The sequence below is a fragment of the Conger conger genome, chromosome 19 (genome assembly GCF_963514075.1).
Source record: "Conger conger chromosome 19, fConCon1.1, whole genome shotgun sequence".
Taxonomy (NCBI): Eukaryota; Metazoa; Chordata; class Actinopteri; order Anguilliformes; family Congridae; genus Conger; species Conger conger.
Genome location: NC_083778.1, coordinates 23150431 through 23202930, shown reverse-complemented (window position 1 = coordinate 23202930; position 52500 = coordinate 23150431). Strand labels below are relative to the sequence as shown.

Here is a 52500-nt window from a genome sequence, read left to right as displayed (position 1 = left end):
CACTCACACACACACACACACACACACCCCCCACAAACACACACACGCACGTACGCACATATACACACACGTACACACACACACACACACGTGCTTTTCTATCTTTACAGGGACACACACATGTATGGTAGGAGGGAGTCAGAGGAGCTGCCACTCTAATGTCAGGACCCATAATTCTGGCCGTGATCCTCGCTGTAAAACTTCAGTGGTGACACTGAAGGGGTGCGAGGAGTCTGTCCCTGAGCGTTTCCACGGGCATATCGTCATTGTGGATGTGGATGTGGATGTGGATGTGGATGTGATTGTGGATGTGGATGTGGATGTGGATGTGGATGTGGATGTGGATGTGGATGTGGATGTGATTGTGGATGTGGATGTGGATGTGGATGTGGATGTGGAACGCTGCATTCCCCGCATGGCTCGCTGCTGTTGATTTAGCGAATGTCAGGCTCCGGTGGTGTGTGACACCACACATTCAATTAAAGCTGTCCGCTGGAGGAAGGAAGCCAAAGCAGAGAGAGGCTCCGTGCATCGCTGTCAGCTCTCAGCCCGGCTCTGACATCGGGAGAATTTTACGTACAGATTTGTGCTGCTTTGATTCTGCTCATCTGGCTGCTTTGCGTGCATTCACAAAGAAATAGCCTCTTCCAAATTCATCGCTCTGACATAAAACAGGACATCCAGCCTTCTGCATATTTAGACCTGGCTTCAGACCAGACTGCAGGGTGTGAATGTGTCTGCGGTCAGGGACGTGCTGCGTGTCCCTGTCTCTCCAGGACTGCAGTCAGGGACGTGCTGCGTGTCCCTGTCTCTCCAGGACTGCAGTCAGGGACGTGCTGCGTGTCCCTGTCTCTCCAGGACTGCGGTCAGGGACGTGCTGCGTGTCCCTGTCTCTCCAGGACTGCGGTCAGGGACGTGCTGCGTGTCCCTGTCTCTCCAGGACTGCGGTCAGGGACGTGCTGCGTGTCCCTGTCTCTCCAGGACTGCGGTCAGGGACGTGCTGCGTGTCCCTGTCTCTCCAGGACTGCGGTCAGGGACGTGCTGCGTGTCCCTGTCTCTCCAGGACTGCGGTCAGGGACGTGCTGCGTGTCCCTGTCTCTCCAGGACTGCAGTCAGGGACGTGCTGCGTGTCCCTGTCTCTCCAGGACTGCAGTCAGGGACGTGCTGCGTGTCCCTGTCTCTCCAGGACTGCGGTCAGGGACGTGCTGCGTGTCCCTGTCTCTCCAGGACTGCGGTCAGGGACGTGCTGCGTGTCCCTGTCTCTCCAGGACTGCGGTCAGGGACGTGCTGCGTGTCCCTGTCTCTCCAGGACTGCGGTCAGGGACGTGCTGCGTGTCCCTGTCTCTCCAGGACTGCGGTCAGGGACGTGCTGCGTGTCCCTGTCTCTCCAGGACTGCGGTCAGGGACGTGCTGGTTTCTACAGTAAGTTGCTGTTTCCGTGCGTGGCCGGTGCGGTTTGGGGTAAGAAAGCGCATTTCCACCATTACCTCACCACTCATCCTGGCCCTCGCTGCCTCGGGCGAGCTGACAGATTGAGGCCATCCGGCGTACAGCACGCTGCTGTCTGCACCGCTCCAACAGACCGGAGCTACTGGAGCTCATCCTAATGCCACGGCATTCCCGGAGTCATTAGGGCCAGGAGCAGCATTCCGAGCTGATGGCTGCTGGCCTCGCTGTCCAATTACGGAATGTTGGAACAGCGGGAACCTACTCCTCTAGAACCCCACTGTTACACCCATGCTCATATACTGTGATACCCATGCACTTTCTGAAGTAATATTTGAAGGACCATCATGCATCCAGTTTCAGATGATAGACACAGAAAGGGCACTAGATGATTATATCTGCAAGGGCTCTGCACAGATCTGAAACAGGTGATTAACTTATTTACTCTTCTGCTTCCAAGACAGGACGGAGACAACAGTGCTAATTAAAGCGCAGAGATAACACTGTTCTCACAGTTAGCATATCACACGTGCCAGCGTCAATAACATCATTATGTGTCCAGTAACATTCTGGAATCCTCAACAAAAACATTTTAGATGTGCAGAATACTGTAATGCAGGTGGGGATGTTGTGTGTTTCTGTGCGTGTCTGTGCTGGGCTGGTGGCGGTGATGTTGTGTGTTTCTGTGCGTGTCTGTGGTGGTGATGTTGTGTCTGTGGCGGTGATGTTGTGTGTTTCTGTGCGTGTCTGTGGTGGTGATGTTGCGTGTCTGTGGTGGTGATGTGTGTCAGTGCGTGTCTGTGGTGGTGATGTTGTGTGTCTGTGGTGGTGATGTTGCGTGTCTGCGTGTCTGTGGTGGTGATGTTGCGTGTCTGTGGTGGTGATGTTGTGTGTCTGCGTGTCTGTGGTGGTGATGTTGCGTGTCTGTGGTGGTGATGTTGCGTGTCTGTGGTGGTGATGTTGTGTGTGTGTGGTGGTGATGTTGTGTGTCTGTGGTGGTGATGTTGCGTGTCTGTGGTGGTGATGTTGCGTGTCTGTGGTGGTGATGTTGCGTGTCTGTGGTGGTGATGTTGCGTGTCTGTGGTGGTGATGTTGTGTGTCTGGTGGTGATGTTGCGTGTCTGTGGTGGTGATGTTGTGTGTCTGTGGTGGTGATGTTGCGTGTCTGTGGTGGTGATGTTGTGTGTCTGTGCGTGTCTGTGGTGGTGATGCTGTGTGTCTTGTGGTGATGTTGTGTGTCTGTGGTGGTGATGTTGTGTGTCTGTGGTGGTGATGTTGTGTGTCTGTGGTGGTGATGTTGCGTGTCTGTGGTGGTGATGTTGTGTGTCTGTGGTGGTGATGTTGTGTGTCTGTGGTGGTGATGTTGTGTGTCTGTGGTGGTGATGTTGCGTGTCTGTGGTGGTGATGTTGCGTGTCTGTGGTGGTGATGTTGCGTGTCTGTGGTGGTGATGTTGCGTGTCTGTGGTGGTGATGTTGCGTGTCTGTGGTGGTGATGTTGCGTGTCTGTGGTGGTGATGTTGTGTGTCTGCGTGTCTGTGGTGATGTTGTGTGTCTGTGGTGGTGATGTTGCGTGTCTGTGGTGATGTTGTGTGTCTGTGGTGATGTTGTGTGTCTGTGGTGATGTTGTGTGTCTGTGGTGGTGATGTTGTGTGTCTGTGGTGGTGATGTTGTGTGTCTGTGGTGATGTTGTCTGTGGTGGTGATGTTGTGTGTCTGTGGTGGTGATGTTGTGTGTCTGTGGTGGTGATGTTGCGTGTCTGTGGTGGTGATGTTGTGTGTCTGTGGTGGTGATGTTGCGTGTCTGTGGTGATGTTGTGTGTCTGTGGTGGTGATGTTGTGTGTCTGTGGTGGTGATGTTGTGTGTCTGTGGTGGTGATGTTGTGTGTCTGTGGTGGTGATGTTGCGTGTCTGTGGTGGTGATGTTGCGTGTCTGTGGTGGTGATGTTGTGTGTCTGTGGTGGTGATGTTGTGTGTCTGTGGTGGTGATGTTGTGTGTCTGTGGTGGTGATGTTGTGTGTCTGTGGTGGTGATGTTGCGTGTCTGTGGTGGTGATGTTGCGTGTCTGTGGTGGTGATGTTGCGTGTCTGTGGTGGTGGGTTAGGGTTAGTGCTGTGCTGTGCTGGCGGGCTCGGACTCACGCAGAGAGTGCCACTCATCCTGCTGGATGGTCTTGGTGATGTTGTAGGACAGGCTCTTGGGAATGGCTGCGGAGGTGTAGTGGTACTTGATGAAGGAGCATCTACTGATGGAGCCTGTGCAGAAACCACAGGGTAACGAGTCAACGTCAGGGAACGTCCAGGGAATGTACAGGGAACACACAGAACATACAGGGAACACAGGGAACACACAGAACGTCCAGGGAATGTACAGGGAACACACAGAACATACAGGGAACACACAGAACATACAGGGAGCACACAGAACATACAGGGAACACACTGGGAACAAACAGAACATACAGGGAGCACACAGAACGTACAGGAAACACACAGAACATACAGGAAACACACAGAGAATGTAGAAAGACTAGGTGGGGGGGGGTATTAGTGATGCCATCCTCTACTTGCACTCTTGTGTTTTTTTTTTTTAAGATATTTTTTAGGCCTTTTTCAGCTTTATTGGACAGTATAGTATAGAGAGACAGGTAGAATGGGAGCGAGAGAGAGGGAAAGACATGCGACAAATGTCAGACGGTCGGATTCAAACCGTCGACGTCGCGGCTCGCAATGAGCATGCGGTCAGTGCTCTACAGGCTGCGCCACCGAGACACCCCACTCTTGTGTTTTTATCATATCATTTTATCATTATTTTTGTTCTTCTTTTTTGGTGATTTGGAAACAGTAGAAATATTCACATGCATTTTAGAGCATTACACCAGAGGGTAACCAGGGAAACCGGACTCCTGCTCCTCAGGCCCAGAGCACGCTGAGCCAGGGTTACTAAAGGTCAGAGCCTCTCTCTCACTGCGCTTGGCAACCGAGGCCCCGGGGCCCCGCCTCCCCTGATGATCTCACCCAGAGACCGGATCCGCTTTCCTCGCTGCAGAGTGAATCCCTCCCCAGGCCCCTAACCCCTAATCACTATCCCCTAACCACTAACCCCTATCCCCTAACCACTAACCCCTAACCCCTAATCACTATCCCCTAACCCTTAACCCCTAATCACTATCCCCTAACCCCTAACCCCTATCCCCTAACCCTTAACCCCTAATCACTATCCCCTAACCACTAACCCCTAATCACTATCCCTTAACCCTGACAGTGTTCTGCTGCCTTGTCGCTTCCCTGTAAACGCTGTCAGCCCCTCTGCAGAGAATGACGTGGCCCTGCATACAGTATATTTCCCTCTGCAGAGGATGGCACTGCATGCAGTATATTTACAGTGCAGCGCATCACCATAACTCAGAGTGCTGCATGTTAATTAATGATCTGCGATGAAGTTTAATAACTGCTATTAGTGCAGAGCGAATGCAGCTTGTCAGTGGCAGATTTGTGACGGGGAGGTTGGACATTGTCAGTAGGTGTATTTCTGCGTGTTATCCATCGCCTCATATCCACTGCTGTACTCCATCATATTTTCTGGACATAATATTTGCTCTCCTGGTGTAAACGGAGGGGGTGTATGTTGTGCAGTGTTAACTATAAATATTTCTAAATTCTGCTCATGAAATTTGTGCAGTTGGCTAGTTGTGCCATTTTATTTTATGATACTGTTACTGTGCCACTTTAAAGTAATTTACGGACGTAATTGATGTAATTGGGATGAGGAAATGGAGGATGGTTCATCGTTAAGCACATAGCAGCCTGCAAAGCACTCCGTTTTGGCATCAGAATCGCACATAAAATCTTTGGAGATTAAAATAATTAAAACGGGAGATCTTGACCCAACAAAAATAATATTTACAAACAAATCGGCATGATTGCCTTTACAAAGAGTCTGAAGCAAGACGCAGCGGGGCACTGCAGGGTCACAGTTTCTCACTGCAGATTTGGGAGAATCTTTATTTTTACAGGACAACCTCTTTGAGCCGACACATTTGTGCCAGCATTTGTAAAACATGCACTCTCACTGCAGGTGAGCCCTAGTACAGCACATAATGAAATAGTAGACATTATATTAAATTACTGGCATTTGGCAGACGCTCTTATCCTGAGCAACGTACAGTTGATTAGACTAAGCAGGAGACAATCCTCCCCTGGAGCAATGTAGGGTTCAGGGCCTTGCTCAAGGACCCAACGGCTGTGCGGATCTTATTGTGGCTACACTGGGATTAGAACCACTGACCTTGCGTGTCCCAGGCATGTACCTTAACCACTACACTACAGGCCACCTCTACATGAGTAGGACTGGAGGCGGCACTGAATCTCCAGAGCTTTGTGACCAGCAGCTCTGAATGAGGAGCCTCCTTTCCATCCTTACTGTGCTTAAACGCTCTCTCAGGGTACATTTTATTTTCATTTACAGAGCATCTTACACATATCTTGAAAATGGGTAACATTCTGAAAGAATGGGGAAATAAATCTGTGTTCTTCCATGCCCTGCTACACTCTCTGTCCCAAAGTGCAATCGGGTTCGATGCAATCATGAAATTAATCATTCTTGCTGCCTTTTATTTCCTTTCGACTGTTGCTATTTTTCAGAGTAAGATAATGACATTGTGTCTTGGCTTGTTAAAATCCCTGCGACAGTTTTAATAAAGAGGAGATTTAAGTCACACTTTGTTGTGGCCTGAGAAATTACTAATGGACACTAAATTATCTGGAGAAAACCATTAATATCCATCTTCTCCTGCAGAGCCCAATCGCGCTGTATTTCTAACTTAAGTTCTGCTGGGGTCTCATTATTTTCTCTGTCAAACCCAGTGAGAAATAACTATCAGCACAGCTACACAATCCATCTGGAGCCGGCCTGCTGAGGGGCTGGGAGGGACTGGGAGGGGCTGGGAGGGGCTGGGAGGGACTGGGAGGGACTTGGATTGGCTGGGAGGGACTGGGAGGGGCTGGGAGGGACTGGGAGGGGCAGGCGTCTGTGCACCAGCTCCTCAAGCCCAAACAGTGGAGGTGCCTGCTTTCATAGTTCCACTCTGAATTTCACAGATGTGATTCCCGTGGCACTCGTGAGCTCTGTACTGAACGCTTCCTGTGTACGAGCTGTGTGAGCCCATGTTCAACAGGCTGAACCTCCACAGGAGCCAGAGCCCCGATGGATGAAGGCTGGGGTGGAAGACCTGTCCGTCTGTGATGATGGGCGGGTCAGAGCCGTGATGTCATCCCTGACTAACTGTGAATGGTGAGCCTCAGGCGTCTTCACGGGCAGAGACGACCCTCTGATGGAGACAGACAGAGGTATTCAGAACGGGTCACCAAGCGGTAATGAGTCACTGTGTCAGCGTGACAACAGGACCTCGTTAAAACAGAACGAGCACCGAGACATTTTAAATAACTGTCACCACTGGCCATATATGGGCAGCCGGGCGACAGGACGGAGCGCTGAACCACGCTGGACCTCAGTGCCGAGATTCCTCCTCCATCTTGGATCAGATCATGCATTCTGCCTGGGCGGGCTGTCAGGCTCTTTCTCTTAATTAGCTGTGAAACTCATCCTCCCTGGGCTCTAATTCATCTCTCCTGTGCAATCAAGCACTCTGCAAGTGAGACGTGCTTCTAAGGTGTTTGACAAGTCAATAAAGCCATCAGATTATCAGGCATCTGGAAGTGTTCCATAGCAAAGAAATGCATATAAATATATACGTGTGTATGAAGTAGTGTCAGAGACTGAATACTCACATTCTACCAGCATCGCTGGCTCCTCTGATGTAAGAGAAGTCAGTCGCGGGTGATTTACAGGTGTATGCTGGTTTGGTTTTGTATTTAAATCATTCCTGTCATGACATGATATTGCATCTAAAATGGGTGCTGGAACACTCCAATCCCTGACACAGTCAGATATACATACCCGGGGCTGGAAAATGATCCGTCTGTCTGTCTGTCTGTCTGTCTGTCTGTATGTCTGTCTGTCCTGTACCCTGTGAGGAATGACTGATCATCAAAAACAGCCTCCTCTGTGCCCCTGGGCCAGCAAGCACTACAAAGCAGTTCCGGTGTAAATCCATCTGGAGTCATCTGGAGAACTTTGACATTGCAAATTCATACAAACACTATTAATAATAAACACCCACACAGCGTCCCAGGGCACAGACCAGAGGGCAGAAGGGCATTAGGGTAAGCTAGCTGGGGCACTAACACAGACCAGGGGGCAGAAGAGGCATTGGGGTGAGCTAGCCGGGGCACTAACACAGCCCAGAGGGCAGAAGGGCATTAGGGTAAGCTAGCCAGGGCGCTAACACAGCCCAGAGGGCAGAAGGGCATTAGGGTAAGCTAGCTGGGGCACTAACACAGACCAGGGGGCAGAAGAGGCATTGGGGTGAGCTAGCCGGGGCACTAACACAGCCCAGAGGGCAGAAGGGCATTAGGGTAAGCTAGCCAGGGCGCTAACACAGCCCAGAGGGCAGAAGGGCATTAGGGTAAGCTAGCCGGGGCGCTAACACAGCCCAGAGGGCAGAAGGGCATTAGGGTAAGCTAGCTGGGGCGCTAACACAGCCCAGAGGGCAGAAGGGCATTAGGGTAAGCTAGCCGGGGCGCTAACACAGCCCAGAGGGCAGAAGGGCATTAGGGTAAGCTAGCCGGGGCGCTAACACAGCCCAGAGGGCAGAAGGGCATTAGGGTAAGCTAGCCGGGGCACTAACACAGCCCAGAGGGCAGAAGAGGCATTAGGGTAAGCTAGCCAGGGCGCTAACACAGCCCAGAGGGCAGAAGGGCATTAGGGTAAGCTAGCCGGGGCGCTAACACAGCCCAGAGGGCAGAAGGGCATTAGGGTAAGCTAGCTGGGGCGCTAACACAGCCCAGAGGGCAGAAGGGCATTAGGGTAAGCTAGCCGGGGCGCTAACACAGCCCAGAGGGCAGAAGGGCATTAGGGTAAGCTAGCCGGGGCGCTAACACAGCCCAGAGGGCAGAAGGGCATTAGGGTAAGCTAGCCGGGGCGCTAACACAGCCCAGAGGGCAGAAGGGCATTAGGGTAAGCTAGCCGGGGCGCTAACACAGCCCAGAGGGCAGAAGGGCATTAGGGTAAGCTAGCCGGGGCGCTAACACAGCCCAGAGGGCAGAAGGGCATTAGGGTAAGCTAGCTGGGGCACTAATGCAGCCCAGAGGGGCGTGTGCTTCCGATGGTCTCAGGCTGCAGAACTGAGTGTTTAATTAAGTAAACAGCTGCAGAACTGGCCATGGTTTCGCCCGGAGACGATTTGGCAGAATCCCATCCAGAATGTTATGCCATCCTCGTAAAATCAGATTTTTTACGCCTCTGCATCTTCTATTCTTAACCTCCATTTGGCACAGATGGTGCATGTGGCATCCAAATAATATCTGCCCAAAAAGCCAAAAAAAACCCAGACACACAGGAGAGGAAATCAAATGGCCGACTTCAAACTTTTGTGTTTTCATGGTTGCTTCATAACATCAGACCTCTATTGATCCTTGCTCTTTGTATCTTTCATGTAATGTAATGTGATAATGTAAAGTTAAAATCATGCTCTCTGGGGCTTTCTCTGCTGCACAATGATTTAATATTTGTTCTGTGTAACTGAATTGTACATTTTGCAAAAGATTAAATGCATAACATAAATCTTTGGGGGAGTGAGGAAGATAAAATGATATTCTGGCTATTTTATAATCTTTCGTTTATTCACTCTTCATAGGTGCAGGTGATAGTACACACAGCTGGCCAGTAAAGATGACGATTACAGTAAGTGGGACATTCATAACATTTAATAACCCTGAAGCAATGGCTTCATCTTAAACCTGCTCGCTCTGCTGCGGTGACTTCAGGGAATGCGTGTGGGTGAGGAAGGTTGGGCAGATTCAGGGTCCTGTGCGTTTCGCTGGTGTGATGATGTAGGGGATATGGCCAGAACACTGGGGTTAACACCCTCCTCTTTCACAAAGTGCCCTTCAATCTTTACCCATCAGAGAGAGTCGAGGCCTTGGTTTAACTCTCACCCAGAAGACAGGGATATGGAGCATTGATCGTCTGGGTGTCACTGTGGATATTGGCAGAATGTTTGTTTTCCTCCAAAAAGGTAATAATAAAATGAAATGTATAAATGCATAATGTTTATATGTGCAGTGTATTTTGGGTTAGGGTTGGAAAGGTTAGGCAGCTTGGGTTATGGTTGGGGTTGGGAAGGTTGGGCAGATTGGGTTAGGGTGAGGAAGGTTGGGCGGTTTGGGTTAGGGTGAGGAAGGTTGGGCAGATTGGGTTAGGGTGAGGATGGTTGGGCAGATTGGGTTAGGGTGAGGAAGGTTGGGCGGTTTGGGTTAGGGTGAGGAAGGTTGGGCAGATTGGGTTAGGGTGAGGAAGGTTGGGCGGTTTGGGTTAGGGTGAGGAAGGTTGGGCAGATTGGGTTAGGGTGAGGAAGGTTGGGCAGATTGGGTTAGGGTAAGGAAGGTTGGGCGGTTTGGGTTAGGGTGAGGAAGGTTGGGCAGATTGGGTTAGGGTGAGGAAGGTTGGGCAGATTGGGTTAGGGTGAGGAAGGTTGGGCGGTTTGGGTTAGCTGAGGAAGGTTGGGCAGATTGGCTGAGGGTGAGGATGGTTGGGCAGATTGGGTTAGGGTGAGGAAGGTTGGGCAGATTGGGTTAGGGTGAGGAAGGTTGGGCAGATTGGGTTAGGTGAGGAAGGTTGGGCAGATTGGGTTAGGTGAGGAAGGTTGGGCAGATTGGGTGAGGGTGAGGAAGGTTGGGCAGATTGGGTTAGGTGAGGAAGGTTGGGCGGTTTGGGTTAGGGTGAGGAAGGTTGGGCAGATTGGGTGAGGGTGAGGAAGGTTGGGCAGATTGGGTGAGGGTGAGGAAGGTTGGGCAGATTGGGTTAGGGTGAGGAAGGTTGGGCAGATTGGGTTAGGTGAGGAAGGTTGGGCAGATTGGGTGAGGGTGAGGAAGGTTGGGCAGATTGGGTTAGGTGAGGAAGGTTGGGCGGTTTGGGTTAGGGTGAGGAAGGTTGGGCAGATTGGGTTAGGGTGAGGAAGGTTGGGCAGATTGGGTTAGGTGAGGAAGGTTGGGCAGATTGGGTGAGGGTGAGGAAGGTTGGGCAGATTGGGTTAGGGTGAGGAAGGTTGGGCAGATTGGGTTAGGTGAGGAAGGTTGGGCAGATTGGGTGAGGGTGAGGAAGGTTGGGCAGATTGGGTTAGGTGAGGAAGGTTGGGCGGTTTGGGTTAGGTGAGGAAGGTTGGGCGGTTTGGGTTAGGGTGAGGAAGGTTGGGCAGATTGGGTTAGGTGAGGAAGGTTGGGCAGATTGGGTTAGGTGAGGAAGGTTGGGCAGATTGGGTTAGGTGAGGAAGGTTGGGCAGATTGGGTTAGGTGAGGAAGGTTGGGCAGATTGGGTTAGGTGAGGAAGGTTGGGCAGATTGGGTTAGGTGAGGAAGGTTGGGCAGATTGGGTTAGGTGAGGAAGGTTGGGCAGATTGGGTGAGGGTGAGGACGGTTGGGCAGATGGATGTGGAGATGGGCTGCGTTGTGGAGCTCCGATGCTTCAGCAGATAAAATGTGCTGCTCGGGCTTTGATTCCTGCACATATATGTGTGTGTCTTCAGTGTGTGTGTGTGTGTGTATGTGTGTGTGTGAAGCTGTGTGTGTGTGTGTATCTGTGTGTGTGTTCAGTGTGAAGCTGGGTGTGTGTGAGTGTGTGTGTGTGTGTTCAGTGTCAAGCTGGGTGTGTGTGAGTGTTCAGTGTGTGTGTGAGTGTGGAAATTGGAATGTAAATTGTGGTTGGGCTGTCAGAGCAACGTGTGTGATTGATATCTGTGCCATTATTATTTATTGTTGCTCTGTATTTGCCTGCTGGAGTGGGTGTGGACTCATTATTCAGCATCGACACTCTGTCTGCAGTCCTCACTGGTCATTTTCCTCTTTCCTCTGTGTGTGTGTGTGTGTGTGTGTGTGAGAGTGAGAGAGACAGTGTGTGTGTGTGTGTGTGTGTGTGAGTGTGTGTGTGTGCGAGTGTGTGAGTGAGTGAGTGAGTGAGTGTGTGTAATGTAGACTGTACAGGCTGAAGGAGGTCTGTAAGCATGAATTCAAGATAATCTCACATCATATGAGCAATACCAGCAGATTTACAAATAACCAGGTCAACAATGTGATACTGACTTCTAACCCCCTATGTACTTCTAAAACAACATATCCAATCCGCACCGATGCCTATAATTTATTATTGGGCCCGTAGGACCACTGTACTGTGGCACAACGACTGATCAAGCCACTTAAAAAGACACACCATTCTTCCCTGAAGACTCTCGTCAGACAAACAGACTGGTATGAACACACACGTAAGGCAGGCTGATGCTGTTGGGCCTGTACTGACCGTAGGTGCTCATTTATTCTTATTGAAACTTTGTGTGGTGGAAAGGTGCTTTCATTAGAGGTGTGTGCCTCATTAAATGCACCTGTCCTTTTCATACACAGACTAAGAGAGAGAGAGTGTGTGTGCTAGTTTGCATTAGTAATTAGCAGTTTATATAGGCGTGCTCAGAGCGACGCTATATAACAGTGGAATTGTTTGCAATTCGGCAGAAAAGTGCATTTTTTCCAGTTTATATAGGGTTAGGTTGTGAGAGTGTGTATGTGTGTGAGAGTGTGTGTGTGTGAGAGTGTGTGTGAGAGTGTGTGAGAGTGTGTGAGAGTGTGTCTATATGTGAGAGTGTGAGAGTGTGTCTGTATGTGTGTGTTAGTGAGTGTGTGTGTGTCTGTGTGTGTGTGTATGTGTGTGAGTCTGTGTGTGTGTGGGTATGTGTCTGTGTGTGTGTGTGTGCGTGTGTGTGTGTGGGTATGTGTCTGTGTGTGTCTGTGTGTGTGTGTGAGAGTGTGTGAGAGTGTGAGAGAGAGTGTGTCTGTATATGTGAGAGTGTGTGAGAGTGTGTCTGTATGTGTGTGTGTGTGGGTATGTGTCTGTGTCTGTGTGTGTGTGTGTGTGTGTGTGTGTCTGTGTGTGTGTGTGTGTGTGTGAGAGTGTGTGAGAGTGTGTGAGAGTGTGTGAGAGTGTGAGAGAGAGTGTGTCTGTATATGTGAGTGTGAGAGTGTGTCTGTATGTGTGTGTGTGAGTGTATGTCTGTATGTGTGTGTTAGTGAGTGTGTGTGTGTGTGTGTGTGTGTGTCTGTGTGTGTCTGTGTGTGTGTGTGAGAGTGTGTGTGAGAGTGTGTGAGAGTGTGAGAGAGAGTGTGTCTGTATATGTGAGTGTGTGAGAGTGTGTCTGTATGTGTGTGTGTGAGTGTATGTCTGTATGTGTGTGTTAGTGAGTGTGTGTGTGTGTGTGTGTGTGTGTCTGTGTGTGTCTGTGTGTGTGTGTGAGAGTGTGTGTGTGTGTGTGTGTGAGATGGATGATATGACTGTTCTGTTTTAAATCACATCAGTGCATAAATGAATGCACTGTACACTCATTGGTTCCTAAAGGAATGCGCTTCATTCAAGGGCTGTTTGTCTGGGAGCTTTCACACTTCAGAGATCCTTTTTCAGGGACTGTAGTTAAAATAAAAACACAAGGTTGTTCTTTTAGTGCTGTACTCATGGGTTTATAGCACTCCACTGATGTACTCATGGGTGCATAGCACTCCACTGAACCCCCAACGTACTGAGGCCCTCTTTAACAATCACTGCTTTCACTCACACACACATCTATACACACGCACACACACACTCACACACACATCTATACACACCTGTCAAAAACACTGCTTCTGGAGAGTGGACAGAACATCTGTCATCTGCAGATCGCCAAAACTACACGCTGAGGCCTGACTCACTGGCCCGTTTCTGCTCTTATTGAAAGGAGGGGTTGAGCTGGAGAGGAAGAGGAGGGATGAAGAGTGCCTCTGTGCTCACACAGTGGGCACTAAACGCAGAGATGCCCTGAGACGCTCCATTCAGCCCTGCACCCAGAATCTTAAGCAGCAGCACAGAAACGCTCCTGTTAGTCCTCCTCCTCCCCTACACTACCAGCGCACCTGTCTCCAGCTCTGAATACAGCCCCTCTCACATGGGCCAGGAGACATCATCTGCATTCCACACATCACAATGGAGCGCATGTGTGAACAGACACACACATCTACACACACTCACGCACACACACACAGACACACACACACACACACACACTCACACACAGAGAAACATACATCTGGGCTGTAAATACAACACAATGGAGCGCATGTGTGAACAGACACACACATCTACACACACTCACGCACACACACACACACACACACTCACACACAGAGAAACATTCATCTGTACTGTAAATACAACACAATGGAGCGCATGTGTGAACAGACACACACATCTACACACAATTACGCACACACACACGCACACACACATACACACACACACACACACACTCACGCACACACACTCACGCACAGACTCACACACACATACACACACAGACACACACATACATACACACAGAGACACACACACACACTCACGCACAGGCTCACACAGACACACACACACATACATTCACACAGAGACACACACACACACAGACACAGACACACACGCACACACGCACATACACACACAGTCAGCAGGTTGTAGGCTTTAATCCACAGTGGGTCTGCTGCTTTGCCCTGGAGAGGTTTTGAGCCTAACTGGCGTAAGACAGCCACAGCCACATAAGAGGTTTGGTAAGTAACTGTACAGAAAAACAGCTTAATTATAAAATGTACAGGGCATTTTCACACATAATCAGGTGTGACGGCCAGGCCGTTTCTCCACTGAGAGAATCAGGCAGGTAGAACCTTACATCCCCTTTTCACCAAAGCACACTCTCCACACACTGTGTGATGATGAACACATCACTGAGCGGACTGCTGATGACACTCTCTCCACACACCAGGAGTGTAACTACAGCTATTTTATACATGAACCCCCCCTCCTGTCCCCTCCTCTCCCCTCCTCTCTCCTCTCCTCTCCCCTCCTCTCTCCTCTCTCCCCTCCTCTCTCCTCTCCTCTCCCCCTCTCTCCCCCTGCACTCTGGTGGGTCTGAATGGCCCTACATCAGCTCACAGTGATTGACAATGTCTGATTGGCTCACAGTGATTGGCCATGTCTGATTGGCTCACAGTGATTGGCCATATTTCTGCACCAATGCCAACGCAAGCAACGGCACCGCTGCCACCAATCACAGCCCTGCTCACCTTGTTACCATGGAGATGTGACAGCTGCTTTCAGTGAGAGAGCTGTGTGTGTATGTGTGGTGGGGGGGGGGGGGGGGGGGGGGGCGCTCAATGACTTTTCGAAACGCTTCGCAGAGAAAAGCCATTTCCTCTGAGGTACAGCTGCACACCAACACTGCTGCCTACATATCCCACTGGAACCACACCAACTACACATCCCACTGGAACCACACCAACACTGCTGCCTACACATCCCACTGGAACCACACCAACACTGCTGCCTACACATCCCACTGGAACCACACCAACACTGCTGCCTACACATCCCACTGGAACCACACCAACACTGCTGCCTACACATCCCACTGGAACCACACCAACACTGCTGCCTACATATCCCACTGGAACCACACCAACACTGCTGCCTACACATCCCACTGGAACCACACCAACACTGCTGCCTACACATCCCACTGGAACCACACCAACACTGCTGCCTACATATAGTGTGTGTGTGTGTGTGTGTGTGTGTGTGCTGTCAGAGTGTGTACGTGTGTGTGTGTGTGTGCGTGTGCTGTCAGAGTGTGTACGTGTGTGTGTGTGTGTGCGTGTGCTGTTGGGGTGTGTACGTGTGTGTGTGCTGTCAGAGTGTGTGTGTGTGTGTGTGTGTGTGTGAGTGTGTGTGTACGTGTGTGTGTGTGTGTGTGCTGTCAGAGTGTGTACGTGTGTGTGTGTGTGTGCGTGTGCTGTCAGAGTGTGTACGTGTGTGTGTGTGTGTGCGTGTGCTGTTGGGGTGTGTACGTGTGTGTGTGCTGTCAGAGTGTGTGTGTGTGTGTGTGTGTGTGTGTGCTGTCGGAGTGTGTACGTGTGTGTGTGTGTGTGTGCTGTCAGAGTGTGTACGTGTGTGTGTGTGTGTGTGTGTGTGTGTGTGTGTGTGCTGTCAGAGTGTGTACGTGTGTGTGTGTGTGTGTGTGTGTGCGTGTGCTGTTTGGGTGTGTACGTGTGTGTGTGTGTGCTGTCAGAGTGTGTACGTGTGTGTGTGTGTGTGTGTGTGCTGTCAGAGTGTGTACGTGTGTGTGTGTGTGTGTGTGTGCTGTCAGAGTGTGTACGTGTGTGTGTGTGTGTGTGTGTGCTGTCAGAGTGTGTACGTGTGTGTGTGTTTTGAGTGTGGATATCTCCAGAGAAGTTGCCCTCTTCTCACCTCTGGATCGTCCTGCCCTCACCTGTGTGCGGTTGCTTGGCAACACTCCTCCTGAGTAAGATCCTGAACAGGTGAGGAGCGAGACTATTAAACATTCATGTGCTGAACATTTCAAACTTTAAAACATACACTTCCTCACCCTCAGTTTCAGTTTACACAGATATCACCCAACAGCTGTCTCTCTGTCTCTCTCTCTGTCTGTCTCTCTCCCTCTCTCTCTCTCTCCCTCTCCCCCTCTCTCATTTGCTCAGGTGGTATTGGAGTCATGAGTGGAGAGTGCACTCTGTCCTCTGCATATCAGGTTGTTCTCAGCAGGCCTGGATAAAATGTGCACATACTGTTCTGTACTGAGAGTCTGGTGTGCTGGAACCTATGAAATACTGTGAATAATATCAGAGGTGCAACCCCCGCCTGGCGCTCTTGGTGGGCTCAGTGGCGTCAGCACATCCACTCAGTACAGAATCAGAACTGAAGCAGAACTGGGCGTTTCATTAGTGGAGCGTTCACGTGCCCGTGGGGGGGGGGGGGGGGGGGGTACTGATGTGTCGCTCTGTCTCATTGGGGTGCTGCTCATCGCCCCCCAGGTGTCTCGAGGGGAGGGGGGACACATGGCGGGGGGGGGGGGGGGGCAGAGCTAGGCAGGCGGGGGGGTGTGACGGCCACACAAACTCTAAACCTGTGCAGGGAGGAGATGCCCCTGGCAGGGGACCGTGCTCATGGACAAACCTGACAGCAGAGCAGGTGCCGATGATTCCCACTGATCACATGACCACACATTCTGGGATACCCACTAATCCGGCTTTAAAATGGTAACCGTTATTACCGCTGAAACAGCACACTCTGGCCCACAGCTGCACCTCTGCAACTCCAGTCTAAACCTGCGCCTAATTAAACCTGCGCCTCATTAGTGTCTGCGTTCATTTTCTGCCTGAGTGGATAATGGCAGTGGCAACCCTTAGATTTTCCACAGTCAGGGCGCTCCGTGAAGCAGGATCAGTGTGCACACCTGTTAGCGTGTCTGGCACACCTGTTAGCGTGTCTGTGAAGACTGCAGACGTGCACCTGTCCTGCATGTGTCCTTCTACAGGTCCAACTAAAGAGCAGCATCGTGTTTAAAGCCACTTTGGGTCCCCCTGTGCAATCAAGCCACGCAATTGATACAATTTTGATTCAAATATTGATTTATTCTCCACTCCATACGGACTGAGGTCGCTATACTGTTTACGTATACACCGTGCTTGAATCATGTTGTTAGAACTCAAAATGGTGATGCGCAGTAACTGTCAATCAAATGCGCCTTCATTCTGCATGCCCAGCAGCAGGCTCCTCTAGTGTATCCTGCCGGGGCTGTAGTTCAGCCGACCGAACAAACCAAACAACATGCGGAAACGAACGAGCGGCTGCTCATACCTTTCCGAATCAGGTCCTCGACGTCGTCGTCGAAGCCGCGGCGGTGGCATTTGCTCCACAGGCCCATGTTGCTGGAGTTATAGTGCCTGCTGCACTCGTCCGCGGCGCTCAGGGCGAACAGCTGCCGGCGGCTGCGCGCGAGCAGCAGCTTCTCCTCCCAGCGGTCCAGCCTCGGCCTGCTGGCGCGCAGCGGGAGGCTGTTATTGGGGATGTATATGAACCCCGGGTCGTTCCTGCGGCTGCTGAAGCTCCGGCACCGCGCCTTGTACCTCCGGGCGTCCGTCTCGTACCAGTGGTCGGAGCAGATCGCGACCGCCAGCATCCCCAGGGCGCAGAGCGAGAGTGAGAGGCCGGCGTAGAGAAGCAGCTTCCCGGCAGCCATGCTGGCGTCTCTCAGCGCCGCATCAGCGCCGCGACACACGGACAGCTCCCCGGACGCACACCCGCATCGAATTACCCACTTTTCATCACCTCAGGGGACCAGCTGGAACGGCATTATCCGGGCAGGCTGCATTCACGCCACGTTAAGGCGAGCCGGGACCAGACATGTATGTGTTCGGCGCTCGTTAGTCCGTCTTGTAGCTCTGTATTTTTTTAGAGCGAAAGAGGGAGAGGGAGAGCTGCAGCGGTTGCTCGCCGAGTGAAAAAGATGCTTATCTCATTCCTCATCTCTCGTCCGTCCGTCGTCCTTCCCTTGCGGTCCGTTTGAATATGGCGAGACGGGCAAATCCAGACGCATGGCTTTAAAAGCCTCCTTCGTGCAGACAGACCCTTGGAAGAGAAAAGGAGGCGAGCACATTAGCAGGTCTGTTATTTGACTTTCGCTGCTTCTGGTTCTAGTCTCAGGTTTAACACGTGCACGCTCGTCATGCCTGCAAACGTTAGCCTTTAATGCCCAGCGAATTCATATGCTTTCTCCGGGGATGCATCGTCAATTGCGTGTCATCTGTATGGATCTACATTTCCGGTGCTTGATGAAAATACTGTCCATAACCATTCTGGCGACATCAAGTATCAGTGACACGAAACACGGGTTGTTGTGAAGCGATACTCACCCACCCCACCCCGCGTCAATATAGATATGCAGCCTATTTAAAGTCTCGTTTTCGTACCGTTTCTCTTTTTGATCCGTTTGCTTGGTGTATAGCCGTATGAGGTGATCTTGAAACACGTTTGCACTCGCATGAATATGGCAAACAAATATGGCTATTTGGCGTAGCCTATGGCGTAGGATGCATGACATGGTACCGTGGAGATTCTGCATCCATTACTGTGCATGGCTTCTGGAACGCATTATGACTGTTTGCCTGTTATTAAAATCTGAAATCGCTTGAACACGCAGATTTAGATGCGACAATAAATACAACACTCCTGCTGTGCAATGCTCTACCTATTCGGTAGTACCTCACATAGACATCATAATACTTACCGCCTAGAAGAAAATGTTGAATGTCAGGCCTGGATATTATGAAGATTTTTGAAGAAACTTGTTCGTACTAGAGTCTCGCCTTCTTCTCTAAGATATGTCTATTCCACAATGGCTCAAATCAATGATATTTAATTCAATTGTATCACATCCCACCAAGTCGTCTAAACAATGGATTATGTTTACATGCTTTAATAAGATATACGAAAATCGACATAGCTCTGTTGTAAACGATAAAGATAGGGCGAAAAAACAGTCGTGGATGGTCACCCCAGAAACGGACAGTATTTTAAAACGCAGTTTCTTCGTTATTTCACGAGAAAGCTGGCTTGTCCGCAGGTCCGATTTTGTTGCGCAAAAAAACGGAGAAACTGGAGAAATATATATTTTTTATCATGTGACGTTAAACCTCGCAGCTCGACTCCCCTTCTCTGTGTAGGTTCTGGGAGGAAAGATACAGTGGTGATGTCATACTGACAACGTGAGACTCATTTCTTATTAAAACACCTCCTTAAAGCCACACCGCGGCAAACTGCTTCCAGGAATCCGGCTAGCCTGCGACAGGCAGGAATCAGAAGCACCTGGAGACAGGATCCGCGTTATTCCGCCGTTTTATTCTCACCTGACAGACTGCATGTCCGAGCCTCTTGCAGCACAGACCTGGCCGTGTCCTCTGTAGGAGAAGGGGGGGGGGGGGGGTAATGCGCCATTAGAGGAAGCCCTTGGCAACACGAGTGTCTACCTCTCACTGATAAAATAACCACTGAATTATTCATCCTGCCTGCCAGTGGCCTGCTGTGTCAATAATGTGTGTGTGCACTTCAGTGTTGATTTCAGCTTAAAGCCCCCCCAGTCTGTGAGCGATATCTTCAACCACGCGCTTGCTTTGAGAATGGTCTGGGCTTTGCCATTTTTAAGACCTGGCTTCTTTGTCTACGATCAATACCAGATATTTACCGTCTTGTACAAAATCCTTAAAATGGAATCAGTTGAAAAGGTTCATAGCCGGAGCCGTACAAGTCTGGGATCTTTGGACAATCAGTTCAGAGGACCGGACAGGGGACAGGCGCTGCACGCGCTGCGGTCTGACGGCGCATCGACCGCGCGCCGCTCCGCAGCTCACGGGGCTCCGAACAAACCCATGAATTAATTCTGCACACTGTCAAGTGAAAGAGAATAAACTGTGACTACGTAACGTTTTTATGACTACTGCAGTTACATATCGACCCGTAATGACGAGAGATACATTAAACAGATTAATAAAATTAACTCAAATTGCTACATCAAAAAAAAAAACAATAATAAAAACATTTGTAGCATCATTTCTGAATCCTCATGTTGTGTAATATTCTTGCAGGTGTATGTAAATCTGAACAGCAACTGTGTGTTATTTCACACACCTCACACACCCTGCACCCCCATCACACACCCTGCCCACTGGACTGCCCTGCTCTGTAATTCTCTCTTATTTATTTTGGATTATTTTTATATTTTTCTGGTCACAGAAAACACCACGCAGACTTTAATAACATTAAAGAAACATAAAGACTTTGTGCTTAAATTAATGTTTAACTTAGTGGTTAAATTAATGTTTAATTTAGTGGTTAAATTAATGTTTCTCACAAGATACAGTGGTCACAACAGAGCTCTACTTCCCAGGCAGATTGCGGTTACTTAAAGCATAACATCAGGAGCCCACAGACATTCTCTCTTTCCTTGAAATTGTAAATATATATTTTTAGCTACAGTGGATTACTTTGCAAACTTTCTGTGTGACATTTCTTCAGCTGAAGCAACTTTTTTAATAGCTTTGGCTGTGTTTGCAGCTCTCAGTCCACACACAGCTTGTCATCTCAGGATGTAGAAACAGAACGCATTAACTTGTCGTTTGTATTTGAGGACGTGCGGTATCTCCCTTCGGTTTTATCTTCGGGGCTGTGTTAATGGATACATTCTGCCCGGAGAGACGGTACGTGCGCGAAACAGGGAATCTGCTGACGCCTGAGCCACAGCGCCACCTACTGGGCAGAGATATGACTGAACTGAAATAAGTGACGTCATCTCAATTGATTCCGCATAAATTCCGTTATGACGTTCCAATATTTTCACTGTTTTTAAGAACAAATGGATCATTTTTGGAAAACATTGAGCCAACACTGGCCTGTAGATATACTTCTGACAAACTGAGTGTATATATATTGACAAGCCAGGGAAATTCAATCAAACAGTTGATTGAATTTGATTGAGTTGCAATGAGGCTTATATCGTAAGCTTAAATGCTATATACACTCACTGAACACTTAATTAGGTCTTTATTAGAACTATTTTTTCCTTATTAATCTTCTGCTACTGTAGCCTATCCACTTCGAGGTTTTAAGCGTTTGGGTTAGAAAAACAGCCGAAAAACAGTGGCTCTTGATCGTTTACATGCTTTTGTGCATTTAGCTGCTGCCACATGATTGGCTGATTAAGTATTTGCATAAAGAAGCTGGTGTACATGTCTACCTAATAAAGTGCTCACTGAGTGTGTAACATATCTACATATATTAAGCCTGTATATAACATATCTTCAGATCTCAAAAAATATGAAAAAACTTTTCTCTAATTATTATTTTGTGAAACTCATGAGCGTCGCCTGGTGGTGAAGACTCTGTACAACCCATTCTGCCGTGTTTCATGTCCTCATTATTCAGATTAGAAACATGCGAAATTATTGAACATCTCTGGGCGCTCATCTACCAAAATATGTTAAACATGTTATGATATATCCTCTGTCATAGCTATCTACATAAAGATAGACAATTATTTGTTGCGATTTATACCGTTGATTTATCAATTGTAAATTCATATTACTTGCTGTAATACGATTGTTGTAAGAAATATAGAAGATTGCATTCCAATACCATAGCAATACCGACGATATTATGTTTGAAAATTACCTTCACTTCTACCTGTCGAAATCTATGGTCTAAATAGAGGTATACGGAACTAAACTTAGAGAAACTGCGGATGTACGGAAGGTACTCGGCGAAGCACCGTTGCGTGAACTCCGGAAGGTCACACTTGCGCAGGCTGTGGTGCAGTGTGTTTTCTTTTGTCAGAATTAATGATGTATGATTACAAATAGATGTCGGTTTTGCAGTAATATAGGTTTTGCAGAAATAGTAATTTGTGTATTTGAAAGGTAAGTTACTGGTTGTGCGTCTTTTCACAAGTAAGATTTCTTCTGACAGTAACCTGGCGATTTAATTATTTTAGTGTATACTGTACTTACTGTCAGGGATGTTACAACATTACTATTGTTGTTACTATTGATGTTACAGCCATTTCTGTTTCCAGCCCTGTTAACGCTCGTTTGTGTTGTGCTACCGGATGTGTTGTTTAATTGGGTATAATGTGCTGTATTCTGGACATGGTTTTATTCCGTTTGTGTGAACAGTTTGCTTCTCTATGAACAAAATAATAATAGTCATATCGCTGACTATCAAGAGCAAAATTTATTCCGTTGTGGATGTGATTATCCCGCTTTGAACGCTGCAGCGATGGCGAACCTGTCCAATTACGGCATGCGCATGGCTCGCCTGAGCGCACGCATATTTGGGGAGGTGGCGCGGCCCACGGACACCAAGTCCATGAAGGTGGTGCGGATATTTGAGGAGACCCCCTTGGCCAAGAGGAAGGAGGTGTACGACTGGTACCCCCTGCATAAGGTGTACTTCGCCCTGACCCAGAAACTCCGCTACATGGGCCTCTTCAGGTACCTGCCTTTTTCGTGTGTGTGTGTGTGTGAGTGAGTGTGTGTGTGTGAGTGAGTGAGTGAGTGAGTGAGTGAGTGAGTGAGTGAGTGTGTGTGTGTGTGTGTGTGTGTGTGTGTGTGTGTGAGTGAGTGAGTGAGTGTGTGAGTGTGAGTGAGTGAGTGTGTGAGAGTGAGTGAGTGAGTGAGTGAGTGAGTGAGTGTATGTAGTGTGAGTGAGTGAGTGAGTGAGTGAGTGTGTAGTGTGAGTGTGTGTGTGACTCCTCCTCTGCAGGGATGAACATGAGGTGTGTGTGTGTGTGTGTCTGCAGGGATGAACACGAGGTGTGTGTGTGTGTGTGTCTGCAGGGATGAACACAAGGTGTGTGTGTGTGTGTGTGTGTGTGTCTGCAGGGATGAACATGAGGTGTGTGTGTGTGTGTGTGTCTGCAGGGATGAACACGAGGTTTGTGTGTGTGTGTGTGTGTGTCTGCAGGGATGAACACGAGGTGTGTGTGTGTGTCTGCAGGGATGAACACGAGGTTTGTGTGTGTGTGTGTCTGCAGGGATGAACACGAGGTTTGTGTGTGTGTGTGTCTGCAGGGATGAACACGAGGTTTGTGTGTGTGTGTGTCTGCAGGGATGAACACAAGGTTTGTGTGTGTGTGTGTGTGTGTGTGTGTGTGTCTGCAGGGATGAACATGAGGTGTGTGTGTGTGTGTGTCTGCAGGGATGAACACGAGGTGTGTGTGTGTGTCTGCAGGGATGAACACGAGGTGTGTGTGTGTGTCTGCAGGGATGAACACGAGGTGTGTGTGTGTGTCTGCAGGGATGAACACGAGGTGTGTGTGTGTCTGCAGGGATGAACACGAGGTTTGTGTGTGTCTGCAGGGATGAACACGAGGTGTGTGTGTGTCTGCAGGGATGAACACGAGGTGTGTGTGTGTCTGCAGGGATGAACACGAGGTGTGTGTGTGTCTGCAGGGATGAACACGAGGTGTGTGTGTGTCTGCAGGAATGAACACGAGGTTTGTGTGTGTCTGCAGGGATGAACACGAGGTGTGTGTGAGTCTGCAGGGATGAACACGAGGTGTGTGTGTGTCTGCAGGGATGAACACGAGGTGTGTGTGTGTGTGTGTGTGTCTGCAGGGATGAACACGAGGTTTGTGTGTGTCTGCAGGGATGAACACGAGGACTTTAAGGACGAGATGCGCCGGTTGCGGAGGCTCCGGGGGAAGGGCCCCCCGAAGAAGGGAGAGGGGAAGAGAGCGGCCAAGAGGAAGTAGCTTCACCCCAGTGTGCAGGCCTGCTGGTCACCCCCGTGTGCAGGCTGCTGGTCACCCCCGTGTGCAGGCTGCTGGTCACCCCCGTGTGCAGGCTGCTGGTCACCCTCGTGTGCAGGCTGCTGGTCACCCCCGTGTCTGTCACATGAATCCTGGACTAATTTGACATGCAGCAAGATGACCTCATTCATGCTGTCTGAATAATAAAGATGAAGTCAGACCCTGGTTACTGTTACAGCTGTGGACTGGACATCTGAATAAATTCTTTTTTGGTTTAAATAATTTGGAGTGACACCTGTGTTTTGTCTTGTGTTCATTGCCTCTACTTTCCTGTATGTATGGTGAATGTTATTGGATATTAATTATATGGAGTCTCATAAGTTTTGTTTCATTTTAAATATTTTGGTTTTATTGACATTTGGAAAAATAGCCCTGTTTTTTTAGAAGTTAAATGCTTGAATAAGAATAATTGAGTGGGCCCTCCCATGCTGACACATTCAGATCTGCACAAACACATGGCGATCAGAATGATCTTACAATACAGTTACAATTCAGCTATTTTAATTATCCTTGTTAACACCTTTTTCTAAACTTTTCCCGCTATACATAACCTAATATACATAAGCAGCTGCCCCAGAAAGGAACATTTTTCCATTATCATCCATGTATGAAGACATGGGAATCGCACATGTGTGGTCAATGAAGCATCAGAGTAATGTTCGTGTTCATGTTCATGTTAAAAGCATGCGGCTTTCACCTCAAAGATAATGCCATGTTTTAGATCATAAAGCTGCTTGGTTTGTGACAGAATATCCCCCACTGTGACCCCGACAGATGATCAGTGAATCTGCTGAGATGAATGCCCTGGAAAACAACCAGTGACACAAAAAACCCCTTTAGCATGCTGAGAGCCGGGAGACACTGGTCAACGGATGCTAATATATCTGATCGTTATCACCCATTACCCTACACCTATACTGTACAAGTGTGTATGTGCAATTATCTATTTGTCGAATAATCTATCTAAGACAGGGTCGAATATATGCCTAATTATAGATGAATGATATCTGAAATTGAAATTTGGATAAAGGCGCTATATAAATGCAGACCATTGACCAGGCTGCAGCTGTTGCCAGTGAAGATCATAACTAATTAACGAGCTCTGTTAATAGCAGTCTAGTATAAAACAAACGCACTTTTCCCATTTTATATTTAGTAATGAATTTTTCCCCATTATTTTGTGTCGACACATCCTGGAGGAATCGCGCTATTATAATTTTGGTCCCGGTGTCCTCCTGTGGATGGACTCTCTGTCGCCCCCTGCTGTCCCATCCTCTCTCCTTTCTCTATTATTTTTCTGCTCAGTTTCTCGCAGTTTAAAATGGCGGCGTTGAGCAGCGCCGAGTCTCCACCGCCCGTCTTCAACGGAGACGCCATGGACCGTGATCCAGAACGGGAGAGAGGACTGGACGAATTGGGTGCCGGGCTCGACCCAATATGTTCCGGCGGGATCACCGAGAGCCAACAGGACATTCCCGAGGAGGTAACGTTATGCAGCGGGAGACAGGGCAGAGATAGTGGCTAGGGAAGTCCGACGCTGAGCAGAGACTGCTGGATGTAAATCTCCAGGAAACACCGGTAGCTAGCTAATAGCGGCTATCTAGTAGCTCGTGTGGGCATGCATTGCAGGTGACCGTATGATACAGGACATGCAAATCATTATATGTTATACTGTGCATTGGTCTGGATTGCATATTAATTTAATTATGCAGAATATTTTATGCCATGTTTTTGTGTGTGTATCTGTTCGTTTTGCTGTTTGCATACACAATGTTTATTATTAGGCCAAACTAGCTGCACTGGCTATCTACATTTAATTCTCTTTACCTATCCCCCCGAAGCTTCCTTCAGCAGTACTGTAGATTAGAAGGCAGTGCCTTACCAAGCTAGCTAACGTAGCTAGGTTGCTCACGTTAGGCGCAGTGTTTGCAATGGGGTTTGAGTCTGAGTGAGAATTTTTTTTAAATAAATTGAGGTTATAATTTTGCCTATTTTGACGCATGTACATATTGTATAGCAAACGACAGGTTTGGTGTTTCTTGCAACCATATAAGTTGTCCATCTGTAGCAAGCCAATTTGATTTAGCCATAGTTCTCTAACGTTAGCTATAGGCAACACGCATCGCATTTCCATAATTTTGTTTGGAGTCTTGCTCTGTTTGCAAAGCAGGGTATGAACAGTGCACGGCTCGGCGCTGTTTTGGTTGAATCAAGCATAATGTTGCATTATCTATTTTACATTTAGAAATATTAACAACATTTCTCTTGGATGTTAATCTACACCGTGTATTGTAAACATATGGAAGTTTTCCATCTTTCTTTTTTAAAAACATGCAAGAAAACGACTACAAGAAGAAAGAATGGCACAATGTATTAAAGTGGATGAAATGCTGTCTATTGTCCGATTGCCTATCTGCGTTTTCACGATCTGCAATATAGTTTGCGCCATTATCTTGGACAGATATTTATGAAGCTGCATTTGCATGGAAATTATTGTTCACAAGTTGAGGTGAAAAGCGCTTCAAGAACAACACGGGCACAACATACTCTAAATATTCCTTTACTTTTCAAGTAAATTACGAAATTCTCATTTTTATCCATCGACTCTATATTGAAGTTAATAAATGTATAGCTTGATCAGTATTGTGTTTGTGGACAATCTGTAGTATTATCGACACTAAATACCCCAGAGGAATGTCTGATGTCTGATTTGTGTTGCCAAGCTTAACGCCAGGTAAATCTTTTTAAGGTGGACAATATGTCTACCTGTTCCTGGAGATCCTGTAGGTTTTCACTCCAACCCTAACAAACCACACCTCATTCATCAGCTAGAGCAGGGCCGCCCAGCCCTGTTCCTGGAGATCTGTCCTGTGGGTATTTTGGGGTTCCCCCATGGCCTGGAGATCTGTCCTGTGGGTATTTTGGGGTTCCCCCATGGCCTGGAGATTTGTCCTGTGGGTATTTTGGGGTTCCCCCATGGCCTGGAGATCTGTCCTGTGGGTATTTTGGGGTTCCCCCATGGCCTGGAAATCTGTCCTTTGGGTGTTTTGGGGTTCCCCTTTGGCCTGGAGATCTGTCCTGTGGGTATTTTGGGGTTCCCCCGTGGCCTGGAGATCTGTCCTGTGGGTGTTTTGGGGTTCCCCCGTGGCCTGGAGATCTGTCCTGTGGGTATTTTGGGGTTCCCCGGTGGCCGACCGTGAGCCCCCTGCATGCATGCTGCCCCCTCAGTGGAAGCCCTGCGATTGGCTGCTTCTGGTTTCGGCAGATTGTGCTGCTGTGGCCCAGGTCAGAGCCAGCCTGTTGGCTCTGGTACCCTGCTGTCAGTCTTCTCCCGTTACTGACCGCACTGACACAACCCTCACGTCCCTTACGTCTCAGAAACCCACTGTTGGACCGCGCTGCACTCTGGGTGCCTCTCGCTCCCTGTGCTGACCCGGGTCAGTTCTGATGTCCGTACGCAGTACTGAATGTACAGTATCGTGCAGCAGTGCAGTTCTTCTGCTGTCCTGAACGTGCCAGTGGTGCTGTTTCCCCAGTTGCAGTTGCTGCTAGCTTACCTGTTTGTGCTTGTGAGAGATGTAGAAAGAGGGCAAATGAAATTATTTTATGTTCATCGGTGATTCTGGCTTCAGGGCTGTGCCTCGTGGCTGGTGCCTCACGCAGGAGGGGAGGTTAATGGCCTTTCTGAAGTGAAGAGGACAGAGGATTTGGTCCGGTCATTAATATTTTAGATCATATGTGCCTGTAATTATCTCCTGTGAGGTTGTTGTCCCATTGAGGCTGACAGTAACTTGTGGTCCTTTTTTTCAGATTTGGAACATCAGACAGATGATTAAACTGACACAAGAGCACCTGGAGGCTCTTCTGGATAAGTTTGGGGGGGAACACAATCCACCGTCAATATATCTGGAGGTGAGTGGATGAGATTTATCCATTTGCTGTGATGGTTTCACTGATACTGACATGACACAGGTCTCAGATAGATGGTTAATCTGGGAGATATGGACTAACACTGATGAGTTTACACTGATTGGTGTGACATCACTTTGACCTGCCCTGTCTCCATTACTGTAGGGAGTCGATGTTCATCAGCTCTACCCTTCACATATTTATCCTCTCAACAGAGTTAGGAGTGATTATAATATTGTAATCTGATTTGTGAAAAAACCTATGGTTTAAAATGGATTACATTTTTGCCAAAGTTAGGTAATCATGTCAACACCATCTCCTGAATATTTGGTCTTGGATATTTGAGTCTAAACCCTAAAAATTCCCTCGGGATGAATAAAGTATCTATCTATCTATCTATCTATCTATCTATCTATCTAGTCCTTGTTGAGATGGCATTACTTTCTGAAGTAGCATGGCACTGTTTTGTATCACTGAATTCCTGGTTCTCCACCCTCCTTTTACCTGGGAGTGCAAGAAGGCAGTCTGATCTATCCATAGCACCAATTACTCAGGAGAAAATGAAACCAGAGCTGGATTTGAATTTATGGTTGGGTAATGTTGGACAAAGCTGTGTGTTGAGGCAGGGTAATGTTGGAGTAAGTGTGTGTTACAGGCGTATGAGGAATACACCAGTAAGGTGTGCCTATGAGTAGTACACCAGTGAGGTGTGTGTGTGTGTGTGTGTGTGTGTTTCAGTGTGTGTGTTACAGGCATATGAGGAGTACACCAGTAAGGTGTGTGTGTGTGTGTTGCAGGCCTATGTGGAGTACACCAGTAAGGTGTGTGTGTGTGTGTGTATATGTGTATATGTGTGTGTGTGTTGCAGGCATATGAGGAGTACACCAGTAAGGTGTGTGTGTGTGTGTGTGTGTGTGTGTGTGTGTGTGTGTGTGTGTGTGTGTGTGTGTGTGTGTGTGTGTGTGTGTGTGTGTGTGTGTGTGTGTGTGTGTTGCAGGCATATGAGGAGTACACCAGTAAGGTGTGTGTGTGTGTGTGTGTGTGTGTGTGTGTGTGTGTGTGTGTGTGTGTGTGTGTGTGTGTGTGTGTTGCAGGCATATGAGGAGTACACCAGTAAGGTGTGTGTGTGTGTGTTGCAGGCCTATGAGGAGTACACCAGTAAGGTGTGTGTGTGTGTTGCAGGCCTATGAGGAGTACACCAGTAAGGTGTGTGTGTGTGTGTGTGTGTGTTGCAGGCCTATGAGGAGTACACCAGTAAGCTGGATGCTCTTCAGCAGAGGGAGCAGCAGCTGATGGAGGCGATGGGGACCAGCGGCCCCTCCCCCTCCCCGTCCCCCTGCCCCTCCCCCTGCCCCTCCCCGAGCCTGCCCGACCTGAGCGTCCCGCTGGCCCCCGCCTCCCTGACTGTGCCCCAGGGAGACCCCTCCCGCCCCAACCCCAAATCCCCACAGAAGCCCATTGTGCGTGTGTTCCTGCCCAACAAGCAGAGGACTGTGGTGAGTGCGCCCCCTAGTGGCTGGAGGACCAGGGCTTGAGCGCTGCACTACGGGGTTTTGTAGTTAAACTGAGTCAAACTGTCTCACCTCATTGGCAATATTTTTGTGTTATTTATAAGTAATAGAAATAAGATGTCTCTGTCTGTCTCTGCTTGTCTCTGTCTGTGCGCCCGTGCATGCAGGTCCCGGCGCGCAGTGGCATGACTGTTCGGGACTCTCTGAAGAAGGCTCTGATGATGAGAGGACTGATCCCAGAATGCTGTGCGGTCTACAGGATCCAGGATGGGTACGTTCTGCAGCTCTGCAGACGGGTCTCTCTGCAGACGGGTCTCTCTGCAGACGGGTCTCTCTACAGACGGGTCGGGTCTCTCTGCAGACGGGTCTCTCTGCAGACGGGTCTCTCTACAGACGGGTCTCTCTGCAGGCAGGTCTCTCTACAGACGGGTCGGGTCTCTCTGCAGACGGGTCTCTCTACAGACGGGTCGGGTCGCTCTGTAGACGGGTCGCTCTGTAGACGGGTCGCTCTGTAGACGGGTCGCTCTGTAGACGGGTCGGGTTTCTCTGCAGACGGGTCTCTCTGCAGACTGGTCTCTGTAGGGAGTGCAGCTCTGCAATGCAGCTCCAGTGTAAATGTGATCCATGTAGTCTCCCCAGTTGCTTTTGTGCCAAAGCTGAGAATTCATGTCCTCATGTGGCCCGGATACCTGCGGTTCTGTAGGACTTATTCATATGAATATCATTCATATTCAACCGTTACAGAAGAGCAGGTACAGGCTGGGATCCTCCTCTGACCTTTGACCCCTGTCTCCACCTGCCCAGGGAGAAGAAGCCCATTGGCTGGGACACGGATATCTCCTGGCTGACAGGGGAGGAGCTTCATGTAGAGGTTTTGGAAAATGTGCCCCTGACCACACACAATTTTGTAAGTATTGTTGCGAGTTCTGGGATCAGCATGACCGTAAATACTCAGAAGTGAAGTGAAGGTGCTTGGGTTAGGAGCAGGGTCAGCTGATGATGATGATGATGATGATGATGCTGATGATAATGGCATTGATGGTGATGATGGTGATGATAATGGCATTGATGGTGATGATGGTGATGATGATGGCATTGATGATGATGATGGTGATGGCATTGATGATGGTGGTGATGGTGATGATGATGGCATTGATGATGATGATGATGATGATGATGGTGGCGATGATGATGATGATGGTGATGACGGTGATGATGATGGCATTGATAATGGTGGTGATGGTGATGATGATGGCATTGATGGTGATGATAATGGCATTGATGGTGATGATGATGGTGATGATGATGGCATTGATGATGATGATGGTGATGGCATTGATGATGGTGGTGATGGTGATGATGATGGCATTGATGATGATGATGATGATGGTGGTGATGATGATGATGATGGTGATGACGGTGATGATGATGGCATTGATGATGATGATGGCATTGATGGTGATGACGGTGATGATGATGGCATTGATAATGGTGGTGATGGTGTTGAATGATGAGGATGATGATGGGAACGGTGCATTTGCAGGTGAGGAAGACGTTCTTCACCCTGGCCTTCTGCGACTTCTGCCGGAAGCTTCTCTTCCAGGGCTTCCGCTGCCAGACCTGCGGCTACAAGTTCCACCAGCGCTGCAGTACGGAGGTCCCGCTCATGTGCGTCAACTACGACCAACTGGAGTGAGTACCCTAACCCCCCATAGCGTATTGATAATGAGGTGTGGGTGTGTGCTGTTTAAACGCTGCTGGTCTCTCCTCAGCCTCCTGCTGGTGTCCAAGTTCTTTGAGCACCACCCCATCAGCCCCGAGGACACGTCGTCTGGGGGGGCCACGCCCGTGTCTGAGGCCTGCCCCCCCCTCCCCCCCTCAGAATCCGCCGGGTAAGAGGGCTACTTCCCATGGAGATTTTCCATCTTCAATTCAGTCAGTTTGAGAAAGTAACTGGAATTCCAGTCGTTGAACTTTTAGCTGAAATGGAACTGGACCAGTCCCCCCCCCCCCCCCCCCATCTTAAACAGCCATGTTATATTCTTTCTGCCCCCCTAGGTCTGCCTGCCACCCTGGCTCCTCCCCCTCCAAGTCCATCCCCATCCCTCAGAACTTCCGGCCAGGCGATGAGGACCACCGGAACCAGTTTGGCCAGAGAGACCGGTCCTCCTCCGCCCCGAACGTGCACATCAACACCATCGAGCCCGTCAACATCGACGTGAGTCTGCAGGGAGTCCTCACATGAGGATGCCTAACCTGGGTTTCATCAAACTAAACTAAACTAAACTAAACTGAAACTGCTAAAGCAAAATCCCTCTCCTCTGTCCTCATCTTCCTCGACCTGTCGGCCACCTTCGATACAGTCAACCATGAGATTCTGCTCTCATCGCTGTCTGGGATGGGTGTCACAGGTTCTGCACTCGCTTGGTTTTCCTCCTACCTCTCTGGTCGCTCCTACCAGGTGACTTGGAGGGGCGCACTCTCCGACCCTCAACCCCTACGAACTGGAGTCCCGCAGGGCTCGGTTCTTGGGCCTCTCCTCTTCTCGCTATACACCATGTCTCTTGGTTCTGTTATCTCTTCCCACGGCTTTTCTTATCACTCCTACGCTGATGACACCCAACTCTTCATTTCCTTCCCCCCCGACACCCAAATCACCACACAGATCTCTGCCTGCTTGGCTGATATCTCTGCGTGGATGACTTCCCATCACCTGAAGCTCAACCTTGCCAAAACTGAGCTTCTCTACATCCCTGCTAAGTCCTCTCCGTCAATCGACCTCTCATTGACTGTTGAGGACTTTGTAGTTTCCTCCTCCCGTACGGCAAAGAATCTTGGGGTGACTCTTGATAACTGCCTCACCCTGGCTCCACAAGTATCCTCCACTGCCAGAACCTGCAGGTTCTTTCTGTATAATATACGCCGTATCCATCATCTCCTGACTGAGAAAGCCACCCAGCTAGTCATTTCCCGCCTGGATTACTGCAACTCCCTCCTAGCCGGTCTCCCAGCGTGTGCCATCAAGCCCCTCCAGCTGGTCCAGAATGCTGCAGCCCGCCTGATCACCAATCAGCCCAGGTCGGCTCATGTCACCCCGCTTCTCATTGGCCTCCACTGGCTTCCCATTGCCGCACGCATCCGTTTCAAGGCCCTAGTGTTGGCATTTCAGGCTGCTAAGGGGACTGCCCCACCTTACATACAATCCCTGATCACTCCCTACTCCCCAGCTAGACCACTCCGGTCTGCCAGCTCTGGTCGCCTTACGGTTCCCTCTCTACGTGCACCTGGCGGTCGAGCTGCACGTTCACGCCTGTTTTCCGTTCTGGTTCCTCAGTGGTGGAATGACTTGCCTACCACTGTCAGAACAGCAGAATCCCTCCCCCTATTTCGACGCAGGCTCAAAACCCACCTTTTCAAACCCTACCTTAGTCCTCCCTCCTGATTTCCCCTGCCCCTCCTTTCTGATATCCCTATCCTTGTCTAACCCCCCCCCCCCCCCCCCCCCCAAAAAAAAATAAATAAATAAATAAATAAATAAATTCTGATGACAACTATGTTTAGAACAGCATTTCCTGTGTATTTTGCTAGTTTCTGGATGTGATGCTCTGACTTATGGTAGAACCTATGCACTTGTAAGTCGCTTTGGATTAAAAGCGTCTGCCAAATGACTAAAATGTAAAAATGTAAATGATATGTGTATTAGTTATTGGCATGAACAGATGCACAGCGTGTGTGTGTGAGCGTGTTTGTGAGCGTGTGTGTGAGCGTGTGTGTGAGCGTGTAAAGGACTAGTTGAGCGGTTGGAGTCGGAGCGGGTTGTGAGGGTTGGGGTGATGAAAGCTGATTGGTGCACAGCTCCAGTTACTGTGTTCTCTGGTTTCAGGACCTGATTGGAGGCGCGTGTTTGCAGAGGTCAGATGGCGGTAAGTCTCTCTCTGTCTCGGTCTCTCTCTGTCTCTCTCTCTCTCTCTGTCTCTCTCTCTCTCTCTCTCTCTCTGTCTCTCTCTCTGTCTCTCTCTCTCTCTCTCTCTCTCTCAGCTCCATTCTTCCTCCCGCCATCTCTTTGTCCTGTACGTCAGTGACAGGCTCGTATGAAAGCTCCAGCCCCGCCCGATTGTTTAGGGTGTTATTTCCCTGTCACGGAGTTTCCATTCTGTATTCCTCATTCCTCCTACCCAGAATGCACAGCTCTGAGTGTGCGTCCGTCTCTCTTCCCTGAGCTGGTCTCCGCCCGGGTGTTCAGCCGTAGTTCAAGAACTTTACACCCAAATTGCATGTCTAAAAATGTCCCTGACTTTGATCCAAAAAATAAAGTGTGAACCAGCGCAGTATCGAGCCCTCCCTGTTCTCGTTTATTTAGTGTCGTTTCCCCGCCGTCCTCTCTGAAGCTGGCACCTCCGCTGGCCAGCAGGGGCACTCTCACAGAGCTCTGACTGGGGGGAGCTCCGGGGCGGGGTCGGGAGGGGGTTTGGGTGTTTGGAGGTTTGGCGGTTGGCGGTTGGGGGGGTTCCCTGGCGTCCTTAGCCTGTGATGTGTGTCTGTCTCTCTCCCCCCTGCAGCCCCCCCGACCCAACCCGCTCGCTGTCTGAGGAAGCCCAGAACCCGGACCGCCAGCCCCCTCCTATACTCCTACCCCAATGACATTGTGTTTGATTTTGAGCCTGGTCCTGTGTTCCGAGGTAGCTAGGCCTTTGTGTGTTCCACACTGCTCTCTCTCTCCCCCTCTCCCGTCACAATCACACCCTCACTGTCTTCTCCGCTGATAGACTTCACTGGGCCATTTTTATTCAAATCAGAATAAATCAGAAATATATTGGCCGCAGATGTGCATCTGTGTGTGATGTATTTCTTGGTTAGATCGCACTCGCCTCCTCTCCTCTGTTCAGCTCAGCGGTTGTTTTCGGGAATCGGTTTGCTCTGATGGAACAGGAGACATTTCTGAAAGATACACTAATGGTAGATTTCATATCATTTCTTTATTATTTATTTATAAAATGCGATGTGATTTGTTTGCTTCTCAGACTTTTAAATTTGGCTGGATTAAAAACTTAATCACATTTTTATGTTCTGATAGTTAACATTAATTAAAAAAAATTATATAGTATATTTTATAAATGACACTAATTACCATAAGTAACTCTTCTTGAGCTGCGTATTATTATGGACCAGACAAATGCTAGTAATGGCTGTAACATGTAAACATAAGCCATATTTTTGTATCAGGCAAATATAATTTCCACATAGTTGTAGGACTTGTGACCCCGCTTGCGTGCCTGAGTTACTGTTGAGGGCTGTAGTTTGTTCACTTGAAGGTGAGCAGTGAGACAAGATGGCTGACATTGTTCCTTGAGCTGAAGTTGGGTGGGTCTGTGTGGGGTTAGGGCACATGTCCCCCTGCTGCCCCGCCCCCCCCTGCATGTGCTTGTGTGACTCTCCTCCTCCATCGTGAGACTGCAGACCTGGTCCAGCTTCCACTGCTTACCCTCTCCTATTGGGCCCTCCGCAACTTTATCCTTATCCACCGCTCTCTCCCTCTCCCTCTCTCTCCCTCCCTCTCCCTCCCTCCAGGCTCCACCACAGGGCTGTCGGCCACGCCGCCTGCCTCTCTCCCCGGCTCGTTGATCAGTGTGAAGGCCCCGCAGAAGTCCCCCAGCCAGCCCCGTGAGCGCAAGTCCTCCTCCTCCTCTGAGGACCGCAGCAAGATGGTGAGCCTGCTAATGCTAGGCTAACGGTGATGTGCTGGTCTCTCTGTAGAAGACGCTAGGCTAACGGTGATGTGCTGGTCTCTCTGTAGAAGACGCTAGGCTAACGGGTGATGTGCTGGTCTCTCTGTAGAAGACGCTAGGCTAATGGGTGATGTGCTGGTCTCTCTGTAGAAGACGCTAGGCTAATGGGTGATGTGCTGGTCTCTCTGTAGAAGACGCTAGGCTAACGGGTGATGTGCTGGTCTCTCTGTAGAAGACGCTAGGCTAACGGGTGATGTGCTGGTCTCTCTGTAGAAGACGCTAGGCTAATGGGTGATGTGCTGGTCTCTCTGTAGAAGACGCTAGGCTAACGGGTGATGTGCTGGTCTCTCTGTAGAAGACGCTAGGCTAACGGGTGATGTGCTGGTCTCTCTGTAGAAGACGCTCGGTCGGAGGGACTCGAGCGATGACTGGGAGATCCCTGAGGGGCAGATCACGCTGGGGCAGAGGATCGGATCGGGCTCCTTTGGGACGGTCTACAAGGGGAAATGGCACGGTAGGTCTGTGCGGGGTCCAGCTCTGTGTGGGAGTTGAGGACACTCTGATGATACTCTAAACTGAGTGTTCAATCAGGCGTCCATAATGGCGGCGCATGCTAACGGCGGGTTTGTTAGCGGTGTTAGCGGCGCATGCTAACAGCGGGTTTGTTAGCGGTGTTAGCGGCGCATGCTAACGGCGGGTTTGTTAGCGGTGTTAGCAGCGCATGCTAACGGCGGGTTTGTTAGCGGTGTTAGCGGCTCATGCTAACGGCGGGTTTGTTAGCGGTGTTAGCGGCGCATGCTAACGGTGGGTTTGTTAGTGCCTCATGCTAAGGGCGGGTTTGTTAGCGGTATTAGCGGCGCATGCTAACGGCGGGTTTGTTAGCGGTGTTAGCGGCTCATGCTAACGGCGGGTTTGTTAGCGGTGTTAGCGGCGCATGCTAACGGCGGGTTTGTTAGCGGTGTTAGCGGCGCATGCTAACGGCGGGTTTGTCTCTAGGGGACGTGGCTGTGAAGATGCTGAACGTCACCGCGCCCACACCCCAGCAGCTGCAGGCCTTCAAGAACGAGGTGGGGGTGCTGAGGTGAGGGAGCGCCTGGTACACGCCTGGTACACGCCTGGTACACGCCTGGTACACGCCTGGCACACGCCTCACTAACACTCGCGCTCTGAGGATGCATTACACACAAGGACTCTTACTTGGCTCTGTGCCCCCCTCAGAAAGACGCGTCACGTGAACATCCTGCTCTTCATGGGCTACACCACCAAGCCCCAGCTGGCCATCGTCACGCAGTGGTGCGAGGGCTCCAGCCTGTACCACCACCTGCACATCATCGAGACCAAGTTTGAGATGATCAAGCTCATCGACATCGCCCGGCAGACCGCCCAGGGCATGGAGTGAGTGAGCCTGCCTCCACCCCCTCAGGACCAGTGTGATGTAGTGCAGTGTACCATAGAGTAGTGTGAACACTGATATCAGTGTACCATAGAGTAGTGTGAACACTGATATCAGGGTACCATAGAGTAGTGTGAACACTGATATCAGTGTACCATAGAGTAGTGTGAACACTGATATCAGTGTACCATAGAGTAGTGTGAACACTGATATCAGTGTACCATAGAGTAGTGTGAACACTGATATCAGTGTACCATAGAGTAGTGTGAACACTGATGTACCCTGGGTGGACGGAGGGCTTATCTGTATCTGACACGGTTCTGTTTCATCCTCTGCAGTTATTTACATGCAAAGTCCATCATTCACCGGGACCTGAAGAGCAACAGTATCCTTACCTGGACCACCCCGGTCCTGTATCGCTTTTAAACCGCATGTTTTTCATATTGAATCATTTCTAGTTTCCGTGTGAATGTTCGGCTCAGTGAGGCCGGGCGCTGCACTGCATTGTGGGCAGGGTTTTGTGTCCTTAGTCCTCCTCAGACATCTTCCTGCACGAGGATTTGACGGTGAAGATTGGGGACTTCGGTCTGGCCACAGTGAAGTCCCGCTGGAGCGGGTCGCACCAGTTCCAGCAGCTGTCTGGGTCCATTCTGTGGATGGTCAGTGCTGTGTGTCCGACCTGGGTCACGTACAGAACCACACAAACCCTGAACCCTTAACCCCTAACCCCTAACCGTGCTGATCTTCTGGTCACTGGTTTTTTGCAGGTTTATCTGGTGCGAGCTCTTGGATTTGTGTCTGGTGACAGCTCTGATTGGTGGTTGTCCTGTGGCCCTTATTTCCCCCCAGGCTCCAGAGGTGATCCGGCTGCAGGATAAGAGCCCCTACAGCTTCCAGTCGGATGTCTACGCCTTTGGGGTTGTGCTGTATGAGCTGATGTCCGGAGCCCTGCCCTACTCTAACATCAACAACCGAGACCAGGTGAGCAGCCCTACTCTAAAATTAAAAAGCGCAACATTAGTGCATGATCATATTCCAGTGACCGTTTGAAGTGGAGGCATATCGGGGCCTGTTCACACTTCCTGGTGTGGTCACCATGGTGATGCCTCCCTGTGCTGCAGATAATCTTCATGGTGGGGCGGGGCTACCTGTCACCTGACCTGAGCCGGGTGCGCAGCAACTGCCCCAAGGCCATGAAGAGGCTGATGGCTGAGTGTCTGAAGAAGAAGAGGGAGGAGCGGCCCCTCTTCCCCCAGGTAACTGTGTGTCTGTAGATCCTGGCATCTGTGAGCTGTGTGTGTCTGTAGATCCTGGTGTCTGTAGAGCTGTGTGTCTGTAGATAATTGTGTGTGTGTGTGTCTGTAGATCCTGGCGTCTGTAGAGCTGTGTGTCTGTAGATAATTGTGTGTGTGTGTGTGTCTGTAGATCCTGGCGTCTGTAGAGCTGTGTGTCTGTAGATAATTGTGTGTGTGTGTGTGTGTCTGTAGATCCTGGCGTCTGTAGAGCTGTGTGTCTGTAGATAATTGTGTGTGTGTGTGTCTGTAGATCCTGGCGTCTGTAGAGCTGCTGGCTCGCTCCCTCCCTAAGATCCACCGCAGCGCGTCAGAGCCCTCTCTGAACCGGGCGGGGATCCAGACCGAGGACTTCAGCCTGTACGCCTGCGCCTCCCCCAAAACACCCATCCAGGCCGGGGGCTACGGTGAGTGCCCCCCAATCACATGACATCATGGCCCCCCAATCAGAGACCAGCCATGACCAAGCCCTGATCTGATTTGTTGGGGTTTTTACATGGCAGTTACAGTAAGAGTGTGATAATCAGTGGTGTGTTCTGCTCTGCCCCACAGGAGAGTTCTCTGCGTTTAAGTAAACCCACTGCACCAGTACGTCCCACGCCACTTTAAAAACAGAAAAAAAAGTCTTGTGTTCCTACAGTGGGGTTCATCCTTTTCAGAAAAATAACTTTCCAGAAGAAGTGTGCCGTTATCTGTCCTCTCCAGCTTCAGAGCGACGGCAAAATAACAACAATCTGAGAGAAGAAACGTCACGACTACAATCACAAACAGGCACTCGCAGCCACACCAACAACCACCGCAGCCCAGCGAAATTACAGATCCACTGGGACACCGTGTAGGAGACTGGGAGTGGGCCCTCTGCTGCCAGGAGAGGGGGAAGAGCAGGAGGAGGAAAGGATAGTGAGGAAGAGGAGGAGGGATAGTGAGGAAGAGGAGGAAAGGATGGTGAGGAAGAGGAGGAAAGGATAGTGAGGAAGAGGAGGAAAGGATAGTGAGGAAGAGGAGGAAAGGATAGTGAGGAAGAGGAGGAAAGGATAGTGAGGAAGAGGAGGAGGGATTGTGAGGAAGAGGAGGAAGGATAGTGAGGAAGAGGAGGAGGGATCCTGAGGAAGGGGGTGGGGCTGAACCCTGCCCAGGTGAAGTGTGGAGAGGGTGTGGTGCAGGACAGCTCTGACCAATGAAACTGCAGGGCTGAGAGGGCAGCCCCAGCCCCGCTGCTCATTGGCTGGTGTCTCAGCCAATCCCTGAAGAGCATCAGTGGTGGTCCGGTTACACCTTTTGGAAGATGACTTGAATGGTACTTTTTTATGATGTAATTTGTGTTTGGGGTTTTCTTAAAGGAGAGACTGCTCATTATGGACCATACACATCAACACCAAGATTCCACATCTCATTCTGCGTGCTGATTGGCCGCAGGTTTCTGTGGACCACTGCTGTTTCTGATCATGCGTATATGGACCCATTTTATTTATTTTTCAAACACAAATTTAAAATATTCCAAGGATCCTGTCTGTTCGGTCCCTGAGAGGGTTCTGGGGGTAATGCTCCCCACGTTTATCCGCTGAGTTTCGCATGGACCCATGATCTGCTCGCTCCAAACCCCTCCACAAAGCGCAGACAAAACAAAACAAAACAAAACTTCAGTTGGTTGAGCGCCTGACGGGACGGAGGCTGCCGGTTCTCCAGGCCGTGGGCCCTGGGCACGGTGACGGAGAGCGTTTCGGGACCGGCCCGCCCGGAGCCTGGCCCCACCGCGCGGACCAGCTCTGCTAGCGCAGGCGTTCGGGGAACTCAGTGTGCCAAAACATGCCCTGCTCCTTCACTTCCAGCACATTCAGAGTCACTGTGTGCCTGGACTGCTGTCACTGCTCACACTGTGTGTCTCTGAACCGCTGCTGCTCCTCACCCCTTCCTGATCCCTGCGGGGGGGGGGGGGGGGGGACGTGGCCTTGTGGTTCTGACCGAAGTTTGTGTGAATTTGAAAATCAAGATGACCACAGTGTACTCTTCTGTCCTCGGTCAGGACAGACGGCTATAGAAGGGTTAGGGGTTAGGGGTATGGGTTCGGGGTTCGGGTTAGGGGTTATGGTGTAGGGGTTAGGGGTTCAGGTTAGGGGTTAGGGGGTTAGGGGTAGGGGTAAACCAGCCCCTTTTTATTCCACTTGAGCATCTCTAATTTTCATTCCTGCGATTATTTTAGCTGTCATACTTATTATATAAGTTTTTTAGTGTTTTTTTTTTTTTCTTTTACAAGGACAGGCAGGCCTGCAGTTATGTTCCCTCATTGTTATTGATTTTGTTTGAGAAATCTTCATTTTGTAGTTTTTCTGTAACTGCTGGTGTAGTCCTTCAGACCTGCACTTTGTTGGCTTGAGTCCAAGAGGGACTTGCCATCTCAAAAAAACAAAAAAAAACAAAAAAAAAAAGTTCTGTTTAAATGGTATTAGCAGGTGAGCTAGTCCGACCGGCGCTGTTGGTGTGCAGTGCCGCTTGGATGATCAGAAGCGTTGGGCTCCTTTCCCCTCCGCAGGCTCCCTGGACCGTGTGTGTCAGCAATGAGAGGGCACTTCAGATGTGCTTTAGGGTGAACTTACCCCCAGGAGTGTGCTTTGACTCACTCCTGTGCTGTTGGTCTCTGTTCCCTGTTGCCTGTTCCCTGTTTCCTGTTTCCTGTCCCTGACTCGGTGTAGAACACGCTGGAGCGGCTTTCTGATTCTCCTGCTCATTAAGCTCCTCCCCTAAGAGCAGCAGGCCCCGCCCCCTGCCATTAGCCACGCCTCTGTGTCTGAGCTGATGCCAGTGGCTTATCTCTGGCTCAGGAGCAGGTGAAAGGCAGAGGCCAGCAGGGGGCGCTGTTGGTCCTGTAGACGGCTGAGCTGGTGGTGGGAACAGGAGCAGGTGAAAGGCAGAGGCCAGCAGGGGCGCTGTTGGTCCTGTAGACGGCTGAGCTGGTGGTGGGAACAGGAGCAGGTGAAAGGCAGAGGCCAGCAGGGGGCGCTGTTGGTCCTGTAGACGGCTGAGCTGGGGGTGGAAACAGGAGCAGGAGTGCTGTGATGGCTCCAGGCCTTCCCTCCAGTGGCCAGAGCCGCAAACTCTCATGAGCAAAATACACAAGCCATTATTTTCTTTGTTCAAGAAGTTGTTACTTGGCGTAAGGCTATCGCTTTCATCGGACAGCAGGTTGTTCATCCTGATTTTGGGTGCTGGCAGTGCTTGTGAAGTGCATGCTGGGATTGATTCCTGTTCCCTGGCTCTCGGCAGCATACCCATGATGCAGTGCGGTGCGTTGTGCTCGAGGTGCAGAGAGGTGCAGAGACTGGCGTGTTTCAGAGCCTGAGGATCAGGGCTGACTGAGCGAGGCACGCAGGGCCAGCGCGTGGCCCAGCCTGTAATGAGCCACACCGCAAGTCCAGCTTACAGAGCGGTGTAACTGCGTCAGAGCGCAGGTGTAACTGCGTCAGAGCGCAGGTGTGACTGCATCAGAGCGCAGGTGTAACTGCATCAGAGCGCAGGTGTGACTGCATCAGAGCGCAGGTGTAACTGCGTCAGAGCGCAGGTGTGACTGCGTCAGAGCGCAGGTGTGACTGCATCAGAGCGCAGGTGTAACTGCATCTGAGCGCAGGTGTGACTGCATCAGAGCGCAGGTGTGACTGCATCAGAGCGCAGGTGTAACTGCGTCAGAGCGCAGGTGTGACTGCGTCAGAGCGCAGGTGTGACTGCATCAGAGCGCAGGTGTAACTGCATCAGAGCGCAGGTGTGACTGCATCAGAGCGCAGGTGTGACTGCATCAGAGCGCAGGTGTAATTATCCTGACTTAATGAGCAGGGAGGTCTCCAGCCTTAACGGAACACAGAACCGTGTGTTTAACAGTGCTACAGCCGCTGGCCGAAACCAAGACCGATTCAAACCCGTTACACATTCACTGTGCCTGTCCAACCTTATTAAAATCAACATACACAACGGTCATGTTTTAAATTCAAATATAATAATGGCATTCATGACTTTGTCCCAAAAGTATATCATTCGGTTATTTTTGGACATGTACAAGAGTTAGATTTTATTCCAAAATCCCTTTTCAAATTTATCTCTCTTCAAATTTATCTCTTTTCAAATTTATCTCTTTTCAAATTTATCTCTTGACAAATGTTTGCCACTGTCACTTCAGTAAAGCGCACTGGCCAATATAAATTAAAATAAATTGCAAAAGAATTGGAAGACTGACTGCCAAAGGCGGTCAAAATAGCAAATGATTTTAATTGAAGTGGAGGATTAATGTTGAATAAAATGTGTCCCCTGACGCTAACGTGGGCTCTGCTCTGCACTGGGGGCTTCGGCTCCCCGGTGCAGCAGCTTGAAGAAGCTGCTTTGAGGCTTTCGATGAAAATGTGAGTGCTCGGTTTTGAATAAATAAATGATTTGCTGTTCAGGCCTCAGAGTCGGATCCCAGGCACTTTATCCGTGTGAAATCTGCCGCTCTGTAAAATGGAGGCTTCATTATGCGTTCAGCATGGAGCCACTTTCAGCTGTTCCCTTTCCTCTCTGTTCCGCGATAAGATTCACCTCATAAATCTGTAAATAAATTAGCTTATGAATGTGTAATGGGACTGGGAAAATAACCAAGAAAATCTGCCCATGAAATGTAATGTTTTTATTGTTTGGGAATGTTTATCCTCGAGCGACCCCAGAGCCTTGCTCCCGCTGAGGACCCGGACCTGGCGGGGTTAACCTCGTTTCACTCAACCAATCATAAGGAGACTGGCCCGTCCATTTTGGGGGAATGAACCTTAACTTTCCAGTCACAACTTGGATCTGCCCCAAACCACAAATATTTTGTCAGAAACACTGTTGCATCATTTGCCTTTACCCAAAAAGTACTTTTACATTACATTACATTACATTATTACTATATTATATATATATATATATATATATGTATATGCACACAATAATTCAGGTGGCATTCCCCGAGCCATGCCAGTCAACAGTAACTTCATTTAAACCGTGTGTGTGATCACTCTGTCATTCACCAGTTCTGGAGCGCTTCTGGAGCGGTAGATGGCGGGTTGAGGATTAGTGCGGTGTGGTTAGTGGACGCGTGTGAGGGGTCCTCGGTCCGTGAGCGTGTGCGGAGATCAGCTCCTGTCTGCCGCATCTGTTGGGCTGAAACGGCTTTGTTCAGCTGAAACGGCTTTGTTCAGCTGAAACGGCTTTGTTCAGCTGAAACGGCTTTGTTCAGCTGAAACGGCTTTGTTCAGCTGAAACGGCTTTGTTCAGCTGAAACGGCTTTGTTCAGCTGAAACGGCTTTGTTCAGCTGAAACGGCTTTGTTCAGCTGAAACGGCTTTGTTCAGCTGAAACGGCTTTGTTCAGCTGAAACGGCTTTGTTCAGCTGAAACGGCTTTGTTCAGCTGAAACGGCTTTGTTCAGCTGAAACGGCTTTATTCAGCCCTCGCTCATTTGAACACAGGCCCAGCTCTCAGAGCTGTGATTTATTAAATCATTCGGCTAAATGCTCCGTCGCTCCGTCGCTGGTCCTGAGAAAAAGGTTTTGTTTCAGATATGAGCCCTTGAGCTAGAAATGGCCGTTTGTTATTTCCATCTGGAGAAACTCCCCAAACATTTCACTCACTGTTGGTAACCGTTCTGAAGCCTAAGATATCGAAGATGAGGAACTAACGGGAGCTGGTGTTTAAAAACTGTGCTGTATTTATATATATTTTTATTTTTGAACAGAAGAATGTTGTTACAGAGGTATATCTTCTAAAGCATGATCCATTGAAACGATGGACTAACCTGACCTCACTTTCTCCTTGTATAGTTTGGCCATTTTCTGTTGTTTTTCTTAATGTATCTGGATGCTCTCCTTTCACCAATTACCCCTGCAGACCACCCTCTACCTGCCCCTCTACTGCCCCTCTCCTGCCCCTCTCCTGCCCCTCTCCTGCCCCTCTACTGCCCCTCTACTGCCCCTGCTACCTGCCCCTGCTACCTGCCCCTCTACCTGCCGCTCTACTGTCCCTCTCCTGCTCCCTGCCCCTGCTCCCTGCCCCTCTACCTGTCCCTCTACCTGTCCCTCTACCTGTCCCTCTACCTGTCCCTGCTCCCTGCCCCTCTACCTGTCCCTCTACCTGTCCCTCTACCTGTCCCTCTACCTGTCCCTCTACCTGTCCCTCTCCTGTCCCTGCTCCCTGCCCCTCTACCTGCCCCTGCTCCCTGCCCCTCTACCTGCCCCTGCTCCCTGCCCCTCTCCACTCTGATCCTTTGCGTTCCTGTCCCTGTTTGTGTCCTGCTGAATTCCAAACTCCACACCGCTGGTCCACTCCATGTTTCCCTCGGGTCAGGGTGGGGTCAGGGGCAGGGCGTTGTCATGGGTGGGGCGTTGTCAGGGGCGGGGCGGTTGTAAATTTGTATATTTGAAAATACTGTCAGTTTGCTGGAAGGCATGGAGATTAAAATGACAAAAATAAAACGTTTAAAAATGTTTTGATAGAGGAAATCCTGAGAAACTATTTCTGTGTAAAATAACTATTTAAGACTGTATTATATGAATGGAGAAAGGAGTAAATATATTTGTTGTGAATATGAGATACTGCTATATTAAAGACATGCATGAGACATTGTCAACACTGTGTTTTTATTATTATTGTGTGGGATTGTGACTGGTGTGTGTTCTCTGCATGCGGGTGTACGGTGATGGTGTGTTCTTCAGTGTAATGAGGGGACCAATCACTGCTGCTCCAGCTTTCAATCAACAGAAGAATAAGAAATCCAAAAACGATGTGCTATATGCCAACTATTATATTTACAATGTACATTTTAGGTTACTTTCCTGGAGTAGTAGTCCTACAGCTTCTAATAATTATTTTGTTTCTTGAATGCTTTTCACACAAGGACAGAATCAGCCTGGAGCGCCTCGCGGTGGAGTCGCCTGATGATTCCCGGCATGCTGAGCCTGGAGATGTAGTGTAATATAAATGCAAACGTAGAATAAAACTGAAATAGAATTTGTGCAGCTGTACAAAGGCTTGTAAATTATGACTAACTGAACACAGTGCCCTGTGACCCTGTTCAGGATAAGCGGGTTAAGATAATGGATGGATGGATGGATGAACACACAGTGCTGGAACGCAGCTCAAACTGCAGGCAGGAAGGGGGGAAGTGTTTCAGAAATGCTTACGGCATTTCAGAGCTGGGCTGCTCTACTGATGTTGGCATTTTTCAAATGTAAGGTTTCCTCTCCCCTTTTAGTTTGTTATTATAGTCTGTCCTGTAGGAGCTCTTGGGTAATGTGGTCTGTATTGGGGGCTCTTGGGTAATGTAGTCTTTATTGGGGGCTCTTGGGACGCTTGTAGAATCTTTCGAATGGATTTACTGTTTAAAACCAGAAGGTGAACTTGCTGAAGTGAATGCCTTAGCCTTACTGTGGCTCTCCATGGACAGACTCCAGATGGCCAGCAGAGGGCAGGATTCAGCAGAGGTATAAGATGTACAGCCTCATTCTGGGTATGACATCAGCACCTGCAGGAGGGCCCGGTCCTATTGGGGAGGGAAACGGACCGTGGTCCCCAAATCTCACTCGCTGGGTCCCACGGTGCGCCGTGTCGGCCCGTATACAGACTGCTCATGTTCAGTGTTCACTCGCCTCATGAAGCCAGGCCCCGTGCTCCTGTAGGCCCCGTGCTCCTGTAGGCCCCGTGCTCCAGTAGGCCCTGCCTCATGAAGCCAGGCCCCGTGCTCCAGTAGGCCCCGTGCTCCAGTAGGCCCTGCCTCATGAAGCCAGGCCCTGTGCTCCTGTAGACCCCGTGCTCCAGTAGACCCCGTGCTCCAGTAGGCCCCGTGCTCCATTAGGCCCCGTGCCCCAGTAGGCCCCGTGCCCCTGTAGACCCTGCCTCATGAAGCCAGGCCCCGTGCTCCAGTAGACCCCGTGCCCCAGTAGACCCTGCCTCATGAAGCCAGGCCCCGTGCTCCAGTAGACCCCGTGCTCCAGTAGGCCCAGTGCTCCAGTAGGCCCTGTGCTCCAGTAGGCCCCGTGCTCCATTAGGCCCCGTGCTCCATTAGGCCCCGTGCTCCAGTAGACCCCGTGCCCCAGTAGACCCTGCCTCATGAAGCCAGGCCCCGTGCTCCAGTAGACCCCGTGCTCCAGTAGGCCCCGTTCTCCAGTAGGCCCCGTGCTCCAGTAGGCCCTGTGCTCCAGTAGGCCCTGTGCTCCAGTAGGCCCCATGCCCCAGTAGGCCCCATGCTCCAGTAGGCCCTGTGCTCCAGTAGGCTCTGTGCTCCAGTAGGCCCCGTGCTCCAGTAGACCCTGCCTCATGAAGCCAGGCCCCGTGCTCCAGTAGACCCCGTGCTCCAGTAGACCCTGCCTCATGAAGCCAGGCCCCGTGCTCCAGTAGACCCTGCCTCATGAAGCCAGGCCCCGTGCTCCAGTAGGCCCCATGCCCCAGTAGGCCCCGTGCTCCAGTAGGCCCCGTGCTCCAGTAGACCCCGTGCTCCAGTAGGCCCCGTGCTCCAGTAGACCCTGCTGCATGAAGCCAGGCCCCGTGCTCCAGTAGGCCCCGTGCTCCAGTAGGCCCTGCCTCATGAAGCCAGGCCCCGTGCTCCAGTAGGCCCCGTGCTCCAGTCGGCCCTGCCTCATGAAGCCAGGCCCCATGCTCCAGTAGGCCCCGTGCTCCAGTAGGCCCTGTGCTCCAGTAGACCCTGTGCTCCAGTAGGCCCTGCTGCACACGGGGGAAGCTATGGGGCTGGAGAGGTCACGTGAGGCTTTAGTCTGTAGATACCTGAGTGTTACATCTGACTGTCTGAACGGGGCAGCCTTTATCTGTTTGACTCCCAGAACAAATGGAACCCTGTGATTCCACAGAAGAACCCCATTTAGTTAGAGGGTTCTTTGCCTGGGAGCTTGCACACTTCACACCTAGAACAGAGGGTTCCCCTATGGAATCAAGCCAAAGAACCCTTGAAGAACTCTGTTTTCACCGAATGGAGGCAGGTACAATAGGAACTGAAGTGGCTGATCTAGCTCCGACAGATTGGACCATTTAAATGAAAAAATCGTCTCACAAGCGATCCGTTTAAAGGTTCAACGCCTTGGCAGCTCTTCCTACTGACTGCCGAAAATAGAACCGTGATGGTAATTCAGTAATGGTGCGAAAACACGGAGACAAGGATCAGGCATGCTTTCTTTGATTATGTCGTACACGAAAAATACACAGGGTTGCTTCAGAAATATCATCCGACAGTCAGTTTAAATGAACAGGATCAACAGTTTTCTAAATGATTTACAGAATGCTCATGTTGCCTGCGGAATGGATATTGTGATGTAAACACCACAAGATATTTATTGTTCACTCTGAGAAATGCCGTCGCATAAGGAGGAAATAACTGCCCTCTCTGTGTGAGTGGCTGGTGAAAGCCACGTCCATCCCAGAATGCAGTGCGGCGTGATTGCGGAGGTTTGGCGACCAGAGCCACACCCTCGGTGGGAGGTTGTGTGGTTTCCTTTCCGTCAGCGGCCAATTAGCAGCAGGACCGCCGTGTTGGTGTGTTTCTGCCTGCAGGAGTCTGACACCGCTGGTGCGGGGCCGTGTTGGTGTGTTTCTGCCTGCAGGAGTCTGACACCGCTGGTGCGGGGCCGTGTTGGTGTGTTTCTGCCTGCAGGAGTCTGACACCGCTGGTGCGGGGCCGTGTTGGTGTGTTTCTGCCTGCAGGAGTCTGACACCGCTGGTGCGGGGCCGTGTTGGTGTGTTTCTGCCTGCAGGAGTCTGACACCGCTCTGGAGCTCTGGACGGCTCTGCGATCGGTCCGGAAGGCTGCAGTCAGGCCAACAAAACCAGGCGGGACAGGTCATTAATTAAGCCGCATTCTGCCGTTTCCGGTGGCAGAATGAGAAAGTACTGCCCTGAAGCAGCGCAAACTTTGCTGGGTCTCTCTGGGGAATAACCTGCATGCACCTCGCAAATTTATTTCAGCGCGAGGACGTGATTCCCAGGAACGAAAACTTTGCGTTGACCCCAGGTAATAATATAATAATATCGCCTGCCGTTAAGGCGAGTATTCGGTTTCATTATCTTTGGATTGATATGTTAAGCCATGTGGGTTCACCTGAATACACTTTCACAGTGCTATGCGAGAACAGCAGTGACAGCAACGATAACGTCCGCTCCATAATTTGTTTTGGAATTGCATATAGGCCACCCGGCGCGGGTATACACACCTTGTCCTTCAAACTAAATTTCATTTTAAAACTTTAATTCTGATGGAATGCTGTTGGCTTATCCATGTCTCTCTAATTTAGTTCTAGATTGGAGTCGAAGTTGGTACTAGCCTGTTCCCCCTGGACGTATAGACACAAACTGGACGTTCGGTACTGGTGAATCGAATCAGGCAACATTGCGTGTTGTGAAACAGTGGTCGCAGTAGTTTTCTGAGTGTACTGTATCCATGGCTTCTTCCTGGCCCACTGATTGTGCTGTGTAAAGAGGAGAGGAACACATTCAGTAGACCCCAGGAGAGGAACAGGTTCAATAGACCCCAGGAGAGGAACAGGTTCAGTAGACCCCAGGAGAGGAACACATTCAGTAGACCCCAGGAGAGGTCAGGGAGTAGGGAGTGTACCTGCAGGGGCTTGGCTCAGAGCCTTCAGCTGACTGTCAGAAACCCTGGAGTGCCCTCCACCCTCCTGCCCAACTCCCCAGCTCTGGAGTGCTCTCCACCCACCTGCCCAACTCTCCAACCCTGGAGTGCTCTCCACCCACCTGCCCAACTCTCCAACCCTGGAGTGCTCTCCACCCACCTGCCCAACTCTCCAACCCTGGAGTGCCCTCCACCCTCCTGCCCAACTCCCCAGCTCTGGAGTGCTCTCCACTCACCTGCTCAACTCTCCAGTGCTGGAGGAAAGGTGGATGCATTTTAGAGTATTGGCATACAGAGGGGTGGGTGGGGGGGCACTAAAGCACATTGCACGGAAATAACATTCATTACAGTCCGGACAACAACGAATGACAGACGGTGAGCAACAGGGACTCAAATCTGCCCTCACCATCAGGAGACCTGCTGCTTTCTTCTGCCTGAGATTGGTCAGAGACCAGGTTCAAACCAGTCCCTGATTGGACCAGAGGAATGATCCCTCATTAGTGTGTCTGGCATTCGATTATTTCCTGAATTGTTTGTCCTTTTATGTGAGGAGTTGTGGGCATTGGGCTGACTGTGGCTGGCCTGACTGTGCTACCTTCTCTTTAGTTTTATTAAAGTGTCTGAGAAGCTAATTCTGTTTAATATGAACAGGCATAATCCCTTTTACTCTTATTAAGGTAATGTGTTTGTGTTTAGCAGCATCTGGGGAATTGTTCAAGGGCCTCTTAATATCCACGTTCACTGCTGGAGTAGCTCTGAAATATTGTGCGAATAATAAAACCAATCAACAATAATAAATCAAAAACACAATTAAAGCATGATTTCTTTCCGAGGAGGAGACGTGCCCGTTTATTCTCAGCATATGAGTTACCACTTATTCATCAGAATGATCATAAAACTACAAGCTGCCCAACAGCAGTGATGCCAGTAAGACCCTCTAAGGGCTCTAAGGGCCTGTCCTGCTGCAGAAGGCCCGGTCTGGGGTTTGTGTGACTGCAGCGATGCCTCGTGATGTTTAACCTCCTCTAAATCTTTCATTCATCTCCCGGGCTTGTGATCGCTGTGCCCGTTACACCTGGTTACCATGGCTTTCCCAAGGTACGCTTCAGTGTGGTGTCTATGCTAATAGAGTTACTCATGTTATAACCCGAGAGAGGAGAGTTACTCATGTTATAACCCGAGAGAGGAGAGTTACTCATGTTATAACCCGAGAGAGGAGAGTTACTCATGTTATAACCTGAGAGAGGTGGTGGCATTTCTCTAAATAGGGTTTTTTGTGAGAAAAAGTAATTTATGGGAGACTTTATCCTCCTTCACCGTAGAGTTGAATGAATGGTGATGTTCACAAACCCTGCAGGATTTAATGACGCAAGTAATTTACAAGGCGTCTGTGTGAGCCATGTTTGCTACACTTCACATAAACGACCGGCCTTTGTGTGTGTGTCTCACTGTAAAACATCGAGCAGCTGTTAGTGCTGAAGTATCTTCAGTGTTATTAATGATAGAAAAGTTGACTTGATTTTTTTTCCAATTTTGCAGTGGTTCAAGGGGTCAGATTGTGCTTACATTAGTTTACTTGACTGATGCATTCTGCTTACATAACATTTGGCTGTAGGAAGGTGTGTTTTATAAGAACTAAGTTTTATAAGAGCTGAGTTGGTGCACCTAATTGAACCCGTACCTCTCCCTGACATAATGTCTGAACACAAAGTTATTTCAACAGAAGTGTGAAGTGTAGGAGTTGCCAATTGATTGAAAAACATAATCTTGGAATGACTGTCAACATCGTTTCTTCTCTTTTTTTCTCCTTTGAAAATGAAATAAATTAAAAAATTGCAAAAACAAGAGTTGAAAATTAATTCTGTGGGGAGGTTTTTCCCTGTGTGGGAGTGTGCAGGTAGAAGCTGTTTGTCCTGAACAGTACCCACAGAGCTGCAGAAAAGAGTAGCACAAACAGGTTAGCTGTTCACAGGGCAATACTACGTACTTTAAGCAACAGAGACCTACATGGTAGAGTTGCCAGAAAGAACAATCAACACAAAATAAAGCGTCAAAAGTCTGCAAAAGAAAACATTGAGAAGTCTGAAGCCTTTTGGAACATTGTGCTTTGGACTGACGAAACCAAAATGGAACTTTTTGGCGACCACTAAAAAAGGTATGTTTGGAGAAAAAGGGTGAAGCCTTTGTAGAGAAGAACACCTTGCCAACTGTGAAGCATGGAGGTGGATCCATTATGCTTTGGGGTTGTGTGGTAGCTGGGGATTTCACCAAAAATCAAGACATTTTAGAGGCAAATTTTTTAAGGTCAGTCCAGACATTGAAGTTGAAGAGGAAGTTGGGTATTCCAGCAGGATGATAATCCAAAGCCTACCTCGAAATCAACCATGAAGTACCTTCAAGGAAAGACAAATTTTATTTGTTCTTGGCTTATTCCAGTTCAGCAAATCAATTCCCGATTCCCAGATCAGCAGAATGCATTTTAAAGGAGTTTTAATAACAAACTGCATTTGATACATTTGGACGTGGTTTAGTAGTTAGGGGTATGGGGTTGCACCTGGGTTTTAGGTTGAGGTTGTTGGCTCCCCTCTCCATGAACAGAATGAATCTCTAAAGGGGAATGTGGATTTGGGGAGGGAGAGGGAAGGTGGACGTGGGAGATGAGGTTAACAGTGTGGCAGGACTCTCAATGCCTGTCTGTGAATTTCTACCAAAGCCTCAGTTGTTACTGTTTCTATGGTAACAATAACACAAAGAAAGCTTTGTTTTTAAAAAAATATATGAAATAGGATGTTATTTTGGAAAGAAGCTGTTGGTTCTTTCCAGAAGTGTCTCCTGATTATGCGTATTATCCCTGCTAAATGCATCCATTCTGAAAATAGCAGGATTCCAACCGGCCGGATAATCTTAAAACTCCCAGTCGCCCAAAAATCATTTCTCGTGTTTGTCCTTGTCTGCACTGTAGTGCGCAAACTTTTACAGCTGCCTCTTCACCCAGGGTGGGGTGTTTGAGTTTTCAATTTGTGTGTGGGGAGTAACAGAAGGGCTAGCGCCAGGCCTGAACCCCCAAACAGCACCCCGATGGGGCGCAGCCTCCGGCCCACGCAGGGGAGGGGTCGGCTCCCGTGGCATCTCCCTGTTGCCTAGCTACCATTCCCATTGATTGCACTTGTAAATGAAGGCAGCAAATGGAATTTAAATGAGTAATTATTTGGTTGAGGTGTCATAATGCAAGCTCACTAACCCCAGTCTGCACTGCCCCTTGTCTTTGGCCGCTGACTCAGAACATGAGCGAGAGGCACAGACTCAATGAGCCTCTGCTCTCTAAAGCTGCTTCCTGGCTGCCTCCTTTGTGAAAGGGCCGTTGTTCAAATTAAAGAATAAAATGAATTTAAAGGTCCGTGACCAATAACATAGGCTGACAGTTCTTCTGAGATCATAAAACGGAAACATAAACAAGCTGATTTTCTCCATCCTGCTGTGTGGGGCTGGTTCCTCAGGATGTCTCGAGAGAAATGGCTTTCAGTCAGCCTGCCTGCTAATGGCAGGTATGAAGGCACATCACGCAGGTTCTTAACGATGTACATACAGGTGTACCCCATGCCACACAGAATAACACAACCCTTACACAATCCTTACACAACCCTTACACAACCCTTACACAACCCTTACACAACCCTTACACAATCCTGAAATGAAAACAGAAGGAAGGAGCAGAAACAGTCAGGTGAGACGGTTAGTAAGGGCTGGGATGCTGCACTGTGTATCCATGCAGGGTTTCCTAAGGGCCAAGACATTACATTACATTACATTATTGGCATTTGGCAGACGCTCTTATCCAGAGTGACGTACAACAAAGTGCATACCCATAACCAGGAATAAGTTCGCTGAAAGACCCTAGAGGGAAGTACAATTTCAACTGCTACCTGTACAACAAAGATAAGGACGAAATTTTTATTTATTTATTTGTTTGAACAAAGAAACAAACAACAGAGCAAAAGTGACCAAAGTTCACGATCCAAACACTGCTTACCTAGCCAACTAAAAATACCAATACACAAAGCAAGTCACAGAGACAACAATTCAGGTTCACAGGGAGGTAGGGAGGGATGCGGAGAGGTGCTGCTTGAAGAGGTGTGTCTTCAGCTTAAGTTGGAGGGGTCTGATGGCGGACGCTGGGAGGTCAGCCAAGAGGGAATTGCAGTAGTCCAGGCGGGATAGAACCATCGCTTGGACCAGGAGCTGGGTCGAGTAGGGGGTGAGAAAGG

At 49.6% G+C, this 52500-nt stretch overlaps 3 protein-coding genes and 1 long non-coding RNA gene across 6 annotated transcripts in view; 3 read left to right on the top strand and 1 right to left on the bottom strand.

The window, feature by feature from the left end:
• Positions 1 to 19127, bottom strand: part of LOC133119079 (transmembrane protein 178B) — a 27722-nt gene extending 8595 nt beyond the window's left edge. The window contains exons 1-3 of the mRNA XM_061229482.1: positions 18704 to 19127; positions 17275 to 18045; positions 3583 to 3696 (exon numbers count right to left, since the gene is read on the bottom strand). Of these exons, the coding sequence (XP_061085466.1) occupies positions 3583 to 3696; positions 17275 to 17656 (496 nt within the window). The 5' untranslated portion in view covers positions 17657 to 18045; positions 18704 to 19127. The remainder of the gene's footprint in view (positions 1 to 3582; positions 3697 to 17274; positions 18046 to 18703) is intronic.
• A 2571-nt stretch (positions 19128 to 21698) lies between these two features.
• mrps33 (mitochondrial ribosomal protein S33) lies at positions 21699 to 23998 on the top strand. The gene is made up of 3 exons (XM_061229757.1): positions 21699 to 21884; positions 22241 to 22457; positions 23614 to 23998. The coding sequence occupies exons 2-3, from the start codon at positions 22243 to 22245 to the stop codon at positions 23717 to 23719; spliced, it is 321 nt and encodes a 106-aa protein (XP_061085741.1). The 5' UTR covers positions 21699 to 21884; positions 22241 to 22242; the 3' UTR covers positions 23720 to 23998.
• A 1064-nt stretch (positions 23999 to 25062) lies between these two features.
• LOC133118804 (serine/threonine-protein kinase B-raf-like) lies at positions 25063 to 44582 on the top strand. 3 transcript variants are annotated; one of them, XM_061229053.1, is made up of 20 exons: positions 25063 to 25259; positions 27587 to 27688; positions 28921 to 29181; positions 29364 to 29467; positions 30001 to 30103; positions 30740 to 30888; positions 30969 to 31088; positions 31255 to 31414; positions 33080 to 33119; positions 33756 to 33875; positions 34765 to 34901; positions 35319 to 35436; positions 35919 to 36003; positions 36141 to 36317; positions 36654 to 36700; positions 36856 to 36974; positions 37165 to 37296; positions 37437 to 37571; positions 37861 to 38014; positions 38160 to 39642. In XM_061229053.1, exons 1-20 carry the CDS (start codon positions 25098 to 25100, stop codon positions 38180 to 38182), a joined length of 2448 nt encoding a protein of 815 aa, XP_061085037.1. In that variant the 5' UTR covers positions 25063 to 25097; the 3' UTR covers positions 38183 to 39642. The 3 variants fall into 3 exon arrangements, with proteins under 3 accessions (XP_061085037.1, XP_061085035.1, XP_061085036.1); XM_061229051.1 differs by lacking the exon at positions 38160 to 39642 and adding an exon at positions 44503 to 44582 and having other exon boundaries at positions 25098 to 25259; XM_061229052.1 differs by lacking the exon at positions 33756 to 33875 and having other exon boundaries at positions 25098 to 25259.
• On the top strand, positions 39749 to 44230 carry LOC133119071 (uncharacterized). Its single transcript, XR_009706483.1, has 2 exons — positions 39749 to 41031; positions 41230 to 44230. It is a non-coding gene; the product is annotated as an uncharacterized LOC133119071 (long non-coding RNA).
• Positions 44583 to 52500: the final 7918 nt, after the last annotated feature.

Coding starts and splice junctions, on each gene's coding strand:
- LOC133118804 (XM_061229051.1), top strand. CDS start 25,098: ATGGCGGCGTTGAGCAGCGCCGAGTCTCCACCGCCCGTCTTCAACGGA. Junction 30,889..30,968: donor GTCAACTACGACCAACTGGA/GTGAGTACCCTA, acceptor GTCTCTCCTCAG/CCTCCTGCTGGTGTCCAAGT. Junction 37,297..37,436: donor ACATCAACAACCGAGACCAG/GTGAGCAGCCCT, acceptor CCTGTGCTGCAG/ATAATCTTCATGGTGGGGCG.
- mrps33 (XM_061229757.1), top strand. CDS start 22,243: ATGGCGAACCTGTCCAATTACGGCATGCGCATGGCTCGCCTGAGCGCA. Junction 22,458..23,613: donor CGCTACATGGGCCTCTTCAG/GTACCTGCCTTT, acceptor GTGTGTCTGCAG/GGATGAACACGAGGACTTTA.